At 34.9% G+C, this 60,948-nt stretch overlaps 1 protein-coding gene across 2 annotated transcripts; it reads left to right on the top strand.

Moving 5' to 3' along the window:
• Window positions 1-9,052: 9,052 nt before the first annotated feature.
• Window positions 9,053-29,928, top strand: LOC132558747 (secreted frizzled-related protein 5-like). 2 transcript variants are annotated; one of them, XM_060223343.1, is made up of 5 exons: window positions 9,053-9,098; window positions 9,317-10,695; window positions 24,142-24,222; window positions 25,402-25,692; window positions 26,189-29,928. In XM_060223343.1, the coding sequence occupies exons 2-5, from the start codon at window positions 10,197-10,199 to the stop codon at window positions 26,236-26,238; spliced, it is 921 nt and encodes a 306-aa protein (XP_060079326.1). In that variant the 5' UTR covers window positions 9,053-9,098; window positions 9,317-10,196; the 3' UTR covers window positions 26,239-29,928. The 2 variants fall into 2 exon arrangements, with proteins under 2 accessions (XP_060079326.1, XP_060079325.1); XM_060223342.1 differs by having other exon boundaries at window positions 25,402-29,928.
• Window positions 29,929-60,948: the final 31,020 nt, after the last annotated feature.

The raw sequence follows: 60,948 nt of genomic DNA, 5'->3' as shown, positions 1-60,948 counted from the left end.
TTAATACGATGACTCATCCCGGTGAATATAAAAATAAAGGTATATCAACTTTGACACATTTTCAAACAAAGCACAACAAAGGTGTCACATGTGTACTTTTGGTGTCAACTAATTGGATACATGGTGTGACACACGGCAGTGAAAATCACGTGATGGCGGGAAAAAGGTTTGTCAATTGTACCTAGACACGCGTCCGTCGTCTAGTACTTGTTTGGTTAGGTTTCACACGCTGTCTCCTAATCTTTTTGACACAGTAAATACTGTACCTAATTTTAGCTCTAGACATTTCAGAATGTCTACTAACTGATGGTCTGTAATCCCGATACCACCCAGATGTATTTTGTTTTTGACCAATGACAATGAAGTAATTATAGTGTTTTTTGTTTTTGTTTGGAGGGGGGGGGGTGTATTTCTTCAGGAACAAATAGCTTTTTCTGTTCTTGGGACGTATCAAGAATGCGCAACTCTTCACAATTTTGATTGCATGCATCAAATGTTTGTGATTCTCTTGAAAACCTTTAAAATACGATTACCACTTAAGTAATTAGTAAGCCACTGCTTTTTTTTAAATTAGTGTAGATAATTACTCTGACAGATATAATCTAGACGTATATCCAGGTTAAGGAATGCACGAGATTTTTTTTTTTGGACAGAAAAGCGAAAATAAGCATTCGCAAAAAATATATTTGATTTCGCAGATGTAGGGAATTTTATGTTCGTTTTTTAATCCCCTCTACCTAACGAAGTCCATAGGTTATCTTCTGCAAAAAAACAGGCAATGATTGTGGTTACTGCCGCCAGAATGATTGGGTTAAAACGAATCCCTTGTTGGTCCTTAATTCGCTTGTCTTTGAGGTACTTTCGTTCAGACGATATTTAGACCCAGACACGTCAATATGGCTGTGTGGGATATCAAGATATGGCACCGTTGTTTACACTATAGTAATTCTGAGAAGATTTACGAGCAAAACGACTTCCAGTATCAACCCCCGTTTAATTGAGTAGATTTCATCTAGTAATAATTGAATAGGTTTAATCTATCATTAAACGAAGTCTTGTATACTTCTCTAGTTTGTGTAATGTAACACGATTAATGGGTATTTAAGAGTTAATTGCTTCAGTAGTTCTGAAAAAACACAAGACATTGTCAATCTATAATCTTACCAAAGAAGTAGGTGTAATTTCTTGCATCAGAAGACTTGAACACCAGATACAAATCTGCGCTATTAGCCGATACGTTAGGTGGCATCTGGAATTCTGCCCCCATTTGGTCTGCCTCACGCGTTGTAAAATCGAAACCACACGAAGATGACTATATGTACCTGAATGTAGTACTTTTTATACGCATGAAAACGCATATTAATACGACTAAATAGTCTTCACGCCATCGTTGTCACTAATAAGGATGTAAATACCTAAATGATTTGGCGACACAATGACAAATTTCAGCCATTCAATAAAAAAAGGAAATTGACAATCTCGAAGTTAAGTGGAATATTTATCCGTCAACTTAAGTAGGACGTATTTGCGCAAGTGAACTCAGTCATAAAATGTTTGAATTTATGTTTGACATTTTATCATGATTTTATCTTATAAACAGACCCAATCGAAGCAGTGATCTACAAAATTAAATGAATCAGTACAACTCATAAGATTTGAAAATATATGATTAACAAATATAACACTTTGAAGACGGCTGAAGATAACAATCTCCACTATATTTCGACACCACAACATCATTCTTCACTGTTTCCGCAACATTTACTATCTCAGACAACAGGTGAGTGGTTTATTGTATAAGTGATTGTCTTTCAAGTTTATTTGATGTCACCACACAAATCTATGTCATCTATTTTACAGCAATTTTGAACTTGTAGTCCACCTTTTAAAGGTTAATAGGAAATTGTTAATATCTGTTTTTTATTGCAAACTATGATACAATCATATTGTTGATGTTTTGAGTGTTCTGGCTCTTCAGAAGATATTTGGTTCCCTAGGAAAATTCAGTTTTTGGATTATTTTTTGTTGTATATTTCTACTCTTAGCAGATCTTGAATAAAGCAATTAAGTAGAAAAATAATTGAACACGGGGTTGATTGATAGAATGTGTTCATGATAATTATCGAAATAACATCAACCGTTTCATCATATAAGTGGATCTCCTCGTGGAATAGATTACATTTTGTACTCTGGGTAAGTGGACAAAGAAGCGACAAGGAAGTGTTCAAGTATTCGTTTTGTCTCAACTTTTTCAATGATTAAGTTTTTTTACCAATGTGGTACCCATTGGTGTCAAATTCTTTAGATTTTTGGAATTTTTGTCAACTTTTCATCCGTACCTCATACTATGACCTATCGGGCAAAGAACGGCAGCGTCATAAAACTGTTTAAGTACATCATATCAAAACCTTAATATATTGTTTCACCAAAAGATAATTTCCTGAACTTTAAAATATCCTTATCATAGCATATATTGTCGAATCAATTCAAGTGTACACCAATGTTTGGCTGGACAAAGGTAAAATTAAGTTGTTAGTCATACATGATTAATTTTAGGGAATTGTTGAGAAATATCTTGCAATCATTTCAATGTCATTTTTTGTTTCCTTTTATGAAACAGGGCATAGTTAATCTGGTTCTTGTGCTTTTTCTTATGAATGATGACATACGGCTAAAATGCCAATCCCGGTTCTCTCTTTGAGGACGTTCCTGTACCTAGATTTAACCACAAATTAGATAGCTGTAATCATTAATGAAACAAAAGACACTTATCATTCAACAATGTATGACTCTACCTCGGGAAATACTCTCCTGTAAATAAAGAATGGTTTTATTCATATTTAGTTCAAATTAGCGTTTTTTTCATAAGTCGGTATTTCATTTTTTGACGTGGTAGCTCTTTGTTCCTTAAATATTCCTACATTGTGAGCTGCATTATACAGGCGCTGAATATCTCACAACATGCACACATAATGGGGAAGTGTATTGGAAAGCGGCTAGTGGATTAACACGCATACCGACAGGTATCGTGTCAGTTTGATATCTGGATTAGTGAGAGGGCCAGTTCTTAGGTTAACGACTTAGCTATCATTGACCCTAATTCACAAATAATTAAGTGATCTGTCAGAAAAGCAGTACAACGTTTTGGCGGGGAGCTCTGTAGCTACCAATAATGTTCAGACACTTTCTCAGTAAGTCGGTCTCCTACAAATGTTACAGGATTAACATTTAGTTCTCCAAAATTTGGTCACAGTCTATGATTGTGAAATCTGTCACAGCTAGCAGGTATATCTATATTTTGCTTCAAGTTACTCTAAAGATTCTTTGTTATGAATAGGTACTCATTTTTTTAATGCATAGGGAAAAAATGGCGATAATAAAATAAAGAGAAAATTGATAGAAATAAATAATTAAATAAACAGAACAAAAAAGCCGAAAAACTATTAGAAAATTAATTGATATAACAGACAATATCCCTTACGTTCCACCACTTTGTAATGAAGTGATTAGGTAGAGTTCGTGCCTTTACTATATGAACTTCTAGGAATGTCTGATTGAATAAGGTCATGGCATGGCATTTTAAAACTGATGAAAATTTGTGATGTTCATTTTGGAAATGTTCATCCACCATCGAAAACCTTTGTTGCAAAGTGGCTATTTGGTAATATCATGTTAAACAGTTAGTATGTTATTAACAATTTTATAACACATTATGTAACTATTCAATCAAATTTATGATATAAGAGGATGCTACATTTTGATAAAATCAGTTCCCTTACAAAAGCATCGGTCCAAAGTCCACAAAGGCAATTCTGATTTTCCATCATACGTTTCCAGTCTAATTGTATTGCTGAAAGCGAACGATTTAAGTTCTGACATAATCTTGTATCATATCTTCAGATTTTATTGAAGATAAATTATTTTATGATAAAGATTTCAAATCCTCACTGTAACAATGATAACCACGAAGTCAATCCATCAATATTTTTTTGTAGACAGTGTATGTTAGACGAGCGCGTCAGTGCATGTTAACAATGCACGATCGTCAAGAATCAAGCTGTTTTTCACGATGGTTACGCAATGCCAATTAACTGCCATTTCAGGCCGGGAATGGGTGCATGCCCGACTGCCTGCTCTAATCTTGTTTCCACACAGGTGAAATATGGGGTAGTCACGGATGTGGGGCTTTTATGTCACAAGATGGTGTGAAATGAGCTATGCATGTAAATTCCAAAAGACCGAGCACCCTTTGCGGTTGTTATAACTGTCTAAGATCATGACATATTTCTCAAAAGAACAGTTCATGTACTCATCAGCCGTGGTAACAGTAAAATGGAACTTTTCCGGAATCAGAGTCTGTTAGAAGTGTCCGCATTACACGTACTACTTTTATAAAGGAAATATTTATATAACCAATATCGTCGTTACTGTTGTTGCATTGAGTACCTGCCTGTCTTTGTTCTAAAATAAACAATATTCATTTTTGTCGACTGATGTTAATCTTATAGAAAACGGTGAACCAGAATAAAACCCATGAAGATAACCAGATACGTCCGATCTGGTAAGTTACCATAGCATGGTAAATGTAAGTCAATTAACACTCAACCACTGGTTACCCGTATAACCTATAACCCAGGACTATTAATGACGCAAATTTTCATGTTTCCTGTTTGTCTTCAATTATTTTATATTTTTCATAATGTATTACATATCAAATATAACATAGATTGTACGAAGACAAGTGATTAGAAACTTTCAATACAAATTAAGAATTAGATATAGTACAGCGAAATAATGAATTAAACTGCACAATACATGTGTCGCCCTGCTGGAGCTCGTCAGTTATACTAAGGGTCTAATACACGAAGGCGAGGAAGGGGAATAGAAACTGGTCGATAATAGTTATTGAAAGATTAAGGATTGTCAAGAGTCATTCTGCTGACGAATAGTTTAAATGATTATGACAAATCTTTATTATTTATCGACACTTTTTTCTAACGACTTTTCACGATTTCTTCAGTATCCTAAACTCCTTCTGGTCATGCTACCAAACATACTATGTTGTAACATTGCTGGAGCAGAAGACGCTTACCCTTACGGAACACATTGTCTTTATTAATTCAACGTCGTAGTGGTCTCCGTGAATCTCATTCCTTTTGTCCATATTTTGCCCTTCAACAAAATTAAGACTTAATAATCGTTTGTATTTTATTTGTTGTTATGTAATGTCCGTTTAACAAGTATATTGGATTTTTTGTGTCCATGTTATATGATGACGGTACATGGACCTACCATGTTCAGTCATTGTAACAAAGTGGTCTTTGTTGGGTGTTCATAAATAAAACCTTATTGGAATAACAAGGTGTTTAATATGATATGAATATCATACATAATTTTTGTACACGATTCGTTATAAACCTTACCGCTGTCTAAACTCAGATTAAATGGAATTTGGGCAAAATATTAACAAAAGAAGATTTAAACGTTTACTCCTGAATAAGTACAAGGATAAGAAAACCAGGTGTTCCGGAAGATTAAGCGTCTTCTGCTTCATCGACGACACGTAAACCCTTGTCAAAACCAAATAAGTAACAGCATGTTCTCAAATGAGAACAAGGTATACAACAACGGAACCAACAACGTATGACACAGTCAGACAGAAAAAAGTAACATACGTATCTTCGGTAACATATAACTTATCAGTGGAAACAGTAAAGCTCGTCTGATGTGATAAGTTAAGTAATATACTGAATGGAGGTATATACTACAGAGTGTTATGATACACACACGAGGCATGTTCCTGGTAACCACCAATAAGCTGACAGGGAGGAGGTGAAGCATGATTAATTTTCCTTTGAATCTGCGCAGTATTTATTCTTCTACAGATTTCTGATTAAGCCACAATATGACTATATATATTTCCGTCATTGCTACCTTAAAAAATAATTGATTGGCGTGTAATGCTTCATATTCTTCAATTATTCAGTGTAAAAATAACACCTTCTCATTAAAACAAGTCAGAAGGGTTGTAGTTTTATCGACGATAACCAAATGGGTTGACATGATGGGAAGCCACACACGTCTGTCTTGGTTTCGTTGACAGTCTGAACAAACTGCTGACGTGTTTATCAACATGTCGGCCGGCACATTATAGATATGACACCCTTGACATCACTTCTTATTCGGTGGCATTTTCAATATGTAACTCCAACAACACTTAACACTGTTTGTTTTTGACACATAATGGTTGTTTATCCTTCTCCCCAACAGGTGCGTGGCTTGCGTTAGCATAACTGGTTGACTCGCAAGTCTAATCGCTTATGACAAAGTATACACAAACATGTCATCTGTGCTACGTCTTTAGGTTTAAATCAATACCACCGTGGACACGAATTTACTATCAAAATATTCTTTATACAAATATGGACGATTGTAAGACGTCACATGTTGATTTTCCCCTCCCTTTACCACTTAATGTAATTTGAATTCAAGTGACATGCTGAGTGTTTTTCAATGATATGAAGGCATCAGTTTGCTACTATTATTATCCTTTTGTTTTCATAAATAAGCTTCATATTGTAATGTATTCTGTATCGTAGATATAGGCAGTATAGGAAGGTTTCAGCGAACAAAAAATAAACAAGAAAAATACAATATGTCATACATACTCATAATCCAAACTCAAATCCAACATAACTAGGACAAAATATGAACAAAAAAAAAAAAAAAAAAAGATTTGCACTCCTAAAAAGTACAAGAGAATAAGACTTGAGTATTCTGGAAAGAGAGCGTCTTCTGCTTCATCGACAAACTCATGAGATATCAGTATTCATGGTAAATTTCTTGAAATGTACGTTTGATTTCGCTCAGTGTAATGATGCGTAAGTTTTGTGTATTTTTTTCGTTCCAAAATGATTGAGGAAAAACCAGCTTCTAGAGAATTACCTCATCTTTAGTTATATCCATTGAAAGCCATATGCTATCAGCCTAAAACCCATAATACCGACAGGATATTTACTGTTTAATACCAATTCAGCTTCTTTTCTAATACGATAAGTAAGTCAAATAACAATATATGCTTCGCATAGGATTTTGTAAATAATCGATATTTCATTATTTTTTTCTGAAATAGAGCAAGGCAAACTCCGTTAAACCGAAGATCAAGTTCCATCACCCTTTCAGTATTTTCAAAGTCATGTTTTTCCTTAATGCTGTGGACGAAAATGACTAGTTATCTATAACTATCTGTGTTACTACCAACACTGTGAATATCCCATTCACGAACCTATGAACCACTTCATTCTGTCACGTGTTGTAGATGATATGACGTAAATTGCTATCTTCTTTAAAACATTCAATTAATCAAATGATGAATCATTTCTGACTGTAACTACAGCCCAATCTGTCTAATACGACCCAGGGAATGTCTCACTGATTTTGTATATCTCTATAATATAGGATTTGAACTTGTGTTATCAAAAAGGCACTAAATTCTGAACGATATTTAACCCTATCTAAGTGGAATTCTTATTTGACATATTTCATTAATAATTACTGATGGCTCACTCCTTGCTCTCTGACTTTCAAATTAAACAGACTGTCTGTGTAAAGCTTTTGCATTCCATTGCATGATCGTAAGAGGTGAATTATGTTGGTCTTCAACTGGTCACGAGGTAGAAGGAAATGTTTACTGTAGCAATCAATATGTTTTTCTTTGTTAAAACACCAGGGGTTATTTTCGTCTAGTTCGTTTGGTTTATGATTTTAAAGTAGATTGTTGTTAACATTTTTGTTCAGATGTGCAGTCATGCACGTATTTATCGTCACGTGATAATATAAAATGATTTAATTCGAATAACGCATTAGGACTTTCATAAAGGTCCAGTGTTGTAAAAAAAGATATTTAAAGAGTACTTGATGATAAGTTACTCATTATAATACAAAATTATGGAAATATTTCGAATAATTAGTAAAATGTTCATATAACTGATTTAAAGAAAAGCACACCGAGGCACATCATTTGTAATCGTGAAACTACTTCAGCAGGGGTTTAATACCAAATTCATTAATTTTGTGTAATATATATAATATATATATATATAAACTTCCCTTATCTATATCACCTACATGTTAATCCCCCTTTTACAACACAGTTCGAGTCAAACAACCAAGATCAATGAATCAAAGAATGAGATTTGTATTTCCCGTCCTGAGTCTATTATGTATCGCCATTGAGCTCTGTAATACACATGGTATAACACACGCATCTCGATAGATACACAGGCCATGTTTCAATAATATTCATTTTCTTGAAAGGGACGACCGCAGTGAATGTAGGTTTAGTCAAGACTTGGGTATGAATCAAAAGTATGGGGGGAACACGATTAGAAGTCACTCAAAAGTTCAAACTACAGCACGAAAGATTATATCGGATGAAAAAATACTTGAAGATGTTAATAAAGATCGACATAAAGCTTTTTAAAACCAAACAAAAAAGATGTATATCCTTACTATTAAAATTACACTTGTGAGATAGAGGTTGGGTAGAGAAAAATCTTAGGAATGGCATGTAAAAGGGCCCTTTTCCCTTTGAAGACAATATAATGTAGATAGATGTTAACGTTAGATGCGCCCGATATGTTTCTTCATTGTGAACATTTACAAAAGAAATATTTTAAAACTAAAAAAAATCTTTCTTAATGATGCGTCGAGTATGGTAAGTGTAGTGATGTGTTATCAGGCTCGATCAGGCATCGTTTTTGGGAATGTATGAGGATTTATGACGTTTGATAAAGATTTAGTTTCTTCGCACATTTACCTTATCATTTTCACTCCTTTACTATGATTAAAACACATTTACTTAACACACATAGAGTTATATTACATACTGCAGTGACAGCTCTTTGAAGTTGATCTTCATACGTAGTTACTTGGCCCACCCCCTTTCCTCCTACCAGCCGCACCGAACAGCATATAGATCCTGTTCTTCAGCAGGTCATACTCACTCTGTATTTCCCGATTGTCCAATGTGAACACGAGCCCGTCGCGGGAGCGAGTGTCTGGGTACCTGGCTTGCCTATGCTGCCAAACCACTGTCTGTAAGTAAACCTTCGATCTCGCGTTAGAGGTGGGCGTGTGAAAGGGTGAAATCGTGTCCACGGGCAGTGTCTTGTTAAAGTAGCTACTAGCAAATAGAAAAGTGAATGAAAAAAAATCTACTATTTCATTTCAGTTACCTGAGAATGATAATGTAACCAGCCGAGTAAGGATAGGGTATTACGAGTTGTGAGTCACTCTCTCTCCGTTGTCCTTACAGGTGGGGACAGACAGACCAGCATCGCTCAATGGGACGACGGGCCCCTAACGGACTGACGGTCACAAAACAGCAGCTGCTACAGACTGCCATCGCACCATCGTGACACTGCTCATACTGAAGCAGTGTGTGTGTTAAAGGACTATATCAAAGGAATATTAACGTTTTTTTACTGTAACGGAGAACTTGGACTTATTTCTTTCATATCAACTGAAAGGTAACGTAATCAACAAATGAATATATTTATTATTTCTATTAAATGTCTTGCCCGTTTCTGCCATGTGGTGAAATGATGTAAAACAGGCTTATACGTTATCTAATACAGGCACTGTGCTATGCAGTTGAAAAGCTAGAAAGAAAAAAAAAGTGAAAACATCAAATTATGTAATACAGTGCAGGAGAGGCCCCAGATTGTTACTCAACACCGAGATGTTTTAGGTCCCTCGTCATGGAAAAAGACTGAAGTCTTGTCATATTTTATTAGCGTATAGACGGTTAACAATAGCAACAAAGACATTCTTTCAGTGTGATTTATTGTTTTATTTTTGTCTTCCTTGAACAACTACAAAACACACGTTCTCGGAACAAAGTTTAACTTTGAAAAGAAATATGAACAATGCAGTAAGGCTAAGATAGTTTTCCTCTTCTGCCCACGCTTGGTTTAGAAGACTGTAAATGAAAAAGTGTCGGACGTTATCTGAATTCCGAGGTCACTACGTAGACAAACCTGTTAAGGGGAAGAACGTGCATATTCATAGAACATTGTTAAAGGCCTGCAGTACATAGATTGAAGTCAGTTAAATCTACATGTTGGATCGATAGGTGATTTCTGAAAAGGGATTTACTTGCATTTGAACATCGTTGTAGAGACCCTCGAAAGATCATGATGAGGTGGCTATTTCTAATCAATGTTCTGATGTCAGTGCTCTATCCAGGACAGCCTGCAAGCTTCACGTACGATGGAATAGGATATTTGAGCGATGGTGAATCTGTTGAATGGATTGGAAGTAGGCCTAATAAGCCGAAATGTATTGATATACCTAAAAACTTAACTCTGTGCAAGGGGATAGGCTATACGGAAATGAGACTGCCCAATCTCCTGCATCACGATACTCTTAATGAGGCGATTCAGCAATCTAAATCATGGGTGTCCCTTCCGCGGATACATTGCCACCCAGACACCCAACTTTTTCTCTGCTCCCTCTTTTCACCAGTCTGTCTAGAGCGGACCATCAAGCCCTGTAGGTCACTCTGTGAAAGTGTCAAGGCTGGCTGTGAATCTAAGATGCTCTATTATGGATATTTGTGGCCTGATATGGTCCGATGTGACAAGTTTCCAGACGATTCGGACCTTTGCATAAAACCGCAACACAATGCCACAAGTGAGTATATCATCATTATATCGATCAATTGTATTCAATATATATCGATCCATTCGTATTGATTTGTGTTTTTGATACCGTTCAAGTTCAGCACATACGGCGTCAACAGTATTATCGCTAGTGCTGTTCAAATGAAATGTTTTAATCCAGGCGATACCGATGGTAATGGAATTTGAAGTTATATTAACCGAAGCATACGCAATGCTATATATAGTATTTGTGGCCTGATTCTATTGTATGAAAATGATCCCTCTTTATTTAGAAACTACATTAACCAGAATATAAGTAGTAATATGTTCAGTAATTGTTGCCAGCACCTATTGTATGACAAAGATTCCTGTTGATTTAGTACTTACATTAACCGGAATCTATGTATTTTGTAGTCTGATGCTGTTGTATTACATTTATTCCTGTTTATTAAGTAGTTACACATACAGGATATTTCGTAGTAATGCTTTAGTGTTTGTAGCCCGATTCTGTTGTTTAACGATGATTCCTATTTAGTAAGTAGTTACAATAACCGGATTTTTAAGTATGTTAAGTAACTGCAGCCTGTTTCTACTTTATGATTATGATTCCTGTTAATTTTTTAGTGACATTAACCGGAATATACGTAGTTTTGTGGTCTAATTCTGTTGTATGACAACTATTCCTGTATATATTAGTTACATTAACAGGAAGTTTTATATTAATATTTAGTATTTGTAGCAAGATTCTGCTGTATAACAATGATTCCTTTTTATTAAGTAATTACAATAACCGGAATTTTTATAGTAATGTGTTAAGTAATTACAGCCTGTTTTTATTACATATAAATGTTTTCTGTTTATGTTGTATTGCATTATCGTACTCAGTTATAAAAGTTTTATATATGTATTAATAGTCTGTGTGACGCACTGTAAGTACTTTAATTGCATATTATAAATGCTGATATTCACACGAAACTACTAAAATTCCTTCCAGTGGAACGGCTTGTCCGCTCCTTTTTGCACACGAAATATAGTAATATAGTGTAGAGGATATAAAAGGGTCCTAGGGATATTTATTGAAAGTAACACCTTTTCTTTTTTTAAGTTCTATTGAAACAGTTCTCGTTACCTTTAATAAGCATTAATCACGCGGTATATGAATTATGTCAGCAGGTGGTTTATGCCAGTTATAAGTGGTTTCATATGGTCAATTAGCGATTAGTGCCTGGTTGTAATCCTTATATAATTCACAAGTGGCTTCGGGGGCCACTGAAAGTGCAGCTTCTCCAAATAAAATTGTATTCCGTCATATAATTTCAGAAAAATATTCATTTTTTGCTCTTTTGTGGAAATAACAAGTGATTTATTGGGATGTATTCAAATAATTTCTGGAACAGATGTATCTTTTTTACTTTTGTAATCATGCTATTAAAAGTTGAATATTTATCTGGCAATCGATTCCCTTCAAGGATATTGATTCAAATTCATGTGTTGAAGGAATTGCCAATGTTTTAACCATTCCTTCTATTTATTTAAATACTTAAATGTTAAAAGTTATCGTGGGTGATAGTCTAATTTATTGTATTTATGTTGTCGTATACTTGAAAACAAACACCAGTGTCATACTTTGCTATTCGTGTGTACATGTACACATACACCGGTGTCAGGAGCGTGTTTAATGACTGACCGGGCGTGACATGTCAGTTGTCGCATTGTTCATAAGTGTCGCTCTCATATGTTGCATGGTAACCCTTCCAGGTACAAATACATTTCTTCAGCAAGTAGTTGTGACATGCTTACAGAAAAGATAACACGTTAATCTTCATTAAAACAACAAAGCCATGAAACATATTAATTTGTATCATTTAATCATCATCATAATAACTTCATTAACTTGATTTTTATCTTGTCTCTAATCTATTAGGTTTGTAACAAATTGGAATTTTCATTCAAGAAACTCTGTTGGAAATGAGGTGTAAATCACACTTTTGTCGTTTATGTAGTTAATTCATATTTTCTAAATTCAGACACACCGTTCCCTTCCATTTTTAGTTGTCTCGTGTAATCCTTTTTTGGCACAATTAATGTATTTTAACAATATGATAGTTATGCAGAAAACTACTGGATTTTAAAACAATGCGTGAGGGTTGTTATTAGGTACGATTTGTGAAGTTTACTTGATAAACGACTTGTCGATGTCGTTTGATGTCTTTATAACAAAAAGGCTTGGGATATTCTGTTCGTGATATGCGTATCATTTGGGAAAATGTACTGATAATTGTAAAATTCTGTTATAAAAACAGATATGGTTTGTGAAAGTATTGATAAAATAGTGATGGGCTGTGGAAATATGTTCTTAACATTGCTGTAAATTGTGAAATTCAACTGATAACATGACAATGAATTGTGATATACTGCCATTATGGCTATCAATTATGATATTCAGCAGATAACATGGCTGTAATTTGTAATGTTCAGCTGATAACAAGGCTATAAATTGCGATATTCTGCTGATAATATGGCTATAAATTGCGATATTTAGCTGATAACATGGCTATAGCTGGTGAAAATATGTTACTAACGTCGGTGTATGCTGTGAAAATATGTTGATATCATAACTATGCGTTGTTAAATTCTGTTGATATCATAACTTTTGGGGTTTTCAAATTCCGGTAAATGGTATGATTGACCAAATTAAGCTTATGAACTAGGTATGGCTAGCAAAGTAAAATTGAACTAGGTATGAGTGGCTAAGTAAAGTTCCGGAAATAGGTTTGATCGAAATTAAAACGACGAACTAGGTATGGCTGGTGAAGATAAGTTGACCAACTAGGTATAGTAGACGATATAAAGTTGATGAACTAGGTACGGCGGATGAAGTTAAGTCGATGAAACATGTATGGCTTGCAAAGTAAGGCTAATGAACTAGGTATGACTTAGATATTAAATTTACTAACGATGTGTGGCTGGTAAAGTTAGGTTGACGAACTAGGTATGGCTGAGATGTTAAATTGACTAACGAGGTATGGCTGGTAAAGTTAAGTTGACGAACTAGGTATAACTGAGATGTTAAATTGACTAACGAGGTATGGTTATCAGTGTTACTAGTATATTGATGAAATCAGTATGACTGAAGAGATTAGGTTGATAAATTACATGTGGTTGGTGACATTTTGTTGCAGAACTAGGTACGCTTGGGAAGTTCTCTTGTTGTTGCCCTTTCTTTTCCAAGAAACGCAAACGGAGGCACAAATATCTGGTAAAGAGTACTTCATGGAAATGCGCCAAAATCCAAGAAAGATATGGAGGAAGATATCATATAAGATTATCTTATCTGTTGATGGATGTCACGTTCGTCTCTTTGCTTAAGGCTGAGTTTATCAACACAGGTGACAAAGACCTTGAAAATTCCTCCATGTCAGTATGTGATACATATTGATGTCATCTTGTCTTTAAATAACAAGAAATTTACTGCTGACCATTTCCATCGTAAAAAACAAACACCATAATTGGGATGAAGGACGTGACAAACTTCTTTCTCTTAAACGAAATCAATATGGACAGATTTCACCAAGCTGTATGATAAGCATGATGATTTCAATTCCCATAGTATGATTTTTTCCACTTATGAATAGCAATATCCCTGCATTCCTAACCTATATCCCAAAAATAAGATTTTCAAAGGTTTCAAGAGAAACAGTTTAAGATTATAGGAAAGTCATGACAATTGCATTGAGAAATTACCAATTTCTTTGTGCAATTTAAGGCTGTACGTGTTTAATTCTCTGGTGGTACTGCATTTGTTTACTTTGTAACCGTTTGTGAACGTGACATTACTTTATTAACCAAACTTTAAATGCGGATGTCATCGAGGAACCAGGAAGGTTTCACCCTTCAGGAACATTTGTCCTTGTTTACATTTTTCAGAAATTTCCCTGTAAATGTTCTCATTCTCTATTCTGACACTTTCCTCGAAGCTGTGTTTTAAGTCTATTAGTTCGATTGTCTGTAGTTTCTTTGATGGAGTAGGTATTGATGGATCAATTAAGGTGATGGACTTTCTATTGCAGAAGAAGTTAAGTTGATGAACTTGGTATGATAGGTCACGTTATGTTGATGAAGTAAGTGTAATTGATGATATCAAAATGAAGAACTAGGCATTGCTTATGAGGTTAAGTTGATAAACTAGGTATGGTTGGAGAGATTAAGTTCAAGAACCGGGAATTTTGTTATGGTTAGCGAAGTTCAATTGAACTAGGAATGGTAGGCTAATCGGTCATTTTGATTTATATATGTGAAGCATTATCTATCATATGTGACTTCGTTGTACTTGTAGGGAAATAACCTAGCGTCTGCTACAGAGATATCGCTTGAGAAATTATTTGAATGTTAAGACGTTTGACATATTCAATAAAACATATGGTAATAAGATACGTGTCGTTTCCTCTCTACATCGTTTTTTTTTCATCTGGACTGAATATTTTCCTCAATGCCCTAGGCATAAATTGTGTTTATTTACGTAAGTTTATCATGTTTACAGTCATTGTCATAATTTTCAGTTAATAGTAGTTTACATTTAACTAGTCTCAGGAATGCTTCGTAAGCTTGAAATTTATTAACAGACTATTATGTTGTGGGCTTTATTCTAGAACATCTGGTCTACAACGGATCTCTACTCCACTGTAAAACCACGATATGTACTTGCAAAGTGCAAGCACTATTGTGGAGTGACTGCTCTAGTTTCCTCTCAGCTGGATGTCGCGGAGTCTTTGGGTAAAACGGCCTACCATAATTGACCTAATGTGTGCTCCGGAATCTGCTAATTGTACCTTACGCTATTAGTAGCTAGATCAAAGCATTACCAGTGTTTATTTTATGACAATGAATAGTCTTATTTCCCATATTTGAAATTTCGCGGTGTTATCAAAAGTTCGATGCAAAAGGGATAATAATGATATAGAGTGCTGTTTTCTTTATCAGTGGTTTTATTCCGCTTGGAAAATAACGACATGTTTTTGGCTTGAGCGTTGTTACGTTCGCTTGTTAATGTATTAGAACGTTGGTACTGCTGTTGAGAGTCTATTCGACTGATCAATAAATATCAGTAAAATGAGAAAAAATAAACATATAATTAAATAATCACTTTGGTTTTAGTTTTTATGGAATGTATATGCAAGTCATAACTTCAAAATCTTCAACAAAATCGATACTAAAACTATGTCTACAACGTTTATAAGGAGAGAACACGAGGACATCATCTCGCGCTTAATGTTGCTATTATGCTTTCTGTTTTGTATCCTTGATGAAGCCGATGGATCAAAAAGGATAACAGCGACTTTATAAATTCTATGATGATAACATTCAAATCATCCTACTTTAGTCTCAGATAATTTCCTTTCAAACAGTCTTCAAGTAGGTCTGCACCATATTTCCTTTCAATTTTGATAACGTTTACATATGATATTTTCATGAAGCATTTTAATTATCTGCTAATGAAGTTGCCAATCACAAAATATGTTGTTTAATTATTACACGATTCGTTTAGGATGTAACAGTTGATCGAGTTGAATCATATTTCTCTGGTCCAAACAGGAATGTACGTGCGGATGGTATAAAGATATAATACTGGAAGGGCTTTATTCAGAAAACGTTTGTAACTTAATAAGAGTCTAGCTGCTGGAGATGAAATTTATACTGCCACAATTTACTGATAAAATATTTGACCATAAGCTGCTGAATTTGGCGTTACATATGCAGAGTTGTTTTCCTTATGTATTTCATGAAATAAATATTTACGGAGGTGGTCTTCTGAATATATTTATCTATAATTGCGGTTACTATCAATTCCAAATCGTTCATTATTCACAGCACAGAGGATTTGCTGAAAGTTAACCTTCACAATCGACATGACCTTTCTTTGAAATCCATATATAAATGCTATTACCTTTATTAGAATGTTCTGTACATTATTCCGATCCCCTGTATTGATATATTTTCCAGGCCACTCTTAAGTGATCTTAGACTTATTTAAACTCAATATAAACTGTTGCCTTCTCCTTTGGACAGATCGTAAGGAGTAACTAGCCATGACCTCTTGCGGATATTGTCCCGCATGATGGCTACTTTTTGACCCTTTTAAAACACCACCTTGTCTTCCCTTATACATTCTATGCAATGCGATGATAACTTGAGTTATTTAACCCATTTAAGTGAATGAGTCATTAAATGACCTATCCTGAAGTGTGTCAAAGACATATATACAATAAAACGAAGATTTATTCATATACAAGTGCAATAAATTTGTAATAGTACCCTTGGAGTGGGATGTCACTACACAAGTGCCAACCAATACCAGACTGACTTCTAAGTCCTTAGGAGACATAAAGAGTTCACTTGGTTACCAAGCTCAGCAGAGCACATTCTCAGAAAGTTTGATGAATACGAATTTTGAACGAAGTACACACTTAAGCACAAATACAAAAGTTGAGTTTGAGCATGAGAACGGCTTCTTGAATACGGGCCCTTGTCTAATTATCCTTTTTCAAGAATTTCCGTGCAAAGTTTTTTTTCTTTCGATTCAACGGTTTTAAGTTTGGATTTCGATTTTGTTCGCCTCAAACTTTAGTTTGTTCATATTACAGATATAACGGGGAAAAAAATACCAGTATTCAATATGCTTAGGGAATTTGTCTTATATCAAATATCCTATGATTTCGATTATATTAGATTTAATGTCTGTTGCTAATGACGTCAACAGTTGAACTCGCCTCACCAGCACACCCATGGTTCAATCGCTGTCATCAAAAGTTCACTTACTTGTATTAGCAAAGTTCGGTGTTCGTTCACCTTGAAGATATTTTAATGATAATAGTGATATTGACATAACAACGTTTAGCCTGCCTTTGATGAATAAATAACAGTGTAAATGTGGCAGACTGTGAGTGCTATGCTCTGTATCAGCTACTATATGTCTGATGCTAACGAGAGCTACAGACATTTTTATTAGCAGCAAGTACAGGTGTGAAAGTAATGAACTTCACTTACTACACGCAGGTAGACTGCCAGACAGATACGTGCGCGTTTGTACAACCGAATCGCCCCTGTATTCGTGTGGTGTTACACCCACCGACTCACACTAACCTCTCAGTGAGAACCGGAAGTCAGTAGACTGGAACTAATTCCCCCTAAGAAATTAATTAGTTTACATTTCAGCATAAAAGGTTCTGGTGATGCATCTCTGATTGAAATACAATCTCGCAATCAATAGACATATGCTTTAATACTAGATTTTTATGATTACATATTATATATATATCATGATCTTATGAACACATGAAAAGTATTTCATATCGACTATATTGATAAAGTCGCTGCTTACGTTTTAATTGGCCTGTTATTTAAGTCCTGTCGCAATTGTACCCAATGGTACTTTGGAATGATTATAATATTTGATAGTTGTTTTATTGTGAGTGCCTGCCACCCTTTTGGTTACATGGTGACGTTGTCAAAGAATGATGGATAATTATTATAATACTTGTATAACGAGTAATGGCATTAAGGACAATGTCAATAAAACATATAACTCATTAAAGCTTCTTGTATATATAGCAACACCATACCATTTACTGTAGCATAATGTAAATACATATCAAAACACATTACTTACTTTAACATTATATGATATATGACAACACCATACCACTTACTGTAGCATAATGTAAACACATGTATAATATCAAACCATTACTCTCACTATAACATTATACAATATATGACAACACCATACCTCTTACTGTAGCATAATGTAATATATATTGTCCTAAAATACCATTCACTAAAACATATAGTATATAGCGACGACATACTACTTAATACATTATGTAATTTATTGTTACACAATATACATGTCACTGTAGTGTAATGTAACATATATCATCAACATGTCACTAATTGTAGTATTGTTTAATATATAATGACATATCATAACATTTATTGTATCATAATGTCATATTAGTGACATAACTTTTCACTTATCATTATGTAATATAGAGTGGCATAACATATTACTTATGTATCATCATGTCATATCACACATTATGACATTATGTAATATTTAGTAGGCACATTTCACTCATCGTATCATTATTCAATTACAATATTCCGCCAATTGTAATAGTAAATATTTTACAGTGACATAACATATAACTCATTATATCATTATTTAACAAACAAGTCGTGCAGCAGTTTCTACCCAGTAACCGCATGATAATCAGGTTACAAGAGGGATCAGTAAAATTTTCCGTTATTGAGGTTATTTTCCTCTTAACAGTAATGGTTTGCCTTTCCAATTTTGCACGAGTAAATGGTAAATTGTGCGATAATAACGTCGAAAATAAATCTTCTAGATAAGACCAGAGAATTACAACAGTTAGAAACATCAAAGACCCAGCTTACCTTGAACTGTGAAAAAAACAATTCAGTAGGTTTCATTAAACCATTGATGTTCTAGTATGTATTCAAATGTCAGTAAATGTTGTATCATTTTCATCGCGATTGAAGTCGTTCCAGATAAAATTATAGAAATGCATCCGACCTATCTAAGGAATGGCCTGGTATATATTTGTTGCTTGTCTTTCGTTCTTCATGTGTTGTAATCCTGTTAATTTCAACCATGTGATCTGCACTTTACAGGGCTGTGGGATGAATTAACTGTTTGTGAGGATATGCGTGATTGAATTACAACTCAGTGTTATCGTTGCTCCATATGTCTGTGATACAACCTTCCAGGGTTTACCATGCCTTTTGTACCTAGCCGGCCTGGTAATCGTAATGCACATTTATATGCACTTTACACGTGTCTAGCCCTAACTAATGCTACATTTATAGTTTACAACATGAAGGAAGACAGAACTCCGAAATACCTCTGCGGTATCGAAGCGATGTATAATGCTTGTCCCAGTATTCAAAAAACACATTTTTTGTCTGATTACTTCATGCGATGCAGAATTAATTTGCTGTTTTCTCCGGAGCATCATGTTTTTTATATTGTTGGGTGATAGAATTTGCCTCGTTTCGTTTTTTATATTTATATTTGTGATGATGAGTTTTCATTTACTTAATTGTTACAAAATATATAAATATGTAACAGAGATATTGGCGTTGTACCCATGTAGACATGATAGTGTAATTCTATAATAGACACTACTCCTTTGTGATTTTTTTTATATTTCTAAAACTTCCCAAATATAAAAGAATGTTTAGCCGATAAAATATCCTCGCCAAGTTCTCGTCGACAAATAAAGGGGTAAGACATTATTGCTTTTAATGTAAGGATGTTACTACATCTTTTTGATGTTGGATTTAAAACCATATGAACCTTGTCGATTAAATGTTAAATTGAGGGCAGACGCACCTACTCACATGGTAACAGTCAAAGGGCAATCTCCTATACATCTATTGGTGGGCCTCAATTTCTATATTATTTCTAATAAATAGGTCTAGATTTGATTTTTCGTATCAGCAATAATATATGTATATACTTATATACTAAGTACATATGAAAACAAAATGAGATATTATTTGATAAGAGGTTTACTTTTTGTTTTTTAATGTAAGTATATGGAGTGGTTAATATCAGATAAATTTTTTTCACCAAGTATAATTGGAAGAATTTATTTCATTGATACATCATTATACACAAACTACTTGAATAAAAGAAAGAAAGATTTATCACAATTGATGACTTTTAAAAGGATATCTTCGACCTACTTTCTGAATCTTTTAAGTTGTAACTCAACAAAAACGGATAGACTCTCATGTTTGACATGTCGTAAATTGATAGACATATATAAAAGAATAAAAAGGGCGCATTTTCATTGGTCAAGGTCGGTCATACGGTGATTATCTAAGAGACTACAACAAAAACCTACGGATAGGACCAATAACTCCGTCTCTACTTGAAGGCTTTTTATGACAATATAACTCCTTTCAGTTTTTATGTCCCTGATTGACAAAAAAGAGTCGTTTGATATTTTTTTGCTCGCATCCTCGTTTGATAGCTGGGTTATATGGAAAAACGGATAACATATAAATGTTTGTAATGGAATATTATGTTACCGAATATCCTTGCTTGATTTTCATACAATTTTGACTTCATATACAGCAAGTTACTGGTTCGTCTGTAATGGCTTCACGTCAGCCGTTGTAAGTAACAGACAGTGTGGTATACATTATATATAATGAGGTAAATATGTGTTGTGGGTTGTAAGATACACGTAATCTTGTGGTTTACAAAGGTGATATAAAGCAGATTGAATTGACGGCATATTAACTGCAGGTGTAAGATTCTTTTATATCTCGTGTTTATCTATTGCATATCACATACCGTGAAATCGTATATATTATATGTATAAAATCGGAGATGGTGTCGACTGACAAGCTCTCACTGTTAAGTACATTTTTCACTGAGCTCTTCCTCAGGTCGACCGACATGGTGACAAATGGTGCCCTTAAAGTACTCCAGGCTTTCCTTGGGATTTGTGGTAGTAGGTTGTACCAGACTCCGACATCAACATGTCATGTGTTATGGTCTTACCTATGTTTTACCTACTGTAACGGGTGTTTTTGTTTGTTCATTTGTTTACAGTTAAACCAGAACATTGAAGTAAAAGAGATGTATCTTTTAGAGATAACGCTTTCTTCTATTGTCTTTATTTCTCATGGTATTTATTTTCCCCGATAGCTTTTCATCAGCGAAAATTTGAAGCCCTCGAAAATAGCAATCTTACAGTACTTTGTATGAGATGCTTGTTTCATAATAAGGGATGTTATCTGTACTGAATGTGTACCTGTTATTAGCACTAAATTCTACATCTAGTTTTGAAATATATAGAGTCAGTTGTAAAATTTATCTACCCCGTATCTTCCTCTTGGAAAGTACTTTCGAGATATGTAGAATAATCTTGAAATAGTTGTATCCCCAAAATTTGATTTAAAACATTTTCAAGCTCGAAATATTCAAACCATGATGTCACACGCCTCTCTGTCAGTTTTTAATCAACTTTTTTTATCACACATGTTAGGGGTTAAGTACTAATGAATCTAGTTAAATGTTTTAAAGTGTCTACGTTTTTTTTAATATTTGTTCATTTAGGAGTATTACATTACAGAACGTTTGCAGCCATACTGTCTGTTTGTCCTTGATAACCCATAAACCATGGACAGATTAGCCTCATATCACAACATAGCATCATTCCATTATGTTCTACACTTCATTTGAGCTTGGTACTCATTGTTCAGGCTAAAATGTCAAATGTCATCCTGACCACTATCTAAAAACAAACTTGTCTACTGAACATTTCTTGAATCCCTCAACACCTCAATAGCTTAAGATCAGAAGAAAATTATGACGGTATATCTAAATGAACCCCAACTCACGCTGTTTTTTAACACCATCTCTGCAGCCTTCCGTCTGACAAAACAAATCTGATTTTTGTATCGATGTACGATTTATATTATTTGTTAGTAATGGTAGTGGTTTTTTTTACTTAATATTGTATCAAAAACATAAATTATTCTTATTTGAACAGTTAACAGGTATGAATCTACCACAACCAAGGGTAGATTTTTTTGGCATTAAGTAAAAAGTAATCAGGTATACACTACATAATACGGGTATATATCAAGCCGTTTCCTTTTATTGAAGAGAGTGCTATAAATGTCAGTTCTAAGTAAAGTGATAGTGTAAGGTAAAATTGATAGAGTATACATAAAGAACAGACTGCGCACCACCAACAAGATGAAGTATTTGTGGCGATGATATGTACTGGGGAGCATGGCTCGCTTTACATATTTAATCCATATCAGCTTACTCGTTTTCGTGTCACATACGGTTGACTGCCTCAACACAACGCTTGTCAAACCGTTACCTGAGGAGATTTACTGCTCCGCAATGTAACCCATGGGAAAATTGCGATGTATATAAACCACACAGGATAGACTTTTAAGTTTTTTCAAACATTTTATACAGGACTTGGTATATTAAGGACAACACTCGCATTTAGTTAGACGCTTGTCCTTAACGCAGATACTTTTTACTTCTGCAAGATTCAAAGTGTATTGGATATGTGATGTGATATGATTAATGCTTATCGTAATGTATTATTGATAAGTGACAAAAAGTTTTTTTTTTTAATTTATATTAGTTACCTGTTTTTAATTTGAAACTATTAAAGAAACTCTCTTCTACCCTTTTCCGGCATCGTCTCTGGTCATGTTACATATACAGTATATATGTCATTTTTATTTATACTGGGAAAAACCATGTTTTCCTTTAAAACACTTTGAAGAGTAGATATATGTATCAGATCAAAGTGAAAGTATTTTATTTTGCAGTAATGTTGAATGCCTCGTTATGTCGACTTTAATTATTCCGTCAACTTCAAAATAACGAGGCTGTAAATATGAAGAAGAATGATAACATTATGATTAATAATTAAAGCCAAAGAAATGCCAGATGAAGCACAAAATTAATGCAAAAGAGGAAATAAGAAATACATTGTAAAGATTTATAACTTAAGAGAACACATTATTATGATATACATGTGTTTGCCAAATGAACAGTAATATTTTAATGGTAAATGAAAACTACATTACACAGTATCAATACATGCAGGCAAATTTTCAGTTCCTAAAATGTAACAACGCGTGTGGTAAGGGAAACGCTTGCTTGCAATGTTGATGTACCATCACATAAACCGTTTTTTTAAATCTGATTTTAAGCGATAACGCACCATAAGTCTCAACGTTAAACATTTGATAATTTTGTTAATCCTGTATCATATACTACAGTTGCGTCCGTCTCTGCAAGCGAATATACAATAAGGTTAAGCTTGTTATTTCAGTAACACAGAATATGTAATAAGCTTAGCTTAATTTTTTTTTCGATCCCCACACTGTTTCTAACGTTACTGCAAGGGAATATGTGATAAAGTTGTTGTAAGTTTCAATAACAAAGGAAATGTAATAAGTTTATTTAAAACAGATTTTATTTATCATTCTGATATTTCTACAAGGGAATATATGATACAGCTGATGTAAGTTTCAGTAACAAAGAATAAGTAATGATATTATCTAAACCTATTTTGTATCTTTTCCTCTAACGTTGCTGCACGAGAATGTCTGCTAAGGTTTTTGGAAACTGTTTTAATGATAAAGAATGTGTAATAATATTATTATAAACTGATTTTTATCTATTTCAGCAACAGAATATGTCATTGTTTGATTATTAATGATTGGTATCAATGCTATTAGCCGTTTCAGCGACGGAGACTATGTAGAAAAGCTGTTTAAATCAGAATGTTATCACTACTATTTTCCGATTCAGCGATTTTGCAACAGTGAATGTATCACAAGGTCGTTGTACTTTGTGTAGTAGGGGGATAGACAAGATTTTTATATATGCCATTTTATATTTCAGCAACACAAAATGTGTGTGATGCATGTAACCAACCTCCTACATTAGAGGGAATCGTGGACAACCACTGTCGTGCCCAGTTCGGTAAGTTCCTCACCATTCTCTTTCATGAAACATATGTTCCTTTTTAATTCCTCTCAAGAATGTTTGATATTACATCTGTTTGTGTATAGGATAGTCCATGGCTCAACATTAGGCGCAATGAAAAGTACATTTATTTTTGTATTACCATATATTATGGAAATATACATAGTAATCGAATTTCGTTATCGGCCATGAGAGCGAAATTAATACATTAATTTGTACAGTATGTTATATATCTTCAGATATCAAAAAGCTTTAAGCAAATATATATTTATCTATGGCCGTGAGTTATCATTATCTGTGCGTGTTAAATATTGTTTAATAAGGATGTCTAGTTGTGTATCAGAAAAATATGTTCGGACGACGGCAATGAATGTTCCAAAATACATATTATGGTCAAAGAGCTTAGAATCAAACGTACACATTTTCGGATTTTAATCATAATCATTATTGTAATTGTAACTAAAACATTATAAAGGATGGACAATCATGAATATAGTTTCGAGAGCAATACGATCATTTGCTGGAAAAGACTTATAAATCAGCGTGGAAGGGTGAATGTTCCTCATTTTCTTGACTGTTTCATAACATCAGATATTCAGAGCAATTTTCAAAAATGTAATACCAAATTGTCATATATATTTTTGCACATCAACGGCCCTGCTAGAAACGTTTTGAAATTTCCCTAAATCATATAATCTTCAACAAAGGTTGGTTTGACGATTGTGCTTTAAAACTTGCTGAATGCATAGAACAAAGAATATCTTATGAAGGACAATCATCATTTGAAATCACAGTGTGTTTCTTCGATAGCTCTATAGAAAAAGTTGAGTTTGCACATTCAATCCCTTTACAATTTGAACCAAATCTTTATAAATGCTACATTTTTGCTCCCTCGAATGGTTCTATAGATACAGTGTTGCCGTAAACACTTTACAGTAATCCATGTGCATGATTACATATATACTTTTGTATTGTAAGTCTTTTATAAGTGTCTCATGTAGAAAATGAAACAGGTAGCTTTTTATTATATCAATTAGAATAAATCAATAGATAGAACTGTTTTAACTGGTTATCAGGAGATATGATAAGACATCAGTTCCTTAATTTGATGCATCGATGTTTACATGTTGACATTGTTAGTTAACACATGCAAATATTTATATTTTATTTTCTCAGTCGCAAAGGTCAAAGTGCGAAAGATAAAGTTGAAAAGACTATCCAAAATATTGATTCTCAAGAAGAAAAAGAAATTTTATAAACAAGGCACTTTGACCAAACGAGAGAAGAGAAAACTGAACTTGGTGATCGAAAACGGAGCCCAGTGTGAGTGTGCCACAGTCAATACAAGCAGAAGTGATTCATTCATTATAATGGGGAACAAAACGGAATCCGGAGTTTTCACAGTGTCCTATATCAGTCCTTGGAGGAAAGACAGGGAGTTCAAACGAGCGCTCCGGAAAATAAAAGGTGATTTTGATTGCAGTAAGATTATAGAAATAATTGAACAGCCAGGGGGGAATAACCCTACTCCTCCAATGAAAGGAGGAGGTGGTAAAGGCGGTAATAAGAGGGGTAATAGGAACCGCCCTAAAAAGAATAGGAAGAAAAATAGGAAGAAAAACCGTCGACGGAAGGAAAATAGAGGAAAGGGGCGTGGTCGTAAAAGGTCAAACACTCCTCAGACTACTGAAACCAACACAAGTGGTTGACGTCGCACGTACATGTGGTCAAACAGGCATAATGTGTGACAATGGGTGAGCTGTCTTTCAAGCCAAGAGTTGGTGCGCAAAATACTGCATGGAAAAATTGGAAATATTATCGAAACATTTTGTTTTCAAATGGACTACATATGTTGTTTAAAAAATGAAATCTGTGATAGTGGATCTACGCGTGTTTGAATTCCAAGATATAACGTTTAATGTGAGATGTGTCTTTTATAATTATAGCCTATAATGTATTGCAGGCAAAACTACCTGTCGAGCTGGAAGTATGAGGACCGAGTTATTTGGGTAAGGACCAACAGGCTAGTGTTGCACTTTGAATTCTTACACCAGAAAGATCAGGGGTTGTGCTATATTATGTATAATGCCAATGATTGGTATGGATTTGCCAGTTTGATCCAAAAGCAAAAGACATGAAATAGGATTAAAATGTGTAAATCCACCCATCCATGAACAATTGTGAATGACGTCAAGGTACATATATGGCTAATTCCTTGTAAGCAGCACGTCCTCTCTGTCACGTGTATTACATACCATTTGGATGGGTTACACGTGAATGATTCTTTCTTGGCTAATAGATTTCAGAGTGTACAAACGACTCGAGCCGACTAGAAGGTGACCCCGTACACTGTAATTTACCGATTTCAAAACCGTTTAACGATGCCTTTGTCTTTTAATTTTATTTTGTATTTGTCTTGTAAAATCAATCATGATACTATGATATTTTTGCTTTTAATTGTTTTTGCACGTACAGCATTGTAATGTACAAAGCACCCAGCACGGAACTCATTCAAGTGTGTAGTTGTCCTATGTAGAACATATCACAGCGTGGGAACGCGCGCTCCACAGGACATCGCCATACAGGATGGCTTTAGGAAAAGCGCGAAAAGTTTCAGTGAAAATGTTTTTCTGGTATTTTCGTTGGTGTCACAAGAGGTATTAGGGTGGGATGAATAAAATACCATACGAGAAAATACTGTTATAAGATGAATATCGGTCGAGGAGAACTAACGAGTAGAAATTATCGTATCCCTGTAATAGCATCAGATGTAGTTTTACATAACCTATCAAAATATGTCTCGTACATCTATTGTAGAATATCTGGCGGAGAATTTGATCGGCTTTATTCTTTTGCGATTCTGAAAGATTTCAGTTTTACAGAGATGGGACGCGACTTATATATAGAGAGAATAGATGTGCTTAAAACATTATGGTGAGAATTTGTATGTTCCATCTTTATTCTTTAATAAAAACGATTCGTTTCACAACAAGTTCAACTTCTTACTTCATACAATTTTCACGTTAACCCTACAGATGTTCATATCACGTTTTCATCGTTAGTTGGACGGTATACCAAATACTGTACATGGGAAACGTACATGAGACATGTATATATTGTGTGATAGTTTTTTGTCCACTGTTTAATTATTATGTCCTCGTTTGTTACCCTTCCTTACACGTAACACGTTACCCTACACCAAGTCCTAAGCCATATCAGTAAAGCCCAATACGGCCACTATATGCCGTTATGCATCATGTCCTCACCTATTGCACCTAACTGAAAAACACGTCCCCTGCACCGTTTAATTGTATAGAAAAGGAGACTTGTTAAACACGAATTTCTTTCGCACGACACCCATAATTCATGATTAACACTTGAAATGTAATTCAATACATTATATTTGGAAAACATATTCACATTCTTAAAGTTTCAAACTACTGATGATATAAGAAATTCTTCCATGGGCCTTTTATTGAAATTGCTATATAAATGAAATCTGTACAAATTTCAAGACTTTTTTTTATAGTTATTAATTAAATTGTTAAATGAACTATCACATTAAATAGCTGCATATCTACAAATATCCGTGATAGTTGTTCTAATATTGAACAAGTGTGTAATTTTTCATATATTGTATTCATCAATTTTCTGACATTATTTTTAGCAGTTGTCAGATATATTTTTTTTAAAGGGGCAATACAAACGACACCATACTTGTGTGGATACAGTAGCGCTAATATTTCGCAGCATTTAATTTCAGATTTTTTTTCTGTTGTGAATTTGTGCTTGAATTTTGACAATTATGCTGATATGTATCTGAATATTTATATACAGCACTTTCAAATATTTTTATTGCAATTCGCTTAATATTAGGCGCTATGCACAGTAGTATACTTTTCTGTCATATTTAAAAGTGAAATATTCGCGCTATAATGTATAGCTTGTACACTAATGGTAATTATTTTCAGAAAAAAAGAATATTATTCATGAAACATTCTTATAACACGATGATTGTACAAAAGACACATGAGTGAATAGCACATTTCAATACAAGTTTGGAGTTAAATACAGTAGAGCCAATCAATAAATTCAACTGCATCATAAGATTTTATTACGAACATTCTTAATTCGATTTTGCTCGAGATAAACGAAAGTCGTGGTAGCTGAAATTATCAAATCATATTGAATTCCAAGTAATGAGGTCAAAATAACAGTGTTTAACTTTACATTTGATCTAACTTTATTTTTATTGAGAATATGTTGGACATGTTTTACCTTTTTATAATATCGATGTAAACACAGGAATTCTAACATAATATGGAAACTGGAACTGAAGTAAAAGTTGGTGAATATTACCAATACATGCCTCATATCAAATACATCAACTATTACTCACACACTCTATTGATTTAAATCTTATCTTTCTTTCTGGAATTTGTCTGTGGAAAACGTTGGAATGTATTTTGACAGCGATGTTAATATTTCTCAATCGTGATTTTATCCAAACGAGAAAAATTCTACTTGAGTTGATATATCACTACTTATATGAGAATGTACATTAATATGCTTCAAACTGTAAGGAATTTCTGGAAACATGTTTAATTCGATGTAAATGTATATGAAATATTGGCTTCCACTTATTTTTGCCAGGGATTTCTCTTGTTTGAAAGTAGAAAAAGCTGTTTCTTATATTTCAGCTTAAAGCGATATGAAATTTCTTTATTACTTCTGGAATAGATAAGAATACTGAATTCCCAAAATATTAGCTTTAATAACCATTCAAGTACATGTACTACGAGCAAATTGGAAATGTAACATACTTGCTCACCAGTATTCATCTGTTACGTTCTAGATTTCATTCACTAAATAATTTAAGATATGCAATGCCTTTTCCCTTAACCAATATGCAGTATTTCGATTCTCTTGAAGTTTTGAAAATATATGAAAGGAATTTATAAACATTTCAGGACACCCGTACGTAGGTTGATGATTTCGGCATGACTTTATTGGCTAGTCTTAAAATAAAACATCAAGTGACGATGTTTTCTTTCAATTGTGACGTCACAGTTTACGGGAATCGTTTATCCATCACAAACGAGGAAAACACCTTTCCAAACCCAAGGACTGGTTAACATATTATCCTCGTAGGTTTACTATCAACTTGTATAAAGTATGTTGTAAATTTTGTGCCTAACTCAGCAAACTCTGTGTCTTTATACTGCTTGAAAATTAATTAGTACTGATTTGGTAAACACAATAAGCAACCAAGATTTGTAGGAATTTGGTATGGTCATGTATTGTTGATGTACAGAATGATACACATGCATCGCCTATCAGTGAGCCTGATTCATGTTGTATCAACTTCATAATCACGGTGTTTGGATACTGAAACGTGACAAACAACATGGAGATTGCCTAATTTGTCATTGATATATACATCACAGAAATAGTAAGGTAGCATTGCTTTCAATTGTAGACAACCATCTGGAACCTTTTTAGAAATATTTCGACTGTTCCGTACCTTGTTTGACTAATAGAGTGACTTTGATCCTTGGAACATTTATAGAATATCTACTTTGTGTAAATGTTTGTATCAGATTTATAATATTGTTTCTTTATGTTTTTCTTATTACTTTGATGTCAATAATCAACATTATTTCAGATGCAAATAAACCTATTTATGAAGTCGTACTACAGTTATTGGAATTATCTGTCTGATTTTGAAAAGTATATTTTTTTCATTTTTCATATCTTATTTCATATTGTGTTAGGGTAAAATAATGCCAGGAAAAGATCATGAGAATCAGCTTTAAGAGAGTAAACCAAACAGCCAGACATTCTTAGCATTAAGACTTAAATTCCACAACGAAATAGAAATGTTCTTAAAGACATCATGACGCCCACCTATCAACTGTCTTTAGATATTATGGCCGTATAATATTCCCTGACATATAACAAAATAAAAGAAACCAAGCGAGGTTTGTTTCAAAACCCAATAACGTAGATAGCATACTGTAGGTGTTCCTTTAAGAGGGTGTTCCATCTCTATGATAAAAAATAGATGTGTATGGGGACGTTATGATGTTGGAAAGGGCCAACAGTTCCAGCTATGGTTCGTCTTGGAAAAAATTATATGTGCAGTGAAGACCACATGGAAGAAATACATTGATAACAGAAACAAAGTCAACCTTAACATTAGTGCAACGGTAACATAAATATGTAATTTTCCTACGTTCATGTTCTCATCCAATACTTGTAGTTTTGCTTTTAGGTTGATAGTAGAACTGCGAAAAATAATTTCTGCAAGGAAAGAGCTCATTAACAAGGTAAAAAAGAAATTGGCGTTCCTGAAAAAATAAATAAATAAAAACAAAAATACTCACTGCGGTATACTTTATCAATCTGTAATAAAAGTTCAAATTGACATACAAAATGGGAATAAATACATCTAAGTGTGCTTGTAATGAAAGGGATGGAAATATCATATAAATATGATATTACAACAATTCTTATTTTGGAAACCTGCCATGATTACGACATATATATTTAGACTCTATTGTGGAAACACTTGACGATGTAAACCAACAGTTAGTGAACTTGTTGTCATGAGATCAGAAAGGGCAGGACTTTACTTTACCATCTATAAATCAATGAATCGTTATAATTTTCAGGAAGCATATTTCACGTTCATTTTTATAAATCTAGATACTATTTTTACTATCAACAGAGCTTTATCTATATGTCATGAATCACTTATGAAGGCGTGCACCGTAGTTACTTAAGCTGTCGACCCGACATGGCCTGCTTTCGACATCTTCCCATCAGTGATCTCTTTTGTCGTTTTCATTGACATCCTGGAGATGTTTGAATTTTATACTGTTTGATGCTGTAACACTGAAACACATCTAAGACGCGTTTGTTTAACTTACCTGTGTCAAATAAGAGTGAAATACGTATCCCTTTTATCTCGAGTTTGAGTTTTGGTTCTTAGTTAGAACGGTTTTCGTCTAAGTCAGTCAACAAAATCACGAGCTGATTAACATTTGACTACTATCTCAACATCGAGATCAGATACTGTAATGTATATTGAATAATCAAAATAACTATAAATTTATTCGAATAATGTAATTAACCATGGAAAATGTTAAATAACTTTATCACAACTTCAAAATAATGTGTTCACATTAAGATTATTCACGTATTATCAGCATATTCGAAGTAACGAGGTTTTCTAATTCAAAGTATGTTGAAATATGCATATTTCGAAGCTTTTCTGTACAAGTACATCACATATTAAAATATTGACAGCTTGGTGAAAACCAGTTGTTGCAAAATCTTACAAAAACATAACTTCTCTGTGTATTTAAAACCAAAGAAAAATTGCCCTTTTTTCACCTTTTTATAATTTTGTATAATTTTTCTAATGGAACTCCATATTATCAGTAAACACATACAAAAACGGCATGCTTCTTTATGGCTGATAACCTGTTTTCTGTCTGTTTGACATTATCACATAAATGAAGCATTTGATACGGACTTTTGAAGTACTTCTTCGTCTACACTTCTATTTTTATACCGGAAGTCACTTTAAATATTTCTGTTTAGTTTCAATTAACTGTCATACACGATGCTGAAGAAATCAGCGTGATACAGAACATGTCCTATGATATCAGTCTAACGCTGTTCTCTGGAGTATATTTCGGATGCAGTGTTTTTATCGTAATCTGCATCGACTAGACTTACGTTTACTGAGCTGTCAGAATATACAGACTGCATGTATGATGACTGTGATATAACCCACTTTTCTAGGTAGTATTTTTATATAGGAAAAGTTTCATCAAATTTGAATATAGTTTGGGACATATGTGGAATCATGATTAATATGTATCCCATACATTGTGTATCAACTCTTTCACATTTTTGATAGTATGACTTGCTTATTTGACAAAAAACTTTTTAAAACAGCAAGAAGAAATCTGTTATCCAAATCAATTTTATTCTTCATTATTGGAGAAAACGATTTCTAGTTTTATGTCTTCGAGGCTGTAAAGGTGTCATTTTGCTGCTTGGAGTAAGTTTCCTATTTCGCATAATACTTGTACACACGCATATGTAAATATAAAAATAATAGGATATTATAAATTCAGTTCAAACTCAAAGTCTAGAAAACAAATATAACATAAGTACAGGAGAAAGATTAACATGGACACACTTGAAAACGTTAAAGATGTTCCGGAAAGGTAAGCATCTTTTGCTCCACCGAAGACACTCGCAATGTCAATCCAAGAAAGCAATGTCACCTCGTAAATAAATATCATGTTTGTAACGAGGAACAAGCAGATGCACAAACGATGACCGGACATGTCTACGTCATATTGAATTATGTAATAGGATATTTTCCAAAGAAATAATGATGGTAACAATAATATTTTACACGTTTTTGCTCAACCTCATTTTTCGAAACCTTGCGTTGCAAATGTAATAGAAGGGCTGTCACACGTCCCAGCACAACCTGTTCTCTCACACAATTTTCTCTCTTATGCAGTGCAAAAGATACAAATTTAGATTTGATACAAAAGCAGGGTTACTATGAAGAAAAGGAAAGTGCAGCCGAATGAAAACTGTCCTTGTTGGTTGCGTTGTTGGTAAACGGCGAAATGTACGACTTGTATAGAAAAATCAGTCTTGTTCTTGATTTCGAATATTTGAGGGTACATAATGGTAGAAATGATAAAGAAATATTATTATTCAAAGAAAAGACATCACCTATCTGTCTTAAAATGAAAAAGAACCTTTAATTGTTTTCTTACAAAGAAACCAACATCTTTATCGTGAATTTTCCATTTCTGGATAGATTAATACCTGCTTTGCTCACAAACAATTTACATGTCAAAGTCGATTCGATATTCAGGGTCTTTGTCCCAAATATCACAATTTCTTAGCAAGATGAACAAAAGGTTTGAAGAATATTGGGAAGTTTCATGGTCGCCACAATGATTTCATTTCAAAATAATTTATTTCTTTGTGCGATTAGTGTACCTGGTAATTCTGTTTTTGTTTACCTTCTCATATGAGAACGTGACATGAATTACTTGTATTGACAAATATTTACAGTACGGTTGTCGTCTATGATGCCTCGAATACCGACTTTATTGCGCTGGATATACTGATCATCCCAGCCAGTTACATTATATCAACAATAAATTTCAGTCTTTCTAGTCCCTAGGACAAAACTATCGAGAGCCAGGAGTGAGGTCGTGTCACGGGAGACATTGAGGAAATGAGACGAGAAACTATCATAACAAATTAGGTCGCTTTGTAGAGTGGAGACAGTAGGTAGATTTCTTACTCTCCAGCTACAAAAAGTGTCCATGGTGAACACATAGGCAAGAAGGAATTGTCTACCAGAAACGCACTAAATGAGTCCTTAGTTTACGATATCTTTGCTTTAAGCGTTCTTTTCCATAAAATAATTCCGGTTTAGTTCGTAACCATTTACCTACTGCGCCGTCCAGCTTTATTTGGAAAGAAATATTTATCTGTTCAATTTATATCTATTTTTTTTTATTTAGGATATTATTAACTGGAGAAAATCGTGACCTCTACACTATAGAAACACACTACTGCCTGGCGTGGACCCTTTATATAAACGATCTTAAACAAACGTTAAACTTAAAATGGCAAAATTTATTAGTTTTACGTCTAAACCATTTTCAAATAACCAAACTTTAAAATATGAATACAATATGTGTAAGGAACTAACAGCATCGTGGTATGACCTGATTTACTTAAGCAAACGTTCTGATCTGATTTGATGACCTTAACAACCAAAAATAGATGAAGGGATCGCTTCACTAAGTTAATTAATCATAGAAGATGTTCAGCTTATCGGCTTCCGTGTTTAATTATAATCTATTGCAACCAACCCCGAACTCTTAAACAGTCTGGCGTTTTGTGTTAGTCGCTCTACCAAAGACGCCGATTTGTTTGTTTCGTTTCTATCAAAGTTAGAGTCTTTGTCACAAGTGAATTGCCTTTATTTATTTCAATATACCGAAAATGCCGTATAAGGCAGCTCCGCTTATCTGAAAGTCGCTTTATGTAGATTTGTTTGATGACAGAAGAGAATCTGTCTGATGTGGCTCTGTCGCTCTGTAAGACGCTGTATCTGTCTTGTGAAGATCTTTCTTTCTGTTAGACGCCATATCTGTCTTATGAAGCTCCGTCTATCTGTAAGACGCTGTATCTGTCTTGTGAAGCTCCGTTTATCTGTAAGTTGCCGTTTCTGTCTTAAGTATCTTCGTCTAACTGTAAGACGCTGTGTCTATTTTGTGAAGCTCCGTCTATCTTTATCGTATTCAGTGTGAAAAAGTAAATTGTTTTCATTGATAAAACAAAATAAACTCAGAATACATCCATCTGCCTTCTCGCAACAAGTCTACAACTGTGAGAAAATGAAGAATAAATGATATAACAAAGATTTGAGAAGCTGGAGCCAGGTATCCAAAAGGGTGCGTACATTTCAACCAGTTCTCCAAAGAATAAATTGTTACGAAGTTATCCGGCAGGGTAAAGCGGTGCCAGATATCCGGAAGGGTAAAGCGTTGCCAGATATCCGGAAGGGTAAAGCGGTGCCAGATATCCGGAATGGTAAAGCGGTGCCAGATATCCGGAATGGTAAAGCGTTGCCAGATATCCGGAAGGGTAAAGCGGTGCCAGATATCCGGAAGGGTAAAGCGTTGCCAGATATCCGGAAGGGTAAAGCGGTGCCAGATATCCGCGTTGCCAGATATCCGGAAGGGTAAAGCGGTGCCAGATATCCGGAAGGGTAAAGCGGTACCAGATATCCGGAAGGGTAAATCGGTGATAGATATCCGGAAGGGTAAAGCGGTGCCAGATCTCCAGAAGGGAAAGGCGGTAGCGATTTCCGAAATGTTATGTTGTATTACGATCTCCGGGAAAATCAGGAGGTACCAGCCAGATAGACCAATGCTGGTTTCTGTAAGTTTTACTAGTTAAGTGTTTAAACTTTTTCATAATTCTACTATCAATATGTTAGTTATGGTAAGTTAACGCTATTTACGAAAACCTAACTTTCTCAAAAACGAAACCATGTATATTTGATGAAGTCAGTACATACAAAGGCATGAAAAGCAAATCCGATAGCTAAAAAATGACATTTTTTTCCGAATCTAATTTCAAATTTTCATTTTTTTTCGGTATTCACCGAACAATAGGCCTTTGTGTCTGAAATATGACCAGTGCTATTTAGGAAATAAAATTGTGTGAAGGAATTTTTAAAACACGTCATAACTGCAAAATACGTGAGAAGTCAATCTATTCAATATCACAGCAATTTAATCTTTTCTTATTATCCAATATATGATAGTAATTATTGGATTTAAAACGAATCGTCTTTTATTGTCTGGATTTTAATGCCTCGCTAGAATTGGTGAATATAGCTCACCTTATTGATTCAGTAAAATTTTCGTAATAACTTTGCCTTCAAATTCTCTGTTATAATAGCGTGTTACGGTAAGACGGTATGCGCCATGCAATTAACTCCACGTCAGTTTTTTTTCTATGGTATCATCCCTGTAGCCATAGATGGATTTTTGTGTAATAAGGCATTCCTTTCATTACATCATTTATCCAAATTAGTTATATTCACAAATGACTTATATTACATATTTAAATGGATGTCCTGTAACCATTTAGAAATAACAGCTGGAATTCATTTCAATTTGGAATGCTACCTTTCACTGTTTATACACAATTCTATCTCACATCGTTATGATTAATAAAAATGTTTTATTAAAATTCCCGAAATTACGTCAGTGACAGTCAAGCATTCGCGTGTAATCCACGTGACCTGGCAAGGTGCCAATTAGTTAAGCAACATAACCTAGTATTGTACGCAGTCAGAATTAATGTTTTAAAGTCCACATTTTTTTGCCTGTCAATCCTTTAAGTATTCCCATTAAATGTTTTAAATACAATAATGAAACGCTTTGAAGTTAATTGAGCATTAGGTCGGGCTTTTGTATCTCAAACAGAAATTTTCGAAATGTCGTTTTCTAAATTTTAAAGCCATAATTATCTTTAAGTATTCTGTAATCAACCGTCTACATTTTTTTATTGTATTTCAAAATGAAGTAGGTTTGCGTGCAGTTATGTCGGTTGTTGGGTCGGGAATAACTCTACACGATCGTTTTTGTTCAAAATTAGCCTTCGGTTAATTGATCAGATATGCGGATTAAGAGGGCTTTCTCGTAAAACTTTTGGAATTACAAGTACCTGAACATCAGAAACATTTCACAAATTTTAAACAAATTGTAACGTTACCACGATAATGCTTCGATCTCAGTGAATAATTACGGAGGTACGAAACACAGTGAAACAAATTATATTGCAATATAACTAGATAGGATTGAATTAGATGGTTCATCCCTTGCGAGACGTACATATGTTGTGATTGGTTTACACACAATTCAAACCTGTCGACGTTTGTTGCAAAAATTAACAAACGAACGGAATTGGAAGGGTTGTACTTTACCACATGGATGTAGAACAAGAGACCGCCCGAACGTGTGTAACCAATGGATATTGATAATGTATCCCGCAAGTCGTCACGTGACGTCGACAGCTACTAATGACGTAGTTAACGTGTAATCAGAATCACATGGCGGTAATCATCCGGATTTGTTTTAACGGAACCGTTTTTATTGATAGAGACCTCCTGTAAATGTCGAAAAACGTGCTTATAATCATGCTCTATTGTCAATGAGTTATGCCATTATTTTCTCATTGAATCAATTAAAAAACAATAAAATAATTTTGTTACATGTCAGTGAAGATTATTACCAGTGCATGTTTCATGGAACATAATCACCTTGATAGGTAAAACCTAATGACTTACAGTTAAACAGCGTTGCAGTTTTTTGGGGGTCACGTTTTCTCTCAATACACTGAAACGTTACATCATAATTTTAGTACTTTCCTTGATAGTTTTATTTGGGGTCTTAATCAGGAAAAGCGAATGTCAAGAGTTATGCATGTATACTCCAATACTATTGACAATGACAGACAGCTTTCCGTGCCTAGGGTAACATTTCACAAAGTACGTAATCACACAGGTGACAGCAGTGCTATCGATTACGACTTCTTATGTAGTGCCCAACATCATCAACCTATCTCTGCATATTTCTCGAATACCATTCGTTAAAAAAACACTCCCTCTTCATCAATTAAGCTTTATTTGTGTTAAAAGGGTAAGGATCTTTCGAACCTTTCCAATTCAATAACCGATATGTATATATCATAATTCAAAGTGCATCTGCTGCACGTGCCTGGACAGGCATAGTGTACATACCAGTCATCTGCCGAAATTGTGTCACTTTTTCTGAATCGCTAACGAATAAAACACAAAACTGTAACGTTAATGTGTTTAAGTATTTGTTTTCTATCTTTTTTTTCTATGGTTCATTATCAAGTTCCACTGGTTAGTCTATATTTATTATGAGTTGACAATATGAGATATCATTCTTCTGTATCGAAGTGGTGACAATTCAGTGCCACAACACTATAAATAAACCAATCGGTGACTTCATGATCTATGGGAATCATGTTCGATTTCAAATGTTAGCAAGGCCATAAAAATATACTGTAGCCATCTTCAAGAGAATCACTCCACAATCTGGACCAAAATTGAATACCCCATTTATAGTACATTAGGCGCTATATACATCAAAGCCTTCCTGGGGATAATCATGCAACTATCAGATTAGCGCAAACAGTTCCTTAAATATAACAAAGTAAATGTACCGTTTAATGTTTAATATATCGTAAAGGCATTCTACAACATACGGATATACAATCAATCACTGCGTTAACTACACACAGCGAGTTTCTCGTAACGTACTATATTCCGGTTCATGTATGTTATACTAACACATCAAGTCTTTAGTCCCAGTTATTGATATATATCCAAATTTCTATTATTTCAATAACAACGTGGTAATGACCTTAGCATGATAATCAGTGAAGCGTATGGTCCACGTTCTTTCTTTAACACCCACGTCTAAGGACTGTTCGCACTAATACATATAAAGTGCACGGTGCAGAAACGCATTGTTTATGTAATTGAAAAAAAAAATACTTCAAAAACAGACGCTTTTAATATATTTGGTTCCATCTCGACTTATAAACATATTTTAGAAGATCTGAATTAATTATATTTTTGGAGTTACATGAAGACATACATCTACCCTAAGATTATTTATATTATAAATGTTGTCCTTTATCGAATGAAAGAAAACTGTAAAAGTGCATGAAACTTAAAATGTTGTAACCTGACACGAAATGACGATTTAACTACCTAACACAAGATACTGGTAATATTTTTAACAGGGGGAGTACTGGATCAAAAAACGGAAAGGAGAAGACGGGGTCCAAAATCGCTTGCACACGTCACCAATTTTAGAGAGCGGATGAAACCCTGTATTCTAATGTCTGGAATGACATATTTAGTAACATATTTATCGTTACCATTGGAAACTGTAGTTATCTTATCTTGTTTCCGCCTTATTATCATTGCAATAAATAATATTCATCTAAAGATAAGATCATCTAAAATTCAAAAATCGATATTCAGGACAAATAATTTAGATAAGAGACAGGCGATATTAATTCAAAATTCATAATTGGAGTCATAGTCAGTGGACGTAGACCTAGCCAATACAATATCCTGCTGGGTCCTTTAACAAACAACATGATCCTGTGAAATGTTCCAAATTGCCTGAATTCGGCCTGATTTTACAAAGACATTCTTACAAGACGCTTGATTTCGGCTTCCATTTGTACAGTGCCATCTTCTGTAAAACTATGTCAACAGCAATACACAAGATAAGATTATTTCAAACAGCTTACAAGATTATTGTAGTCATTTAAGGACAACGCCCTATGTATGTGAGGTGAACGCATGTGTCGAGTTAGCATGTTGTGGGAGGCGGCGATTTGTTCGTGGAACCTCGTAATAGAGTGTGAACAATTTTCAGAAATCAAAGGTAGTTGATACAAACATTGAAAATAATGTTTAAAAAAGGTTCGAGACAAGCTGATTCACTGCTGTTATTTCGCTATCCAAAGGCACCGTGATGACACCTCCACAAATGTCTTTGGCCGATCAACTACAGACGAAAACAGGCTCTAAAACTGGTCAATGGTGTCACCATACCTCTATTTGACGACGCTTCGATGTTGAACGTCAGAATAATTTTGAGATTTTGTAATAGTAAGTTTATAACACAACAAAAATAACTACCGAAGGCTTCCAACAGGACACCCACCCGCTCATATTATTCTGACAATGGGAAATCCAGTCATTACATTTTAAAAAAATGCTGATTTCAAACACTCTTGTAAGTTTGGACAAGATTGGAACGTAATCGAGAGAGAAAAAACGGTTGCAGCCTTAGTGAATGTACCCAATTATGCAGTTTAGAAATTTAATGGAAGCTCTCAGACATCCTAAAGCGATTTACCACTCTTCTTTCAATTTTTAATATTTCGAAAATGCGTTTATCAACACTGGCTTAATTCCTTATAACTGAAACCAGCAAAACGCAATAAACACTGAAAAAATTAGCATAATTTCGAACAATGTGTTAAGACATGTTAAACCATATGTGCTAACTAATTTTACAGAACATACTGCAGGTGTTACCAAATGCACGTGCATGGAAGGTTTACACGTGTAAATGTAATACATTTTGTATACACAACTATGCGTTTAGACTAAACTTTTAGGAAGGAAACAAATTGCTAATTTTCTTTGTCCTAAACAGTATAGATATGATGACGTTGATACAACTGGACTGGTTTGACATGGAACAGATACTTTGTGGGAAACATTGTCTCCGGAAAGTTCCGAATAGCCTGGCTTGTCGCCATACGGGGTGCCAAACGCGTCAATTAGCGTACATTTGTGGTTAGTGAATGCCAGTAGGATTTGTCTGGATAAGCCGTATGCGATCTTGGCCTTACTTAACATAGATTGAATTTCACCTGAAACATCAGGACAGCAAACAAACATTTATTCATAACAAAAACTTATTTACGAAAATTTTGCTTATAGTGTTACTTATCTTAAACAAATAATTCTATATAATATATCAGGTTTCGTTGTGTCATCAACACATATTCATTCATCCCGTTATGATCATTTTCTGCATTATGTCATGATGCACTTTAGGTGAAAAATACGTTACAATGATATTAACCTCAATTATTATATATTTTTTTTTATTAATTTGCGATCGCATCATGCTTTAATAAATGTACCTGTTCTTGATGGAACTAAATTCGTTTTCTGTTCTTGTTTACCCTGTCCTCGTTCGGAAGTATGGTATTACATTTTTGGATAAACCAAAATTTACAAAGCAAATGTTGTCGATGAAGCAGAAGGCGCTGACTAGTCATCTACGTAGCCTATATCCTCCATGTACTTCTTCATGTGTCTCTCTGTAAATCTTGTTCATATTTTGCCCGAGTTTTATCAAATGTGAGTTTCAAATGAGATTCTGTTCACCTGTCAGTGGTGTTCCAAAATATTCAAGCAAAAAGACTATGAGCGCGTAAGTATGGTTTCATGAAGAAAACTAATATGAAACAGTATGTTTCAATATATTGACTTCAAATAAAAATCATCGAAAAATCATTTTTATTTCTAGATTCATATCTTTAAAACACATTCGCAATGTAGAACGACTATTTATGGTGAAAACTCTTTTTTCATTTTTCATATCATCCAGGAAAATATTTTCGTTTTAAATAAAACGTCAACGAACACATCAAAACCGTCTGAATGTACAGTAAAACCAATATGATATGTATGCTCAGCGAATACAGCTAACTAACACAGGTCTTATATCAGAAAGTGTTGACAATTTATCGGATCAGATCTAATGTTGCACTTGCTTTTAGTGTGCAACACTATCTTACAAATGGTAATTGCATAAGGACAATTAAGATAAGGTTTCAGGTTATTTTGGCGAGCGTGCACATTTTATCAGGGTGTGTTTGTACAGATGTTATGTAAACCACAACAGTGAAACTAAATTACACAAGAAAATCAGTGAGAATGTAAACCAAACATTAAAGATTAGTTTTCAACAAGATTTGCTATTTTAGGATTAGGTTCTCTGTAAAGATGTAAAAAGATGGCTTTTCTTGTGATAATCTATCGTCTAGAACAGTTCTCATCAATTCCCAGACTTGTGACGGACAGCTGATAAAAGGCTTGTCAAACTAACTCGAAGGGGTGTTTTTTAACATCAGTGTAATCCCACAAAGTGTGATCAACAGTTTACATCAGTGTAGTCACGTGACGTGTGATAGAGAGTTTACATCAGTGTAGTCACGTGACGTGTGATAGACAGTTTACATCAGTGTAGTCACGTGACGTGTGATAGACAGTTTACATTAGTGTAGTCACGTGACTTGTGATAGACAGTTTACATCAGTGTAGTCCATGAAGTGTGATAGACAGATTACATCAGTGTAGTCACGTGACGTGTGATAGACAGTTTACATCAGTGTAGTCCATGAAGTGTGATAGACAGTTTACATCAGTGTAGTCACGTGATGTGTGATAGACAGTTTACATCAGTGTAGTCCATGAAGTGTGATAGAAAGTTTACATCAGTGTAGTCACGTGATGTGTGATAGACAGTTTACATCAGTGTAGTCACGTGATGTGTGATAGACAGTTTACATCAGTGTAGTCCATGAAGTGTGATAGACAGATTACATCAGTGTAGGCACGTGTGATAGACGTGTGATAGACAGTTTACATCAGTGTAGTCCATGAAGTGTGATAGAAAGTTTACATCAGTGTAGTCCATGAAGTGTGATAGACAGTTTACATCAGTGTAGTCACGTGACGTGTGATAGACAGTTTACATCAGTGTAGTCCATGAAGTGTGATAGACAGTTTACATCAGTGTAGTCACGTGACGTGTGATAGACAGTTTACATCAGTGTAGTCCATGAAGTGTGATAGAAAGTTTACATCAGTGTAGTCCATGAAGTGTGATAGAAAGTTTACATCAGTGTAGTCACGTGATGTGTGATAGATGGTTTACATCAGTGTAGTCACGTGACGTGTGATAGACAGTTTACATCAGTGTAGTCCCATGAAGTGTGATAGACAGTTTACATCAGTGTAGTCCATGAAGTGTGATAGACAGTTTACATCAGTGTAGTCACGTGATGTGTGATAGACAGATTACGTCAGTGTAGTCCCATGAAGTGTGATAGACAGTTTACATCAGTGAAGTCACGTGATGTGTGATAGATGGTTTACATCAATGTAGTCACGTGATGTGTGATAGACAGTTTACTTCAGTGTAGTCCATGAAGAGTGATAGACAGATTACATCAGTGTAGTCACGTGATGTGTGATAGACAGTTTACATCAGTGTAGTCACGTGATGTGTGATAGACAGTTTACATCAGTGTAGTCACGTGAAGTGTGATAGACAGATTACGTCAGTGTAGTCACGTGATGTGTGATAGACAGTTTACATCAGTGTAGTCAATGAAGTGTGATAGACAGTTTACATCAGTGTAGGCCATGAAGTATAATAGACAGTTTACATTAGTGTAGTCACGTGACTTGTGATAGACAGTTTACGTCAGTGTAGTCACGTGATGTGTGATAGACAGTTTACATCAGTGTAGTCAATGAAGTGTGATAGACAGTTTACATCAGTGTAGGCCATAGACAGTTTACATTAGTGTAGTCACGTGACTTGTGATAGACAGTTTACGTCAGTGTAGTCACGTGATGTGTGATAGACAGTTTACATAAGTGTAGTCCATGAAGTGTGATAGACAGTTTACATCAGTGTAGTCCCATGTAGTGTGATAGACGGTTTACATCAGTGTAGTCACGTGACGTGTGATAGACAGTTTACATCAGTGTAGTCCATGAAGTGTGATAGACAGTTTACATCAGTGTAGTCACGTGACGTGTGATAGACAGTTTACATCAGTGTAGTCCATGAAGTGTGATAGACAGATTACATCAGTGTAGTCACGTGACGTGTGATAGACAGTTTACATCAGTGTAGTCACGTGACTTGTGATAGACAGTTTACATCAGTGTAGTCCCATGAAGTGTGATAGACAGTTTACATCAGTGAAGTCACGTGGTGTGTGATAGACAGTTTACATCAGTGAAGTCACGTGACGTGTGATAGACAGTTTACACTAGTGAAGTCACGTGACGTGTGATAGGTGTTTTACGTCTGAAGCAGATGCCAAAAACTGACATAGTATTCATTTCAAAATCTGGTTAAAAAGAATTGCATAATTTTAATCTAAGATACGTATTTTCTCTTCCTTGTGAGCGGTTGACTGACTGATGCCTCCGAGGTTGTACTACACAATGATAGTGTCTTCAATCTCTGTATTTGACAAAAACCAATGTGTGCAGTATGTCTGAAACCTAGTTCACAGAGCGAGGGATATCTTGAGGGAGTTCTCCTTAATATCGTTGATTCAAATCCACAATTTGCATGCGGTTAAATGTTTGTATAACGTATGAATAATAGTTATGTGTCATACATCACGGGTTACAGTTAGACAGTAAAAGGAAATGAATTTTTTTTTTTTCAAATTATATGTAAATAATGCTGGTATGATGTAAGCGACCTTCACAGTAGCCATAAGGCAATATAAGTATTGGTTAGAGTAAGCATCTCTGTTTGGACCAGCCTGATGTGGTAGATTATATATCTTTTACTTACAATATCATCTACATTCAAGATAAAACAGACTCTGTGAAATATGCGTAACCCAAAGCTATTTGAATAATTTGATGAGTTTTCAGTAAAATGCATGTTATGAACACGCTATTGTAGTAAATCCCATCAATACCACTGTATTTGAGGTCGGTTTTGAGAATAATGAATACGTGGATGTCAGAGATTTCTTGGAAATCTCTGATTTATCACACAAATAATTTCTCTAGTATCAATCCTATTCATTTCACAAAATATGATATTGTAGATAAATTGACAAAACGAATTCCGAAATTTAGAGTAAATTCAGTGTGGATAATATACAACTATCTTAATTATATTTAATTACTTAATTACAGACCGTGACTTGCAGAGAATTACAAATGGTAGATATTTTGAAATTGCTGTTTATCGACAAAGCTACCGCTTGTGGCAGTGAGACATCACTTACTTGCAAATACGTCTGGTCTGTACCATTATACGCTTCACAAAATTCTTCGATTTTTTGTTCAAATGTATTTCATAACTGCAATGGAAAATCTGTCTAGAATTTTGAATTTTTGAATTTTGGATTTTGAATCCAATTTTAGGTAAGTTATTCAACATCTTATCTTCTGGTATCAATTTGTAATTAAGCAGTCAAGGAATTTCTTTCAAATAGAGCTGAACATGTTTTGTATAAAAATACGCGATATGTGAAAAATTTACCATACCTGACTAGGCACATGAAACAACCATCACCATATTTTGGAATATGCGTGATGATACTACACACATAAAAAAGTTTTTAAAAAAACCCGTCTTCTGAATCTTTCAAGGGTACATTTGAAGCACAGTATGTTGCTTAACTCAGCATTTCACCACTGAATGTCTTGTACTAAGTTTTCTTACGTCTAATCAATGTTGCAAAAAATCTAGCAGTATACTCAATGTTCAATTTATTGCATGTTGTGGTATAGAAAGGCCTGTGTATAACTGTGGACACACACCTAAACACGAACATCATCTTTGCTTTATTGCAATATTATCAGAGATACTCTCGTGGCAGAATGCAGAAAATACCTGCTGATAACGAAGCGGTATTTTCATCTTACAGTTTGTGATGAAATCCGATCGCTTTATGTCAGTCTTTCTTTCCTTCTGTATCTTTCTGCATCTCTAAAACATCACATCATTATGTTTTGGTAGCCTTAAACATGTATGTACAATTGACAAAAATAAAAAAAATAATAAAAAACAAAAAAACAAAACAAAACAAAAAAAAAAAAAAAAAAACAACAACAAAAAAAAAAATGCCAACATGATAACGTTCAAACACGAATTCGACCAGACTCTGAAAAGGAATCCTACTGCAAATTTTCATAATGTGATTTCTTTTTTTATAAGTATAGAGGAAAAGAAATGTTTTTATTTTAAAAAAACGAGAGAATTGAATGTTACACGTGATAAGAACCCACCAATAAAAAAGTTTATAGGGTCATTCCAAAAATGAAAATTCCCAGAGAGATCTGAGTGAGATGATTCGGAGAATTGGAGAAAATCAATCAGATGGCTCTTTTACAATGTACAATTCTAAAAGATACGTATGCATCAATATTTCAAATAGTATATTTTTATTAGATATGGAATTACAACAAGGAATTGTGTCTACGTTTCAAGCATATCACTGAAAGGAAAATGGGAGTATTTATGTTACTAGTATACACATTGGATCTTGAGAACTCTTGAAACACACGCAAACCTCCATGCATCAAGTATAATTCTTAAAGAAGGTATTTTCTATCGTGACATAAGCTAATTATTCATGAGAATAAAGTTATTAGGGAGAAAAATGCCTCCCTCGATTAATAAATTAAAGCCGTCTGTATATTTTATGATAACTTCAAATGAAGCCTGACTGATATTAACTTGTTAGGGCGGTTATTATAGTGGTTAGCAATCGCCCAGTAAATGACCCTCTATAAAGGAATATACTGTTACAAAGCCAATTTATCAATCTGTCAAAAGATTTATTTTCTGTTAAATAAAACAAGTGTTTATTTCGCGATGTTCATTTCTAATTTCAAAATATTTGGCGACAGCTTCTAAATATAGCTCACAGCGATTGATCTGTAGACTCCCTATACAAGGTTCCGACGGGGATATTTTTAAAAATATATAATAACGAACAATTTCTTTATACAACTATGAAAAAAATAAAGAATATTAACGTCTCCTCGCGAAAATTGATTATTACGAAAGTTTAAATCGAATTACTTTGGCAGTTTTCTAAATACGTCCATTTCATCCAAACATAGAAATTCCAATTACATGAAATTTTATTTCAAGTGTAAGGTTTTTATTCAATCGCCTTACGATTTTCAATTACCAAACACACAATATCCAATTGTGCTCGTTTCATAATCGCGTCTTAACACCGTTTAACCTCTGAGGGACCTCTGTCGAATGTGTGAAAGAGAAAAGAGAAACTTGACATGTGCCAATCAATGTCACAGATCTTATTTAGTCCAATGCTTGACACGATTATCTAGAAACATGGGCAGTTGGGCTAATGACAACGTAGAAAATCTGACTCATTCAGCAGCTTGTTTACGGCACTCGACATATAAGACACGATTACAAGGCAACTTAAGAAAGCAGTGATGCTTGAACACATCCACTGTGTTCCGATCCCTGCTGCCTGTTATTTACTCCTTACTACTTATTTACTCCTTAAATTCGTTCTGAACTACAAATACGTACTAATTCGAATTACTTAATTGTTTTGTTCTTAAATACCTCATGATAGAGTAGTTTCTTCCAGCAATGTTTAAGATGATTTTTTGCCCCTTATAAAGGGCCTTCGGCGTCCACCGGCCGAAGGGATTATCGAGACACCTCAATTCACACCACTGCTCTCAATTATAGTTTATAACTTTGTATTTGTTTTATGTTCTATGTCTGTGGTGTAAATATATGTAATATTTGCGTCTTATTTTGTGTCTCGATAAAGGGGCAGATTGTCCCGGAAATTTAATCATTCACTTGTCCGTACTGCCGTTATTGCTTTGTTGATCATATATCAATAGATAAGTATATATAGATACAAATACATTTCTTTATATATTATTATCCAAGCCACGTACACACATGTAAAATGTTGTAAAATTAGCCCCAATAACTACAACAAAAAAGTCTTTTATTTCGATATAATTTGGGAACATTTGAGGACATGCTGGTCATTGATATGGGCAATTACTGCTGGAAGACCGGGGGATCTAGTTCGTTGGATGACAATGACTCCGCAAAGGATGTACACAAGGGGTATAGTTACGAACTTTGCCAGACAGACAATAATCATTTATAAAAAGAGAGTCTGCTGTTGGTTGTATATGTTTCCTACTCAGGTGTAGCTAGTGCTCAAATAAGATAATAAATAAATGCGATGAAATATTTTCGTGATTATCAAGACACCATTTTGAACATTACAATTAACTGGAATCAAATTGTGAATTGTGTATACAATGCTGGTTATTTTATTCTAAACAGTTCAAAATATTATTCAAAATATTTCATTGATATAACGAAATTCGATATATATTTACGACAGTTCCACGAAGAGAAATAATCAGCTGAAAAAAAATACCTCGCCTTGATTTATATACCCACGTATCGATGGCGGTTTCCGAGTGATCCGTGACGGGAAATATAACCACAATTTGACCTTGGTTCTCTGTAACCCGGAAATGATATCTATTAACTGTTAACGCAATGAAAGACGAACTTCCGGAATGCGATAGCAAAAATTACTGGTGTTAGATGATAAAAAGATTGTCTGACATCAGTTGTAGAAATGATAAATGTTGATGGTTACGAGATTATGCCGTGACCAGAGTCTATATCGGGCTGATCTGAGATTTAAATTCATCCGTTTCAAACCGGAAGTTGGTAAAATGTTTCATCTTCTTTGTGATGAAATGGAATTCGATAACTATATCTGTCATGCTGTGGTTACACTTTAACTCTTTCATTGATAAGCACTGATTTGTACTGCAAATGCATCGTTACTTTTCGTGCCATTTCCGATTACGTAGAGTTTCCAGTACATTTTAAAATTTTCTAGATAAAATAAAATTGCTCGCTATTAGCGGATTTCTTAATGGGTACACCCATTGCAATTTGAAACTTATGTTGATTTTATCTGCAGTTGAGTGCAAACTGCCCAAAAGACGAACGATATTGTAGTTAAATAGCAACAACATCCAATTTAATCTGGTAATACTCAGTCATTGCATTCATAACATATTTTGATATTAAAATCGTTCAATATTTCTATGATGTAAATTAAACCTATTGTTTAAATAGAAAACGACACAATCTTATGAAGGGTCATTCTCCCCTTCATATTTCATATCGATATTTGGCCGCCACTGTCCAATTACTACCGTACTAGACAGTCAATGTGTTAATGGAATTACACATGAAATTGCGACTGGCCCCAGAGTATTGTAACATCACAATGCTCTTTTCAGCCGCTCCCTGCTTCGGCTGTTCCTAATGCCGAGCTTACATAACCCTTCATATCGGTTTTCAGTTCAGTATAGCCGGATATCTGATAAATACCGACTAAAAAAGTTGATAACGTAAATATGTATAACGTTTTTTTCTGCACAATATTTTAACCTTTATGCCAAGTCTTTCATATGATGTAACTTGTCAGAAGGGACACACTTGCAATGAAATATACTATAGTAACACTCGAAGAGATGACTTAACTGTAACTATAGATAAGACCCTCCCCCACCACCCCTCCCCCCACCCCCCACGAAAAACAATATATATATTTATGAAACACTATGCCCCCGATCACAACAAAATTCTGAAGTGGGACATTAAAACTGTACTGTGTTAGGCATGTTCTAATTGCATGCACACTTTGTGAAACACTTATGTCTTCAATGAGGTATTTTTTTCTTTCAAATGTCCATATCAAGGTCAAAAGATCACAGGGTCAAAACGTTTGGTACCATTGGAAATGGCTTGTCACAAGGTACACACATGCCAAATATGAAAACCCTACATCTTGGTGCAATAGTTGACAACAGACAGCACAAAAAAACAATACGCCCCCGATCTTTCGATCTCTGAGCATAAAAAAAAAATCAAGACAAAACTAGTATTTGAATTTACTTTCTGAAAACCAAGCAATATTTCAATTAGACGTGGATAAAATCATGGTGTATGCTCCTCTTGTGTTTAATAAGTTATCTGATATAAAAAGCAGCACACATATTTTCAAAATCACTCCAGAAACACCCATATACTAGGACTTTCATTAGTCTTTTTTTGCGAAGGAAGTTTTTCACAACAACAGACTAAGTCTGTATCTTTAATTTGAAATTAACAAGTAGTGAAGAATTCAATCAGTTGTTTTATATTCTAAAGCATGATACTTATCCTGATTGAGAAATTCTTAGAATGGTTGACGCCGATATGATTGTGAAGACGGTTTTAAGTTCTCGACTTTCCGTGGTTTTGTAAGGACTCGGAGAATGGGGTATTTATGCGCTATCTTCCCAGTTTGAGTCTCTTTAAAAGTACATAATTTTGAATATTAAATATCGCTCACGCACTCTATAGGATATGAACAGCTGTAAAGTTAGTTCCCGTTTACAAGTTGCAATTTTGTAGTGCATTTTGTTCTTGATATCAGTATTTCCTTGACAGACGTCGGCAACAGACAACTCACAACACAAGATAGGATGCAGTTTAACGAAAATGACTGGCAACTGTTATAATTGTTATAAGGATCTCTTCAGGAAATATCATATTTCATTCTGCGTCATGGATGACGCAGAAGACATTTGTCCTTTCAGAAGACCTGTTTTTAGTCTTGTACTTTTTCAGGAGTCACTGAGTAAATCTTTCCGTTGTTCATACTCTGCCGTTATTTCATCGAATATTGGTTTAAATTTTGATTTGAATTAAAATTGACATGTTCAGCGTTTTCTTTAATGAAGTGTTAGAATTCCTTTTCCTTTGATAATGATATTGGATCAATCTTGTGAGAACCGACATGTTCTCGAAGTTTTCATGAAATTGTGATTGATTCTTCGTTTCCTGGCCTAAACTAACCCCGTTTGAGGCAGTTTTCTCCGAGAAATGATTCCAGACATTTAAAACTTCTATCAAGGGTTACAGAGGGGCTCCAAGTAAATGGATTCCTTACCATGTATATATGCTGCACTTCTCATCGCGTGCCAGCTATCGTCCGTACTTCTTTAGCATCTTGGAACAATAGGGTTGTAAAAAAACCAGACTTATTTAACACCGATAAAGTCACGTGTGTGTTCAAAACTACATTACATCACAGTTTGCTATTCAAATCTAATTGCGAAAAAGTGGTCGTATATTTTTCACTAACAGTTTACATGCAGTGTTTGTGAGTGGTGATATTTTTAGAATTTAGCGTGAATTTAATTTCTGACCAGAGTTTAGGCAAACAGGATTTATTTAATAAGCTTTTGCCAATACTGGCATCTGTGAGGCTGGTCATTTTACCACCTGCAGGACTGCCCATTGTTGTGTCGTTTATTGCCAGTAGAACTTAAACATGGTATGTTTTCTCATTTCATAACAACGTGGTATTTGTGAACTATATTGATTTAGACCGATCTACATACATTTGTATGTATTGACATATACTCTAGTATTTCTTGATTTTGTCGATACTGAAAGGTCGTTGTTTCGTTTGTCATTGTGAAATTAACATATCTGAAGGAGAATGCATCATATAAATATTAACTTATTAAGATAACATGGACATTCAGTAGAAATGAAAAAAAATTGAAATCAATTTCACAAGTTGTATTGTTAAAGGTCATTTTGCTTCAGTGTCCCTCGTATCTGTGCATGCCGATGCATATTCTAATTGTGATTTCTAAGCGATGAATATAAAAATGAAAGTAAGACTAACAATACATTTCATTTTGTACATTCTTAGTCCTTTATGGATCTATATTTCTCACAAAAAATAAACATCCAAACGGCAAAAGGTATTATTGTAACACGTCATTTGGTGTGGTTGAATTGTGAATACAATCTTATACAATAAGAGCCCACCTGAATCCAGGTGTTCCGATATTCAGGATCTGCTACTACATAAGGTATAGAAGTTTTTACACTAATTGCAGTGGCAATGACGTGCAGCTATGCCGGTAAGAGACTCTATATCGTCTGATGTGGCGAGACACTAAGATAATTATCAAACCGCAGCTATTTCAAGACGCTTTAAATACCTTATTTTTCACATTCACGTCCAGAGAGATCTGACATATATTGAATAGCTTTTAATCTGCTTCTTATTGTGGGAAGGAAAATGCGTTAAACTATTACGTGAAGAATCGGGATGGCGCAAGATGATCACAAAAATGGCCAATCCTTGCAAGTTCCGGCCTGATTGGGCCATCTTAAAAAACACGCAAGAAAACTGTTTGTTTCAGGTTTTTGATATATCAATAGTTTACATGTTTTGTAAATTATGGTTATTGGTAATCTAGCACGTGATTTTTTATGATATACAATATACCAGAAATAGAAAACATCGAATAAGGTTCAGTTTTTATTTTCTATTTGAATTGCTAGACTGTCGAAGCGAAACTTCACCAAACAGACCACAAGAATTCGATGTTGTTGCATCAAAAATAAAAAAAAAAACTAGATTAAAATGTGGGCTTTTTAAAACACGTCATATACGTTATTGAGTTCACACTTGTTTGTCAAATTGTAGAAAACACAAACTTCAAAAGCGGGGTTGTGTTTGTTATATTTCATGATAAAAGAGCATGTTACACATCAATCATATTGTTTTGGCTTTTCACTTCGTTTCTTAAAACTGTTTCATAAAACGAAAACAAATGCTTGATGTTGAATGTGTTTCAAGGATTTTGAAAGACGCAAAGGCATGTTCATTAATAAAATTCAATTCGCCATTGAATGAGTGTCCATACAATAAGACAATAAGATATTTGAGACTATTATCTAGAAGAGACGTCGATCTCGAATAGCAGCCATGTCAAACCAGAACAAAAGTACTGCTCCTGCGACAAAGCCATGTCAATTCGGCATGTAATTGTTGTCGGTTCCGTAAAGAAGCCATGCCAGACCCTATGTCTGCAATGAAGAAGCTGACGGAACGAATCGTTTCTGGAAAGACTTCCCGTGGTCGCATTGCTAGAACAGTTGTTTCCTAATTATTAGCTTGCCTTTCATTGTCTGATGTCCCTGTGAAGACATCTTTCTCTTTCTTCTTCTGTCGGTCGTACTATTTAAGTAAATCTCACATCGTTTTATTTAAGTAATGTTGTCCTTCTTTTGATTTTATATACACCACTTCCGGTTGTTTTCGTTATGACTTTACATACACCACTTCCTGTTGTTTTCGTTATGTTAATATATACCACACTTCCGGTTGTTTTCTTTATGTTTTTATATCCCCCACTTCTTACTTTTTCAGATTTCACATACCCCACTTCCTGTTGTTGTCCTTCTTTTGATTTCATATACCCCACTTCCTGATGCTGTCCATCCTTACGATCTTATATACCCAACTTCCTGTCGTTGTCCATTCTTAGGATTTTATATACCTCACTTCCGGTTGTTTTCGTTATGTTTTTTTATGATTTGATATATCCCTAGAATTTTTATATAAAAAAAAGGAAAATAATGACGTTCCAACAGAATATCAGTATCTTTAGAGATTTATAATGGAGACTCTTGTTAGGTACAATATAATCACACCAGGTGTTAATCGACAACACCCGTCATGTGTGTTAATCTTAAAACATAATATCACCTAACTGGGCGAAGTTAGCAGTGGATTTGCCATGGGAGATTAGAATTATGAACCGTTACCACGGATTTACGTGTCTTTTTGATATTTAATTTGCAACTATTTTGAAAACTAATTTCTGATTATCATTATGGTTATATTTCATTTCACTCACAGAAGTTTTGCCGGCAAGATTTTAGTGGAATGTTGTAACGAATCCGCTATCATGTCATTAACGTCATTCTGGAATTGCACGTCCGAAACAAAATGAATATCTGTTTTGTATGACTCTCAATACCTACAGCCTTAATGATACTGGAAACAGCAAACAGACTACAGTTTATAGCAATTACACATGAACTGATGTGATTTAAACGGAGATTAAAGCTGAACTCTGTGTTTAAATGTATAAAACTTTCGTTTCAAGGAAATACTGAGGAAATCCCCAGTCTTGACTCACATTGACACTGAGCAAAAAGTTAGTAAATATGATCTGTTGGAATTGAAGTCATATTTTCCGGTAGATAATTAATTTGTGATCATTTTGGTACCAAAGATATAAAAATTAAATAGTATTTGACCGCATACCGCCGACTTTCCTGGGGGAGAGGATTTCGCCGACTTTCCTGGGGTGGGGGATTTCTCTCTGGTATTTCATTGCCTGTCCCCACCCCCTCCCCCTTTATTAATTATACTATACTGTGTGTCTGAGTACCAATTTGGCAGCGGTACCAATCTCGAGTGAAAGATGCCACATTAGTTTCCTAATACGATTATGCAGTGATATTGGCCACCCTTATGATAATGTCAGGAAAGCTTGTTTTCTTTCTATAACTTTTTCTCGATACGATTTATTTGTTTAATTGGTATTTACGAACATTTCGACAACTTTTAAACATTCATGACCTCACAAAATAGCGGTAGAAACTCCTTAACCTAAACGAAGTTGTACCTAAAAACCAGGCTGTACTTTCACGTATGGTCTGACAAATGTTTTAACTGTACATAACACACATTATGAAGGAACTGACGTTGGTTTTCAGGATCGCGAGGACAATTTGATAGCGGTTCGACGTTGGTTTTATGTCACATAAGACATGTTTTATGTATCTTTTTTCTGGTTTTCAGTATGCTTAATGGTTTCTTTGAGAAGATAAACGTCAAACGAGACTCACCTACAGCCTATAGATGGCGAGCTCCACTTATAATTGATCCCATGAGCGCGGCGGTTGCAGTTCACCTTAGTCATTTGAAAACACCGCTTTCGTGTTATTCCTGTGGAAATAGTTTTACGACATTTGTCAAATGACTACTTAAAAACTCAATTCTCGTTCATTTTACTGTGGTACTTTTTCGACTTGTAAAAGATTTTAAAATCACGGTGGTATTTGTGTTCTTTAAATGCTGCGTCTTCGCTTCGTGCTTGTACAGCATGTTTGTCACTCCTGCTCCCATTTGTATCAATATCTCGTAGCACGTTTTACTGAAAACATTGACGAGCTCTTTTTAAACGAACTCAGCTATATTGTGCACTACATTGACACTGAATTTATTTTCTCCATTAGTTTTAAATAATTAAGTTGATTAAATACAGCATTTACTTCAGAAATTTTATTCATACCTTCAACATTCAATACATATAGTCCAACTGTATTCTGCTGTTTCCTAGATACAAAACAGAAAACGAATGAGAAGGCATTTCAGATTTAGAAAATTTCAGATACATTGTAAATTAGATTAAAAAGATATTAAAAAACATGTTTAAGCTGGAAGAATCAAGAAATTATATTGATAAAACGACACACTCTAAGAAAACTCCTGTTTTTCCTTTTTCTGTGAGGAGATCGATCAATTTTAATAAGATATGAAGACATATATACCCAACACTTGAAACAATCACAAATGTCACCGCATTAATTTATCATCATTTTCTCATTAAAATAGTCGATAATCCCTTTAATTTTTTCTTGTTCTTGTAGCAATATTTCTTACTCAGAACTTCCGGTGCAAGCGTCCTGGTGGAAGCTAATAGTCAAATTTACAGGAAGACGTTTCCATTTCCTAATTTACTCTAATAGCTAATGTTCTTGTGTCGTTTCCGCACGTGAAATCAAAGGGTAAGGTTACCACGTTCATGAAACTGTTTATCAAATGGGTAATTTCTTTTTTACAAATATTAATTGAAAATCGCAACGCCATCTTTCACAAGAGTAATAGTTCGAATGGCGGAATTATGACGCAATCGACTTGGTGCTATCGTGCAGAACCAGCATGTCCCCTCGAAAACATGTGTACAGCGCATGCTCTCACGGCCGGTATGTCGACGTTTATGCTGCAATTTTAGATAACAAATGCAGGCTATCGGCTGCACTGTCTATACATCACGTTGCACAAGTCATTGAGGTGTTTTTGGGAGAGTTTGTGGTTATTACAGGTACATTTTAACAGTATTTATGCCAGACATATTCAAAAGTTTCCTTGCCGGTAGTTCTATCTAGAGGCAATAGTCGTTATGTTTTTTTGCTTTTAAGTGACTTGAAGATAAATAACAAGTTTTTTGCAATTTAAAAAAGAGAATGCGAAAACATCTTTTGGTATTCTAATGGATGCACATACTTAAGTTTTTATGTTCCATAATTATGAATTATCGATGAAACCTTTTAACAAGCTCATAATATGATTACTTTTTTTTTATTTTTTTGCATTTTAATTGGTTGATACGGTATCGGATCTAGATTGGTAGCCTTCGCTTCAGGAACAAGCTGGATTAACCGTCGCTACAGTGTGCAATCTTCATAAAATGTTTTCTTCATATACACTTGGTCGAAAATAGGGACCACCCATATCTCAGATTGGGTTTAATTTTGTTTGCTGTATTTAAGAAAGATATTCGATGAAAACTTAACCGGATATAAAGGAATTTTTAAGCATCTGACGAAACTACGCAGTTAATAAGAACAGAAATTTACAGCACCGGACCTGCAGTATCACTTGTAAAAGACATGCTCGAAAAATGCGTTCCCTAAGTTTGATTCTAACTCTCTCTTATAAATAGATACGTCCTCAATTCATCAAAATATATTTCTTTGTTAAGAAGATTGATTAATCAACGAGTTCTATTGGGTGTGAAAATTCCAATATTGGGGTAAGGCCGCCACGCTTCCGGTACAATCCCTGTGACCTTCGTCTCAGAACATTGACAAGGCCGTAGCTTGTTCTGATTAAACTTCTGCCACTCCTGAAAATAATGCAGCCCGTAATTCTCCATTTGTTTGGTATTTTGGATTCCATGCATCGACTTTTTGTCAGAGATAGCCCAACAGGTGCTCATGAGTTCATGTCTGGTGACTTTGCTGCCCATGTGAACGTCCCTATTACTTCTTTTTTTAAAGGTTGTGTTGTACTAGGCGTGATCTGTGTGGTTTGACATTGTCATCCGTGTGACAACTTAAGGTCGAAGGATCTGATCACAATACTTCTGTTCATTTAAAGTTCAATCATTGACATGCAAATGAAGCTTACAACTTCAAGAAAAACATCCCCAACCAGTCACAGCTCCACTATCAAATGAACTCTTCGCCAGGACCTAATATTCCGTGTCCGGTGATCTTGCTTGTTTGTGCCTTCCTGTCAACAGAGGGCGTTGTCTTCTAACGGTACGCTAGCTTACGCGAAATTTGACGTTCCAACGTAGTCCGAGCCTGTCGGCAGTGCTGAATGGGGTTCGCCTTGCTTGTTCACATAGAAGTCTATCATCTCTGTTTACAGACTTTCGAGGTATACCAGACCTATGACACTCGTCAACATTCCTGGATTCGGTCAGACGCTGCATCAACCGACTAATAACAGAATGGCTGAAATTAAAGAGTGTATTTATTACTTGTATATCGTACCCGCCTTGAACCATTCCACAAGCTTGCCATCATTCAGCATTTGTCAATTTTCGACGTGGCATTTGTAACACAGCATGAACATGTGTATAATTTAGCAGCAACACAAGTGCAAACTTTTCTTTAGGTGGCAAAGCAAACATGTGTTTTGTTAGAGTACGGGGTACCCCTATTTAATCCGGGTTATCGTTAAGTTGAGTGTATCGCTTGGTGGCACATGGTCCCAGACACAAAAAGGAGACACTGCAGGGTGTACGGCAAGGTTTATTTTACAAAAGAAATGAAAAGTTTTAATCAACATTTTTATACTGAAATTTATGGTCCTTGGCCAGGTGTATATTAATTTAGATTTAGAATATACAATTGTATATCATCCCACTATGAGAACAATACATAAACACAACATGAATTTGTTTTGAAAGTGTTGGTCACGTTAAAAAAGTTCCTTTGTTTTCATATAATTTAAAAGAATTCCGTCATGACAGTTCTACGGTAAACAATGGAGTTTATGAGCTTGGAGAACACATCTTTGGTTTGACCACACATCAACTATCCGAATCAAGTCTGGTGCCCTAATATCGAAAAGCGCATGGAAACAATAGAAAATGTTTAACGCCAAGCAACAAAACAAGTACATAGGTTAAAAGACGTATCCTTTATCTAGCGATTACAGAAACTTAACACAACTACACCAGTATATAGGAGATGTCGTAGTGATATGATAGAGGTCTACAGAATACTGTCCGGGAAATATGACTGTAAAGTGCCAGACATCTTTCAAACCAAGGACACGATTCAAGATTTGAAAGAAAAAAAAATCGATATAAAAATTAGGAAATGTTCACTTCTATAAAAATCTGTTGATATATGAAACAATCTTTCATCAAATTCAAGCACTGTTCAGATATTTAAATACTGTAAACGTTTTAAAGTTATAGTCAGGGCGGATTGTTAAAGGATTGTACAATATTACTTTGTCAGAAGCAAAGCTATGTATCTATGTATGAAAAAACTATGTAATATTGCCACGTTTTACTATAAAACCACGATATAATGTCTTTTGGTTTATTGTAGAAACGGGAGAAATTACCCTTTGTTTTTTTTTTTGCTAAACCCCTGATATACTGTCCTTTGTGTTACGGTAAAACCGCGATATAACGCCCTTTGTTTTTTTGTTTTACTGTTAAAACCACGATATGTGGTCCTGATAATGAACTTTTATATTCAGAAATTATGTGTACAAATGTTTCATCGTGTATAAAACGACAACAGGAAAATTCACCGTTTAGTCTACAACGTCTCTTGGTGATAGAGACACTCCTACATCGACCTAAAGCCATTTGTATGGAACACTATTTCGATCACTGCCCACATTCATATCTCTGATTCATACTTCTCAATATCATTTTGAATTTGTTAAGTTTGCCTGTGATTTTACATATTACACTATTAATAGCGACGTTAGATGAAGAAACGAATGTGGTTCTGTGTTAGGAGAGGGGAAATCACAGAAACGGTCACACGAAATATCCGACAACACGAGTGTTAGGAGAGGAGAAATCACAGAAACGGTCACACGAAATATCCGACAACACGAGTGTTAGGAGAGGGGAAATCACAGAAACGGTCACACGAAATATCCGACAACACGAGTGTTAGGAGAGGGGAAATCACAGAAACGGTCACACGAAATATCTGACATCACGAGTGTTAGGAGAGGGGACATCACAGAAACGGTCACACGAAATATCCGACAACACGAGTGTTAGGAGAGGGGAAATCACAGAAACGGTCACACGAAATATCCGACAACACGAGTGTTAGGAGAGGGGACATCACAGAAACGGTCACACGAAACATCCGACAACACGAGTGTTAGGAGAGGGGAAATCACAGAAACGGTCACACGAAATACCCAACAACACGAGTGTTAGGAGAGGGGACATCACAGAAACGGTCACACGAAATACCGACAACACGAGTGTTAGGAGAGGGGAAATCACAGAAACGGTCACACGAAACATCCGACAACACGAGTGTTAGGAGAGGGGAAATCACAGAAACGGTCACACGAAATACCCAACAACACGAGTGTTAGGAGAGGGGACATCACAGAAACGGTCACACGAAATACCGACAACACGAGTGTTAGGAGAGGGGACATCACAGAAACGGTCACACGAAATATCCGACAACACGAGTGTTAGGAGAGGGGACATCACAGAAACGGTCACACGAAATATCCGACAACACGAGTGTTAGGAGAGAGGAAATCACAGAAACGGTCACACGAAATATCCAACAACACGAGTGATAGGGACGGGGACATCACAGAAACGGTCACACGAAATATCCAACAACACGAGTGTTAGGAGAGAGGGAATCACAGAAACGGTCACACGAAATACCCAACAACACGAGTGTTAGGAGAGGGGACATCACAGAAACGGTCACACGAAATATCCAACAACACGAGTGATAGGGACGGGGACATCACAGAAACGGTCACACGAAATATCCAACAACACGAGTGTTAGGAGAGGGGGAATCACAGAAACGGTCACACGAAATATCCAACACCACGAGTGTGTTGAAGTAGTATCTTTGCAGACGGTATGCACTTTTATCACCTGATATGGTTTGGATTGATTGTCTGGATCTATCGACTAATGGTGATCACATGAATACAGAGGGTTGTCCTCCGGGTGTCCGGTATATAACATCAATATTATCAACATAAGACTAATAGTGATGTAGTTTAAGGAAACTTTAGTTCATTTCCTCTTTGTGTTGCAAGACAGAAAATCTCAACCCTCATTTGAGCAATCGAACGTCTCCCCCCCCCCACCTCCTCCCCTCCCCTGAATGTGGGAGGGATCCGATAAGTCGCTAAGTGTCACTGAGCTCTGAGCTTGCCCCTTCATGTGAATATGAAAATCTGTGTCAAGATCTCGGACATATCAGCCCAATTCCTTACTGATACAATAACACATTTGATAATCTTAGTATGAAGGAAGTGAATACCGAATACAATAATGGGTCCGGCTTCTGTTGGTGGCTGTGATAAAGAAAGGAGACCTCGGTTGGCGAAATATACATATTCCCGGCGGGGTTTAGACGTAGCTGGGAAAGTGATGTGCAGTGTTCGTTTGAGATACCAGACAAGTCATGTCTTATCACACTGTATCGTCTTGATGTATTGGCAAAATCCATTTCAACGATCATATATTTGTCTCAAATGTAACTAAACGATATGGAAATCTATAAGTTTTAATTTATACAAGATTCTTCACGTCAAACAAATCACAAAAATCGCACGTGCTTTGCTCGTGCCTTCGCTGATAAGGTTCGCACGTTTCCATTTAAAACTCGAGGGCGGAATGGGAAAGATGGACTGTTCATCTCTTTGAAAAATTTCCATAATGGCAAAATATAACACCTATTGATGGCTGGGATATGTTTGGACATTTTTATTACAATTTTAACGCATAAATAAGGTTTTCATTTGAAAAGGAAAATTACGTTTTCAACTTCTGCATGATTATTCATTACACATTGTAAACAAATTATAATTTTATCAAAATAGTTTACATAAATGAATGACGTAATCCAGACCTACACAACTGCATATGAACCAATAGAAATGTAGCATAATTGAAAAGAATACACAAATCAATAAACCGTAGCTAGAATTGTTGAACGCTCATGTATTAATGGAAATCAGCCTTTGGATGGCACCATATCTGTAACAATCCACAAAGTAGACCCGGATTATCGAAACCACCAATCATTTTAACAAGCCAAGAACACAGATAGTTCTGTATCATACCACACAATATAATATTTGCTGAACATGAGATTGTCTTCATCAGACAATATTCTCCTGATGCATGTACTGTAAGAGACCATTGGTTAAGGAATCTATTTTGACAGGTAAAAACTCTGCAGGTTACGATAGATGGGGGATTTCTTTCTATCTAGAAATAATTAGTATTCAGTAAATTATAAAATAAATAATAGCGTTTATACAGCTGACTGGTAAGATTTTTATTGCGTTGTTAAGGTAGGCTGGCGGTTGATCTGGAGAACGTTGTACCTCGTAAGGGATTGCTCCCTGGATAAGATCGATTGATGTATTTACATAATAAACACATACCATAAGGCAAAAATGAATAACTATGTTTCTTCATCAATTCAGCCTCGAATGAACGCTAAC

Source organism: Ylistrum balloti, unplaced genomic scaffold, assembly GCF_031769215.1.
Source record: "Ylistrum balloti isolate Yb309-2 unplaced genomic scaffold, AGI_CSIRO_Ybal_v1 Utg370820, whole genome shotgun sequence".
NCBI lineage: Eukaryota > Metazoa > Mollusca > Bivalvia > Pectinida > Pectinidae > Ylistrum > Ylistrum balloti.
The sequence above is the reverse complement of the archived record's forward strand: the minus strand, read 5'-3'. Positions and strand labels throughout refer to the sequence as shown.

Bases quoted from the DNA above. Each gene is read 5' to 3' on its own strand.
- LOC132558747 (XM_060223342.1), top strand. From the start codon at position 10,197: ATGATGAGGTGGCTATTTCTAATCAATGTTCTGATGTCAGTGCTCTAT. The intron at 10,696-24,141 runs GTGAGTATATCA...TTTATATTTCAG, and splicing joins ACCGCAACACAATGCCACAA to CAACACAAAATGTGTGTGAT. The intron at 24,223-25,401 runs GTAAGTTCCTCA...TTATTTTCTCAG, and splicing joins CCACTGTCGTGCCCAGTTCG to TCGCAAAGGTCAAAGTGCGA.